This window comes from Cebus imitator, unplaced genomic scaffold (genome assembly GCF_001604975.1).
Source record: "Cebus imitator isolate Cc_AM_T3 unplaced genomic scaffold, Cebus_imitator-1.0 Scaffold64, whole genome shotgun sequence".
NCBI lineage: Eukaryota > Metazoa > Chordata > Mammalia > Primates > Cebidae > Cebus > Cebus imitator.
In genome coordinates, this window is record NW_016107379.1 from 6,326,809 (window position 1) to 6,381,175 (window position 54,367).

At 51.0% G+C, this 54,367-nt stretch overlaps 3 protein-coding genes across 10 annotated transcripts in view; 2 read left to right on the forward strand and 1 right to left on the reverse strand.

The window, feature by feature from the left end:
- Positions 1–3,487: 3,487 nt before the first annotated feature.
- Positions 3,488–11,441, forward strand: KIF12 (kinesin family member 12). Of its 3 annotated transcripts, XM_017530286.2 has the most exons (19): positions 3,910–3,961; positions 4,046–4,111; positions 4,202–4,280; positions 4,542–4,669; positions 4,780–4,855; positions 5,229–5,363; positions 5,530–5,665; positions 6,339–6,430; positions 6,613–6,769; positions 7,792–7,910; positions 7,996–8,100; positions 8,670–8,772; positions 8,854–8,944; positions 9,151–9,237; positions 9,631–9,721; positions 9,795–9,899; positions 10,457–10,557; positions 10,649–10,767; positions 11,098–11,441. In XM_017530286.2, the coding sequence occupies exons 1-19, from the start codon at positions 3,936–3,938 to the stop codon at positions 11,235–11,237; spliced, it is 1,956 nt and encodes a 651-aa protein (XP_017385775.2). In that variant the 5' UTR covers positions 3,910–3,935; the 3' UTR covers positions 11,238–11,441. The 3 variants fall into 3 exon arrangements, with proteins under 3 accessions (XP_017385773.1, XP_017385774.1, XP_017385775.2); XM_017530284.2 differs by having other exon boundaries at positions 3,488–3,961; positions 4,542–4,855; XM_017530285.2 differs by having other exon boundaries at positions 3,488–3,961; positions 4,542–4,855; positions 6,622–6,769.
- A 13,005-nt stretch (positions 11,442–24,446) lies between these two features.
- Positions 24,447–38,447, forward strand: LOC108305595 (alpha-1-microglobulin/bikunin precursor). The gene is made up of 10 exons (XM_017530288.1): positions 24,447–24,820; positions 26,140–26,282; positions 27,825–27,901; positions 28,694–28,810; positions 29,572–29,673; positions 32,821–32,867; positions 35,851–35,932; positions 37,006–37,173; positions 37,496–37,669; positions 38,305–38,447. The coding sequence occupies exons 1-10, from the start codon at positions 24,704–24,706 to the stop codon at positions 38,334–38,336; spliced, it is 1,059 nt and encodes a 352-aa protein (XP_017385777.1). The 5' UTR covers positions 24,447–24,703; the 3' UTR covers positions 38,337–38,447.
- A 9,799-nt stretch (positions 38,448–48,246) lies between these two features.
- The window catches only part of ZNF618 (zinc finger protein 618), a 173,444-nt gene continuing 167,323 nt past the window's right edge, over positions 48,247–54,367 (reverse strand). For all 6 annotated transcript variants that reach the window (XM_017530296.2, XM_017530299.2, XM_017530298.2 and 3 more), the window contains 2 exons: positions 50,446–50,547; positions 48,247–49,797 (listed from right to left, as the gene is read on the reverse strand). In XM_017530296.2, the coding sequence (XP_017385785.1) occupies positions 48,281–49,797; positions 50,446–50,547 (1,619 nt within the window). In that variant the 3' untranslated portion in view covers positions 48,247–48,280. The remainder of the gene's footprint in view (positions 49,798–50,445; positions 50,548–54,367) is intronic.

The following is a 54,367-nucleotide window of genomic DNA, read 5'->3' on the forward strand; positions in this document are numbered from 1 at the left end:
GGTCTTACTCTGTCACTCAGGCTTGACTGCAGTGTCATGATCATGGCTCACTCCAGCCTTGAGCTGAGCTCAGACGACCCTCCTCCCTCAGTCTCCCAAGTAGCTGGGACTACAGGCATGTGCCATCATGCTCAGCTAATGTTTGTATTTTTTGTAGAAATGAGGTTTTGCCATGTTGCCCAGGCTGGTTTGAACTCCTGGGCTCAAGCAATCTAGCTGCCTCAGTCTCCCAAAATGCCAGGATTACAGGCATGAGCCGCCACACCAGGCATCTTTGTGACTTTATATCTCATTTTTTTGGTCTTCTTTTGAATCAATCAAGTAGTTTTGATTCATTTTTCTCTATTAGCTTCTTGATTTTAACTCTTGTTTTCATAATAGTTACCTTAAAGATGTCACTATACATCCCTGACCCACTGCAGTCTACCTTGAGTTACTACTTTTATCACTTCCCAAACAATTGAAGAACCAGTGCTACAATTCTATGGTTTAACTCCATTAACTCCTCTTATCCTTTATACTAGTGTAATGTTTGTTTGCTTCTGTATATATTATAATGGCAGCAAAACATTAGTGTTACTTTCTTTTAAACAGTCAAAATGATTTTATATCCATCCCGTATTTATTCTTTCTAGTGCTCTTTATTTTTCCCTTTAGTTCTATCTCATTCAACATTTTAAAAGTTTCCTTGAGTATTTCTTGTAGTGATTATCAACTGGAGTTGAATTTCTCAGCTTCTATTGGTTCAAAAATGTCTCTTTTACCTGCATTTGTGAAGGATACTTTTGCTGGGCATATAATTCCAAGTTGGTTTTTGTTTTTTAATCCCAGCACTTTAAAGATGTGCCGCCCATTGTCTGTTGACATCCATAGTTTCTCTTCAAAAGTAATTGTCAGTCTTATTGCTACTTTGAAGGTTATGTATTTTTCCCTAGGGCTGCTTTTATGGTTTCTTCTTTGTCTTTGGTTTTCAGCAGTTTAAGATGTGCTAGATATTTCTTTATATTTATCCCTAAAGCGACCCACAAGGTTACGCATAACCAAGCTCCTATTATTCTTACGATTTTTTCTCCCATTCTTCCTTTGCTAACTGTGTTCCAAGCACCCTGGCCTTCTTCCATTCCTTGAACACACACTGGTCATGCTCCACCTCAGGGCCTTTGCACTGCACATTTCTTCTGCCTGGGATAATCTTTCCCCAAATAGTTGCGTGACTAACTCACGTTCCTCCTTGAAGTCATTCCTCAAAAGTCACCTTCTCAGTGAGGTATTCCAGGACTATACTTTATAAACAACAGCCTGTTCCCTATCGCCAACACCGACTGATGATTTCCATAGCACTTTTCAGCATTTAACATGCCATGTAAGTTATTTATATGCTTATTTTTATTATCTGTCTTTTCTACTTTACTAGAGGGTAAGCTCCACAAGGGCAGGAATTTTTATGTTTTGTTCACTAATGTATGCATCTCAAGTGCATGGAAACTTGCCTAACAACTAGAGAAGGCTAAATACAAATTTGCTCATGACTGTTCAATTTAAGAGTAGCAGACATTTGCACTCATTGTTAGAGAACAGAACAAGGACTTTGCTCCTGCATTTGTGATTCACAGGACGTCAAATCATGCACACATTCTGATTCAAGTTGGGAAGCCTGGTGCACAAGTCCCCACTGACCAGCTTGCAACATATACTCTTCTGCACTTTAATCAAAATCCCTTCAAGGCTGGGCATGGTGGCTTACACCTGTAAACCCAGCACTTTGGGAGGCTGAGGTGGGTGGATGACCTGAGGTCACAAGTTCGAGACCAGCCTGGCCAACATGGTGAAACCCTATCTATACTAAAAATACAAAAATTAGCTGGGCATGGTGGTGAGCACCTGTAATCCTAGCTACTTAGGAGGCTGAGGCAGGAGAATCACTTGAACCCCGAAGGTGGATGTTACAGTGAGCCAGGATCATGCCACTGCATTCCATCCTGGGTGATGAGAGAGAAACTCTGTCTCAAAAAAAAAAAAAAAAAAATCCCTTCAGTGTGGCTCATGTCAGTCTAGTCTGAGGAGGGACAGCAATCTGATTAAACCAATGCACACGAAGATGCAAGTGACTGATAGTCTTTAACAATTTCAAGGGCTTTTAAAGGAGTACCTTGTTCATTTACTGTGTTTACACCTGACAAAAGCAACTTGCCACAGCAAACAGCATCAGGATGTACAGCTCATAGTTCAGGGTTTAAACTCTCAGTTCTGCCATTTGTTGCCTTTCTCCTTAGACAACCTCTCCTGCCTACCACTGTTTTGTTCTGTTTTTTCCTCCGAAAAACAGGGATAGAAATTTTTGTCTTATGCACCTCAAGGACTCAAAAATTATAATAGGTTAAAGAACTTCAGAGTTAAAAGGGACCTTAGAGGTCATCTGGGAATTTTTATTTTTGTTTTTAGGCAATTCTTTACAACTTTCACTTTCAATGACACTCTCTCATGGAAATCTCAGAACAACCATGCAAATAGGAGAGAGGTCATTCATCCCTTTTTACAGGAAGGAAGCAAATTCAGAGAGGCCAAGCTCTGTGGCAAGTTAGTGGCAGAGCTGGGGGCAGTGGTTCTTGGTTCTACAGAACTTTTCCTGTGACCGCCAGAGGGTCCTATAAGTGGCTCTTTCTTACACATCTCTATCACCTGGGGAGCTCAAGCTCACTGCCATCCAAGACAGCCCATTCTCCAGCAGGGTGGCTTTGATAGCTTGTTGTCATTTGTGGTGGCACAGAATGTGTTACATTGAGAAGAAGTAATTTTTAGGGCTTTCACCCTAAAGTGTGTTTGGGGGGCAGAGCGTTTGCAGAAATATTCAGAGAACATACAGAGACAGCCGGGATGACAATAATAGTAACAATGCCAATCTGATGGTGTCACATCCCTGTCTGCAGCCCTTCAGTGGCTTCCTGCTTCCCTAAGAGTGAGTCCAGACTCCTTCATGTGCCCACCATAAGCTGGATCCAGCCTCAAACTACCTCTCCATGCACACTCATCTCGCCACCCCACCCTGGCCATCCTGACTCCTGTTTGCTTTGCCTGGAATACTCTCACCTCCTCCCCACCCCCACTGGCTCCTACAGGCCCCTGTATTCCCCGTAAAGGCCCTACACACTGCTGGATTGTACTTACCCATCTCCCCAGCCAGACTGTGAGCTGGGAATGGGCAGGGGCTGCATGGGGTTCCTCTGCCCTGGTGCTCAGCATGGAGACCAGCACAGAATAAGTGATTGCCACATTCTTGCACATTTGCAGATGTCTCTGCAGCTCTCATAAGCCAGACCAGGAGAGGGTTAAATAATCATGCTGGCCTAGGATTAACTTTGGCATTAGAGAGGGAGGTGCCCAGGATTTTACCAGAGGCTTGGAAACCTGTTCTCAGCTCAGCCAAGAGACTCCATCCAACCAGGTCGTCCTTAGAGCTGACTTGTGCTGCTCCATGGCCCCTGAGCTGAGCTGCTGGGGGTGGGAGTGGGGGGTATGTGGAGAGAGTAGGAAACGCCGGGTCCTGTGCGGGCTAGCTCTGTGGCCTTGGTTGTACCCTTCCTATCTGCTTAGTTATCCCCATCTGGGCGCAAAGGAGGCCGGTCTGGGTGGTCCCACGCATCCCTCTTGTGAGGACTGGACAAGAGCAAGGGATCCTCAGACTCCAGAACCCCCTAGCTAGGGGTCCCCTAGCTTGGGAGAGACTTTCTCCACCGCAGGGGTGGGGAAGGGTAAATCTTTAACAAGCTAGCCCTAGGCAGGCCGGAGCCTTTCCGGATGGATGACTGCCTGGGATGGGGGAGGGGGTGGGAATGCACGATGTGTGTGGACAGTCCCAATGTTGTGGAGAAGGGAGGGTATTGGGGAGGGAAAGAAAAGATACGTGGGCGGAGCTAACTCCGTGTGCAGAGCAAGACATGGAGGAACGCGGGTCACCCGACGGGTAAGCAGATCTTCAGAGAGGTTTGTTGGGGAGCCCTGAACAGCTGCCAGGTGCAGGTATGGTAACTCGCATTGCTGCCCACAGGGACCCCGCGCGGAGCCTGGAGCAGGGACCAGAGGGGCCGGAAACGCCCATCCAGGTGGTGCTCAGGTGGGTACAGGTTGGCTAGGAGGCACCTGGGCAAGGCAGGGATCCATGAAGACATCAGGATGTACCATGTGCCCTTCTGTCGGACCCCAGGGTACGTCCCATGAGCGCGGCCGAGCTGCGTCGAGGGCAGCAGAGCGTGCTGCACTGCTCAGGGACCCGGACTCTGCAGGTGAGGAGCCCCTCTCTCTATCTCCACAACTAAAAATCCCGGGGACGCCAGGTCCCTTCCCCCCCAGCAACTTTGCCCAAGGTCCCGTCCTCCCCCGGAGTGTTTCGCCCCCAGGTGCCCCACCCTCCCAAGAGTGCCCCTTCCTTCTAGGATGCCCAGCCCTCCTCCAGGGTGCGCCGCGTCAGCCCCTCCTAGTGCCCCGCCCCCCCCACGGTGCTCCACCCTCCTCCAGAGTGCCCCGCTCCTCCTCCCACCCTCCAGGTGAGCCCCCCAGGCGGGGGTCCGGAAGTGGCGTTCCGCTTCGGTGCGGTGCTGGACGGGGCTCGCACGCAGGAGGACGTGTTCCGGGCGTGCGGGGTGCGGCGCCTGGGCGAGCTGGCGTTGCGTGGGTGAGTGAAGTTTCTCCTCCACTCCGCGCCCGGCCTGGCGGGGCCCCAACAAACCCCCAGTCCGCCCCCCGGCCCGCTGCCAGGGTCCAGCCACGCCCTTGCGCCCGCAGCTTCTCCTGCACTGTCTTCACCTTTGGCCAGACGGGCTCCGGGAAGACCTACACCCTGACTGGACCCCCTCCCCAGGTGGGCGAGCGCCGGCTGAGACCCCGCGGGGCCGGGCTGGGTGGGCTGGAAGCCCCGGGGAGCCGCAGGAGACGCAGACCCCCAGAGGGAGGGGGCTGGGACGATGCAACCTGACCCATTTATTTGCAGACAAGGACGCTGAGGACCAGAGAGAAGGGACTTGCCCAGTTTGGAGCATTTGGGCTTCAACTTTGGCGCCTTCCTAGCCCTCAGTTTCCTCATCTGTAAAATGGAAGTGACAGTACCGACTATGAATTAAATGAGCCATTGAGTGGGAACTTGGCCCGTTTCCCGGCGCACAGTGTCATACGTGCCCTACGGAGGCTGGTCATTACTCTGGCGATGATGATGGCTCAGCTGGTTTTGCCCCCAGGGGGAGGGGGTGCCGGTACCCCCCAGCCTGGCTGGCATCATGCAGAGGACCTTCGCCTGGCTGTTAGACCGTGTGCAGCACCTGGGCGCCCCTGTCACTCTTCGCGCCTCTTATCTGGAGATCTACAATGAGCAGGTAAGGGAATTCGAGGAATAGAAAGCCCACGAGGAAGTGGACTGCTTCTTTCCTGGGAGCCTGGGTCAAAGGGCAGAAGGGGCGGTAGGGCCTGTTGTCCGTAAGATCTGGGGGTTGGTGGACTCAGAGAGATCCCCTTCCCTCTCCCTTCTCCCTCCCCTCCCAGGTTCGGGACTTGCTGAGCCTGGGGTCTCCCCGGCCCCTCCCTGTTCGCTGGAACAAAACCCGGGGCTTCTATGTGGAGCAGCTTCGGGTGGTGGAATTTGGGAGTCTGGAGGCCCTGATGGAACTTTTGCAAATGGGTGTGTGCTGACAGCGGGGAGTTTTGCGGGTGGGGGTGCCCATTCCTCAGCTGTTCACTGAGGGTGGATTTGGGGCCCAGGTTGCGGCTGCGATTTCAGAAATGACTCCTGGGGGAGGTGGGGAAGGATCATAAACTACAATTCAAAGACACGCACCTCAAGGCTCTCCCCTGCCAATCCATTCTCCTCTGTGCTGCAAACCCCGTCTCTCTTTGCCTCCAGACCTCCACCCTTCCAGGGAGCCCAGGATCAAGGTCACACCTCTTAGCCTAGCCTAAAGGCCCTTCCCTTTCAGCCTCACTCTTTTTTAAAAAAATCAAGTATTTATTGGGCATCCCTCCTTTGGCAAGCGCTGGAGCTGCGGACTGTGGATTCTGGCCCCAGCACTGTGCCACACCTCAGCAGAGCTCACTGCCTCAGTTTCTCCCCCTGCTTTCACGAAGCAGTGGGAGAGACGTTTATAAAATGCAAATCTGAGTGTCACTCTGCTCAGTTTTCTCTATCCTCCATCCACCCATCTCTGCTAGAGCTGGACCCAACATCATTCCCAGAACAAAACCCACTTTGTTTGCTGCGACTGACCCCTCCACCAGGATTCCTTTGCTCCTTTTTCTTCATTGGTGATGACCTGTTCTTCCTACCAGGTCCAGCTCCTAATGTTTTTCCCTTCCAGGTCTCAGCCGTCGAAGGAGCTCAGCACACACCCTGAACCAGGCCTCCAGCCGAAGCCATGCCCTGCTCACCCTGTACATCAGCCGCCAAGCTGTGAGTGTCCCAGCCTGGGAAAGTGCTCGCCCAGGGCCACCCAGCAAGGGTCTGTGTCTGGACATACAAGCCAACTTGGGCATGCATGGGTGTCATAGTGGAAACCCTTGGCCCTGTAACCAACCTTGTGGCTTTGATGGGGACGTTCCCTCCCTCGTCTGCATGAAGCCTTGATCCCTCAGGCCCAGCAGATGCCTCCTGTGGAGCCTGGGGAGCCCCCTCTTGGTGGGAAGCTGTGCTTTGTGGACCTGGCAGGCAGCGAGAAGGTAGCAGCCACGGGATCCCGTGGGGAGCTGATGCTGGAGGCCAACAGCATCAACCGAAGCCTGCTGGCCCTGGGTGAGACCTGGGGGCAGCCAGCGTGATTTCCTGTCTCTCCTCTGTGCCTAGCTCACAGCTGTCCACATCGGGGGATACCAGAGGAGTTGTAGTACATAAAAGAGGGTTAAAGAACTGCAATCCAGGCCGGGACGGTGGCTCACGCCTGTAATCCTAGCACTTTGGGAGGCTGAGGCAGGCAGATCACCTGCGGTCAGGAGTTTGAGACCAGCCTGGCCAACATGGTGAAACCTTTCTCTACTAAAAATACTAAAGAAAAAAAAAATTAGCTGGGTGTGGTGGCAGGCGCCTGTAATCCCAGCCTATTTGGGAGGCTGAGGCAGGAGAATTGCTTGAACTTGGGAGGCAGAGGAAGGTTGCAGTGAGCCGAGATAGCGCCATTGCACTCCAGCCTAGGCAACAAAAGTGAGACTCTGTCCCATAAAAAAAGAGAGCTGTGATCCAGGAACCAGAGGCCTCATTCTGGCCCCAGCTCTGCTGTTGACTTCTCCCTTCGTAAAACACTGATTATGAATCTATAAACTCTGAGGGTGTATAAAGTTATATGCTAATTTGGGAAACGGAGAGGATGAACACATACAGACATTTGGCCTGTCCCTTGTCCAGTTGGGAAGACCGAGGCCCAGGAAGGGGAAGGGACTAGACCTTTCTCCCCTTCCTCACCCCAGAGTACCGGCCCTGGAGGTCCTCAGGGGCTAGGCCCTCAGCAGTCCTCTGTGGCACGTGTGGGAGACGCCCACGAAACTCCTTTGTGTTCAGTCCATTTGTTACAAGTTTCCTGCTGAGTGCCTGAGTACCAGACCCTTTGCTGGGCGTTGAGGGTCAGCGTGTACAGGGCCTTCTCTGCCCTGGAAGAGCCCCGTTCTGGTGGTGGAGACCAATCTTACAGAGTCATGAAATCATGTGGAAAAATGGGTTTTTAGGGCAACACAGGCCTGGGTGGAGAGCCCAGCTGTGCGGCGTCCCAGCCTGATGGCCCTGGGCAAGCAATGTAACCTTCCTGACTCCTGCTCCTTCCCCAGGTCACTGCATCTCCCTGCTGCTGGACCCACAGAGGAAGCAGAGCCACATCCCTTTCCGGGACAGCAAGCTCACCAAGTTGCTGGCAGACTCACTGGGAGGGCGTGGGGTAACCCTCATGGTACTTAAGCGGAGCCTGGCAGGGAAGTTTGGGTCTTGAGGAAGGGGCCCCCGGAGAGGAGCACTCAGGGGAGTACATCCCCCAGGTGGCCTGCGTGTCCCCCTCAGCCCAGTGCCTTCCTGAGACTCTCAGCACCCTGCGATATGCAAGCCGAGCTCAGCGGGTCACCACCCGCCCACAGGCCCCCAAGGTGAGTACAGGCAGGCCCAGGTCGAGGGACAGGCATGGAGATGCTAGGGAATCCGGCAGTAGCTGGAGCCTGAGTTTCTTGCTTGAAGTCTTGGACTGGGTCAAAGTTGGGATTAGGGTTGGAATCCTGGAAATGGTGTCATGGTTGTGTAGGGTGAGGTCAGGGGCCCAGCCAAGGTCATGCCAGGGTTAGAGCAGGTCTAGGGTTGGAGTCTAAGTTGGGATATGCTTCAGGGTCTAGCCAGGGTCCCAGTTGGGATCATGGTTAAGTGGGAGTTGATTTGGGGCCTAACGTAGGGTCTTGCTTGGAGTCATTATCTGGCCCAGGGTTTGGACAGAACTGAGTTTGGGATTGAACTTAGTGTCCAGCTCAGAGTGAGGCCCTCCAGGACAGTGCAGTTAGGACAAGGTGCCCCCTCCAGGTGGTTGCAGCCTTTTGCCAAGAGGCAAGGCTGATGAGTGAAGTATGGGCTGGATGTTAGGCCCCAGTTACTTCCCACACCCGGAAGTCCTTGTGCAGTGCACAACTTGTACAACCATAAAGGTGGCTCTGGGCCTCTTTCCCTACAGTCTTCTGTGGCAAGGCATCCGCAGCATTTGGAGACGGAGATGCTGCAGCTCCAGGAGGAGAACCGTCGCCTGCAGTTCCAGCTGGACCAATTGGACTGCAAGGGTACGAGCTCCCTGGAGGCAGGGCAGGATGGGGATAGAGTCTGGGGTTCCTGTGCATCCACCACCGCCTGCTTCCCTGCAGCCTCAGGGCTCAGCGGCACCCGGGTAGCCTGGGCCCAGCGGAACCTGTACAGGATGCTACAGGAGTTCATGCTGGAGAATGAGAGGCTGAGGTAGGGCCCAGCTCACAGCCAGAGGGACGCTGCCCACAGCCCTCACTACTAGGCTGCTTCTGCCAAGCTGCCTCCTCTCCCTGTCTCTGGCTCCCCTATATCCCCACCTGCTTCCTGGGCTGGTGCCATGCTGTAATGAGGAGGAGCTGACTAATGCCCCCACCAACCCCACTGCCTACCCCTTCCTGGCTCGTGCTCTCTCCCAGGAAGGAAAAGAGCCAGCTGCAGAGTAGCCGTGACCTGGCCCGGAATGAGCAGCGCGTCCTGGCCCAGCAGGTCCATGAACTAGAGAGGTGAGCAGAGCCACCAGCCTGGAGCCAGGCCTCCGGATGGGGGGCAGCTAGGAGAAGGCATGGCTGAATGAAATGGTTGAGGCTGGCCTCTAGATTCAGACCAGCTAGGTTCAGTTTCCAGCTCTGCCGCCTACTAGCTGTATCACCTGGGGCAAGTCTTAACTTCTCACTGCCTGGGATTCCTCTTCTGTCAAACGGGGGTCATCGTCATGCCTACTTTACAGACTCGTTTTAAAGATCAGAGAGAATGAATTCACATGTTCTCAAGGTCCCCTTGAGAATGGGACCTGGTACCTGGTAAAGGGTCCCAGAATATTTGCTGGGAAGGGGATCTGAAGGCCAGCCTGGCAGCAGGGTTGGGGGCTTCAGCACAGACCCTGCTGTTCTTTCTAGGCACCTCTTCTCTGCCTGCTACCGTCGCCAGCCAGGCCCTGGCCTGGCCCCATCGTGTCCCTGTTTGATGGCCCCAGCTCCCCCTTGCCACGTGAGTCTCACTGCCCAGCCTGGAGGGGTGACAAGTAGGGACATCGTGAAGCCTCTGACACACACTTTTGCAGGCACTGCCACCCCTCTGCTCCTGCCCCTGCTGCCACGTCTGCCCGCTGTGTCAAGTGCCCCTGGCCCACTGGACCTGCCTGCCACGGGAGCGCCACCTGTCCCAGGTAGGAAAGGCCAAGGTGGGAGGGAGGGAAGGCTGGGAGAAGCGGAGACCTTGACCTAGGAGCCCCCGGGATTCCAGGGCTCCAGGCTGGATCATGGAGTGAATGGCTGGCTTAGCGCTTCCTCTGCCTGGGTTTGACATAGCTGTTAGCCTCACCTCCCTCCTCCCCACCCCGCCCTCTTTTAGGGATTCATTCTATCATTCACATATTCATTCACTCACCTACCATTTACGTATTTACTGAATCGTGTGTGCACTGACACCTTCAGTAACTCCCCAAGCTTCTTGCTTTGTGCCAGCCTCTCTTCTGGGCTCTGAGGATTTAGAAATAGACCAGCACTGTTCCTGCTCTCAGTAGGCTTCTAGTCCCAGGAGAGGACATTAGAAGAACACCTGCTACATGCAGAAGGCGGCAACGAAGACCTTACCCCTTTATGCCATGCTGACATTCTTGGTACCCTGTGGGGTAGGCATAGCTGGGAATCATGGATAGCACCAGGTAAATGGGACACAGGCAGAACTAAGGTCACCCAGCATGGGCTCTGGTCTTTCCTACAGGTATTGGGCCCTGAGGCCTCAGCTGGCAGGCCCCCATCTGCCCGGCCCCCACCCTGGGCACCCCCATGCAGCCCTGGCTCTGCCAAGTGCCCAAGAGAGAGGTGGGTCCTGCCCTGGGGTGCTGGGGCTGGAGGGGGGGTGGTCTGGGGAACTCAAAGGCCCACCTCCCATCTCTCACTCACCCTGGTCCAGGAGTCACAGTGACTGGACTCAGAGCCGAGTCCTGGCGGAGATGGTGACGGAGGAGGAGGTGGTACCTTCTGCACCGCCCCTGCCTGTGAGGCCCCCGAGCACATCACCAGGGCTGAGAGGTGAAGAAGGGAGAGAGAGAGGGGCCCTAATGTTCCCTGTGATCTTGATGCAGAACCCACCCTCCCCAGGCCTCAGTCCTATCTCTGAAATGGGATGGGTGTTGAGAGGTGGTTTCTAAGATCTTTCTACTTCCCAAACTTGGAATTCTCTTTTTAGGACCACCTGCATGCCCAGATGTATGTTGGAGCCCATGGTGTATGGGGGTGCGGTGGGGGAAGGGTGGAGGGTATCTACCCCCTGAGGCTTCTGCAGAGGATATTGGCACCCAGAGGGACCTGGGAGAGGAAGGGCCCTGGGGAGGGCAGGCCTTCAGTCTCACTGCTCCTTAGGTGGGGCCGGGGTTCCAAACCTGGCCCAGAGACTGGAGGCCCTCAGAGACCAGATTGGCAGCTCCCTGAGATGTGGCCGCAGCCAGCCACCCTGCAGCGAAGGGGTACGGAGCCCAAGCCAAGTCCTCCCTCCCCGTTGAAGGCCAAGTGGGAACCCAGGACACTGCTGTGTGACCTCAGACCAGGCTCCACGCTCTTGGGCTTCAGTCTCCCCATCTGCTGAATGGAGACAGCAGCTGCTGTTCTACCTGCAGCTAGGCTAGAGGCAGCAACGGGGGGTGTTATTTAGGGGAGCAGGGGGATTCAGGATGAAATATGTGAATAAAGAGAGGCGTCAGCTCCAAGTCTGGTTGATTCTATCCTCTGGGGTCGTCAAGTCACTTCCTCGTGGGGAATTAGTGACAGGGAGGGCTAGGACTCTTGGCACAGGTGTGTGTCCCATTCTGGTCTGGAATATCCCAAGCTCCCATCTCCTTTCATGTATTATACAAGTTTTGATTAAGCAACTACCACATGCCATTGGGTAGGGCAGGGGAAATTGAATGACAAGCGTCTCCGTGAAGGAGGCATGAGGGAAAGTGATTTGGCCTGGAGCACTGGGAGATGGCGGGTAAGGGGCTCATTCACTCTGTGTCACCATGGGTCCTGGTGCTGGTGGGGATGAGGAGGCCTGGCTTCTTGTGCCACAGATCTGTGATGGGACACTGGGCAAGCCTTGTCCCCTCTCTGGACCACCCTCTGGTTTTCAGTCAATTAAGTTGGGGACACGGCTTCCTGTCCCATTGAGTTCTAGTGAGGGTCAGGGCTGTGAGCAATATCTGATTCATGTCATAAGTGCCCAGTAAAATCCTGTATTAATCTATTCTCAGCACTGCTATAAAGAACCACGTGAGACTGGGTAATTTATGAGGAAAAGAGGTTTGACTCACAGCTCTGCAGGCTGTACAGGAAGCATGGCTGGGAGGCCTCAGGAAACTTACAATCATGGCAGAAGGCGAAGGGGAGTCAGGCACGTCTTACAATGGAGGAGCAGGAGAGAGTGAGAGTGAAGGGGGAGGTGCTACACACTTTCAAACCACCAGATCTCATGAGAACTCACTATCATAAGAACACCCAGGGGGAAATCTGCCCCCAAGATCCAATCACCTCCCACCAGGTCCCTCCCCCAATATTAGAGATTACAATTCAATATGAGATTTGGGTGGGGACACAGAGCCAAACCATATCAGATGTGGCAGGTCTATGATTATGGAGAAGTCCAAGTATGACATGAGGAATTGGGGTGAGGAGGGAAAGGGCCCATTCCAGAAAGAGCTATGAGGCTAACATAACTCTCCCACTTATAGTAAGGGAAACTGAGGCCCACATGGTTCATTCATTTATTCATTCATTCATTCATTCAACAAACTGGTGGCTGGATGCCTGTAATCCCAACACTTTGGAAGGACGAGGTGAGAGGATTTCTTGAGCCCAGGAGTTCGGGACCAGGCTGGGAAACATAGTAAGACCCTATCTCTACTAAAAAATAAAAAAGTAACTGGACATGGTGGCACACACCTACAGTCCCAGCTACTCAGAGGGCTGAAGCAGAAGATCACTTGAAAACAAGTGGCTGAGACTGCAGTGAGCCATGATCACACCACTGCACTCCCAAACAACACCACTGGCTGGAAAACACTGCCATGATCACACCACTGCACTCCCAAACACCACTGGCTGGAAACTGCCATGATCACACCACTGCACTCCCAAACAACACCACAGGCTGGAAAACACTGCCATGATCACATCACTGCACTCCCAAACACCACTGGCTGGAAAACACTGCCACGATCATACCACTGCACTCCCAAACACCACTGGCTGGAAACTGCCATCATCACACCACTGCACTCCCAAACAACACCACTGGCTGGAAAACACTGCCACGATCACACCACTGCACTCCCAAACACCACTGGCTGGAAACACTGCCGTGATCACACCACTGCACTCCCAAACACCTCTGGCTAGAAAACACTGCCAGAAGGTGGCAACCCGCGCCCTGGACTTGGGCAAGGTCTGGGCAGGCCAGCCTTAGCCACAGGCTTGGGGAGCCAGGGGGACGGAGCAGGCTGAGGCCAGAGGGCCAGCCAGGGAGCAGCTGGGGCTGCTGGAGGAAGGCCACAGCCATCATCTGGAACAGAACTCAGACTGGCCACTGTGTTCCTCAGACCTGGCCTGAGGAAATCAGAACCCCTTTACCCCACCACACTTCCCAGAGCAGGACCGAGCAAGCAAAGACTCGGTGCTCCCCCAGCCATCATTCTGGAAAGTAGCTCTGGGAATGTGCCTCCTCTTCCCTAGCAGAGTGAGGACCCAAAGATAACAGCAAGGCATCTCAAGGAGACTTGAGAGTGCTGTGTGACTTGGGGTAGCCTGCTGGGCCTCTCTGGGCCTCTCGTACTGCAGGGCCCTGGCTCCTGAGTCTGTGCAGGGCTGGTGCCTGAAGGTGGGACTGGTGGGGTCCATTTGGGTTAGAGCACCCGTTGCCAGGAACTGATAGACAACACTTGTGACTGGGCATTAGAGGTTTTCCACAGTGGTGCCTTCCTGGAAGGCCAGAATCTGTGGCAACAGAGCCCAGGGACAGAAGGTGACAGCCAGATGCCACAGACAGCCGGACCAGGCAGAGCAGGCTGTAGTTAAGCCCACAGACTGAGCCACCCAAGCTCAAACCCATGGCTGATCCTGGGCTAGTGACTCAACTGCTCTCAGCCCGTCACTTATACCCAGAATGAACACAAAACACTACCCGCTTACAAAACTGCCTTGCAGATGAAATTCCCTGACACGTAGAAAGAGTGGAGCATACAGCTTTGCCAGTTGCAGACAGTTTCACCAAAAGTAACCTTTAGTCAACATGATAATTTGATGGAATTGACAATCAGGTTAAAAAAATGCATTTAATATATGTTGATTAAACTGTTTAGAACAGAGCCTGGCGCTAAATAAATGCTGGTTGTCATTGCTGTTATTATTACGCATGGATGCTTTTGCCACAAGCATTCTATGAGAACCTGCTTTCTTTGGGATAGCACTGAATAAAGCATAGGGCTTTTACCCTCATGGAACACAGACAATAAACAAGAAAGAGGGCAAACTACATGGCATGTCAGATGGTAATAAATGCTATGGAGCAAAACAGAGCAGGAGAGTGGTGCTCTTGTCAAGGCAGGGCTGCAGTCCTAAGCCGGGAGTTCTGGTGGAGGCGATGGGTAATGTTGGTACAGAGACCTGAACAGGGACAGTGAGCCTGATGAATGCCCTAACGTCTTTATTTTCTGACATTGGTCATTTCCATGCCACGTCAGCATGGGTGGTTCTCCAGGTTGGTGCCTGGGCTCCTCCCCACTCCCCAGAACACTTATCTTACTGCATTGTGGGAGGTGCTTGCTGGGAGGTGCTCGGCCCCAGGCAGGGGAGGTCCCTGGCACCAAGTGTGAGAGTGTGAGAGCTTTCCTTAGTTGCCTTGAGAAGACGGAGGGCAACCACCCCGGGGGACCCTGGCCTCACTGGTTCATTCGTGTTTGGACGATGCCCACTGGAGCCAGCCACGATTTTCCAGATTCCTGGTTCCAGTTCACACTCTAGCTCAGCAAAACCCCACTTCCTTTTCCAGAGAGAGACAGAGGACTCAAGGAGCCTGGTCTTCACTACCCTTGACTCATAAGCCATGCATCCACCTGTCAGTCGGTGACATGGTTTCACTGTGTCCCCACCCAAATCTCATCTTGAATTGTAGCTCCCATAATTCCCATGTATCGTGGGAGGGACCAAGTGGTAGGTAATTGAATCATGGGGCTGGGTTTTTCCCATGTTGTTCTCATGATAGTGAATGAATCTCATGAGATCTGATGGTTTTATAAAGGGCAGTTCCCCTGCACAAGCTCTCTTGCCTCTCACCATGTATGACGTGCCTTTGCTCCTCATTCACCTTCTGCCATGATTGTGAGACCTCCCTAGCCGTGTGGAACTGTGAGTCCATTAGACCTCTTTTTCCTTATAAATTACTCAGTCTTGGATATGTCTTTATTACCAGCATGAGACAGACTAATACAGTCAGCCTCCTCCCTCTAGAACTGCCCCTCTTCTAGGATCCCTAAACCCCGGGGGAATTCCACAGGATCCTGGGGATGTATCAAGACCCTTCAAATTCATTTGGTACTTATGAAGAACATGTGGACTCAGAAGGACACTTTAGGAGCCCTGCTAGCTACAGGACTTCTGTAGATTGCCAGCACTTGGGGGCAGTTCTCTGAACCCTGAAACATGGTAGTGGTGCTCAAGAACTGTCAAAAGAAGGTCTCTGCTACCTTGGAACATTAGAATTGGGGAAAGCTCTTGGAAATCCTGAGGCACTGCAGGAATTTCCAAGGATTACAAACTCCTAGAAGATCTTTCTGAAATTTTAAAACACTGTAGCCAAATCGGGAGGGATTTTCTGGAATCTTTGGCTGGATGGGGCTGCAGCGGGGAAGGGACATTCACCAGAGTCCTGAAGGCCATCCGTGGGTTTTTAGAGTGCTGGCTGCCCAGATCCTTAGTTGAGTTTGCCAGATCCTTGGGGATCCCAACTCTCAGCCCCTCTCTCTGCACGATGGGGAGCATGGCGAAAGCATTGAATTTGGACGGCAGGATGGGGAGCATGGCAGAAAGGGTTGAATTTGGATGGCACAATGGGGAGCATGGCGAATGCGTTTAATTTGGACGGCACGATGGGGACCATGGCGAAAGTGTTAAATTTGGATGGCACGATGGGGAGCATGGCGAACACGTTGAATTTGGATGGCACGATGGGGAGCATGGCGGAAAGGGTTGCAGTTGGACAGCACAAGCTTCTGGAAGAGCACTCCTGTGGACACTTGTACTTAAAAGGCTGTGAGGTCTTATCTGCAGGGCTGCCTCCCAGATAGACCCCAAGACTTGGAGTCATCATGAGAGTTTGTCAAGACCCTCTTGTGAAGAACACCTTGCTGCTTCAGCCACACCAGCCTTCTCTCAGCATCCCAAATTGGCCTGCTTTCCCTCCCTCAAGGTCTTCCTTCTCTTGGCCTAAGGATACATTTGCCCCAAATTCATATTCATTTTCAGTCCCTTTATGATAGGATTCAGCCCCTTTATGGTATATTCTGTGTCCTCTTAAACGTCCCTTTTCCATTTTTATCTTCTCCTTTGGCTTCCAATGACTCATCTTCCTTTATTTTAGGCAAACAAACATGGCGGGGCAGGTTGGGCACTTGGCATGGCCTTGTTCTGAGCCACAGACTGAAAGCTACTGGAACTTGTAGATGGGTTAGCGCTGTGGCTGGAGACCAGGACTGGAATCTGGAGACCTGGGTTCAAAGCCTGCCTTGCCACAGACCCCTGTGTATGGCAGACAAGGCCCTGGCTAACACTGACATCTACACAGGCTGGCTGGCCAAGAAGACCTTTGGGAGGACTTTTTTGAAAGTTGGGCAGAGGTGTCTTTCTCAAGAACCCTCATCCAGTGTGTGGCTCTTCTGCTTAGCATGTTTGCTAAGCCCCTACTTGAAGGCCAGGCCTCCTCTGCTGGATACAAGCGACACCTGCCTGACCCTGGGCCACTGCCCTCTTCTCAAGGAGCTTCCAGCCAAGTGAGGGAAAGGACAAGCAAAGCGACGGTCAGGAGGCAAGGGGATAAATAACAGCAATGTGCATTCATCTGGTGCCAGGCACTGCTGCCAGCACTTGCCATGTTAACTCACTCGTTTCTCACAACTCTGAGAAGTAGGTACTGTTAGTATTCTCACTTTGCAGTGAAGGAACCAAGGCAGGAAGGGGCTCAGAACTTGCCCAAGGTCACGTAGCCAGTAGGTGATAGAAGTGGGATTTGAACCTGGCTGGCCTCAACCACCATGCCAGGTGCCACTCAGTGGGACCACAGGGGAAGGCCAGGTAGAGGATCAGCTTCTCTCCGACTTAGGAACCCCTGAAGACAGTTGGGGTGCCTTCCTGAGACATTGTTCTCCACCAAAGCCCGGCACAATTCAGCAAGGCCAGACCAGGCAGAGGCACTTTGATAAAGCAGAGGAGGGGACTTACTTTCTCTCCCTCTCTCTCTTTCTTTCTTTCTTTTCTTTTTTTTTTTGTTGTTGTTGTTGAGACAGAGCGTCGATCTGTTACCAGGCTGGAGTGCAGTGGCGCAGCTCACTGCAACCTCCTCCTCCCGAGTTCAAATGATTCTCCTGCCTCAGCCTCCTGAGTAGCTGGGACTACAGGCGCCCGCCACCATGCCTGGCTAATTTTTGTATTTTTGATAGATACAGGGTTTCACCATGCTGGCCAGGAGGGTCTTGATCTCCTGGCTGCATGATCCGTCTGCCTCAGCCTCCCAAAGTGCTGATGACAGGCACGAGCCACCGGGCCCGGCCGAGGCCAGGAGTTTCTCAACCTCCCCACCGATGGTGGATCCTTCACCACCCCAAACCAAAGGGAATCTTTAAAAACTACCCAATGCCCAAGCGGGAATCTAGACAATGAGAAGCGCAGCCCTGCAGTTCAGCCTTTGTCCATAGGACAGGGCTGTGGGTGGAGGCAGGACATCCCCAGGGTTTCCAGGCTGCAGAACTTTGGGCAAACCCTCTCCGCTTCCCAGCCTCTGTCTGCCCTACATACCAGCTGTGGGAGGCTGGGCAAAATAGTTCATCTCTTTGAACCCCAGTTTCCTCCTTTGTAAAGTGGGGATAAAATTAGTTTACCCTATGAGGAATTAACGCATGCTCACAGGGGATGACGTGAGAACTAGAACTGAATTCATCTAAACTGTTTAGAACAGAGCCTGACACATAGTTAGTGCGAAATAAATGCTAGTTGTTATTGCTGTTATGATTACTAATGGATGCTTTCAGCGCAAACATTCTATCATTTCTGTACTTGCAAGGGAGGAATTGTGTCAATTTCTGGACTCTCCTTATTACAGACTCATGAACTTGTTGACATCCAGCTTTCCTAGCTCCTTCCTCCAGGGAGACCCTCCTAACACAGATTCTTCCAGGGAAAGAAGTGGAGAGAAGGACTCTGTCGCCCAAGGGCAAGAGCCAGCGAGGGAGGAGTTCCCACTGCCTTGCCAAGGCAACTGATTCAGAGAAATTCATTTGTCTTCACTGAAGAAAGGCCAGTAGGAATTTCTGGAGAGCTCTGCTAGCCTCATGGTTTCAGGAAAGAGCAATTTTAGTCCTTCCAGAGATGTTGGGTTGCATGAACGCAATCAGCCAGGAGTTGGGGCAGGTCCCTGGAGGTCCTGCTTCAATGGACAATAAGATTGGTCTGCAACAGCAAGAATATACCTGCATCCCCTTCCTGGACACAGACAAGGCCTTTGGAAGTTTATTCCTTGGTAACCCTTTCCTCAGGGGTGCAAAAGAAGCTACGTCCTGGGCCACAAGCTCTGTCCCCAGGGCGCTCTGATCTCAAAGACACTCTGAGCTCCAAAGATCGTAGGGGTAGGGTGCTTCTCCAGGCTGAGCCACCCAATCCTACAATCAGGAACCTGGATTGACAACATCTAAGGGCACCCTGACCCAGGGCCAACATTTATTATTTACTAAGCTCTCCGAGAAGCAAGGACATGACACGCTTCTCATCATTTAATTCTCATCCACCCCTATGAGCTCCTACTTAACCCTCTTTAACAGAAGAAAAAGAATGGTGAAGTCACTTAGCTAAGATCAAACAGGCAGGAAAGGGTCGCAGTCATGGCTGGAGCCCAGGCCTGTCTGGATATAAAGTTCAGCTGCCTCATCACCGCAGCTTGCCGGACAACGCCTTGGGAGTACTCCAGGCCATCATGCAGGGATGAACTCAAATTTGATGACTCAAGGAGAAGCCACCGCAGAGCAAGGGGTCTTTGGTTTATAAATTGTGCCATTGAGTAGCCCAATCATTCATTCCTTCCTTTGCTCATGCGTTGATTATAGGTTAAGGGATTTTGGCTGTGGTGAGTCTCATTTCCCAGTCTCCCTCAGCTGTCTCCTGCTTGGGTGGTCCTTCTTGGGGTCTGACCTGAATCTCCCCCATGGTTCTGAGTAAGTCAATCAACACTGTTGGCTGAGCACCTATTATGCACCAGTGCAGTGCTAGGCCTCAAAGAGGAGGAGAGGGTCCAGACTAGGTACGGCAGACACTGAGATGGCCTTGGGCTGGGGAAGGGAGAAAACAGGCTATGAAGAGTCCAATGAAGGGGGACCCATCAGCTCCAGTGTCTAAAGAATGTGGCCTAAGTTCTGGATAAGAGACAAGACAGGGTCAGCAGAGTGCCTGAAGTGTCACAGACACAGATCTTGGTTTGAACTCCATGTCCGGGTGACTTTCAACACATGATCGCCTGATCTCTTAGCTTCAGTTTCCCTACCTGCAAAATAGGGCTACCAGCAAAATAAGATTCTTTTTTTTCTTCAACTTTTATCTTAAGTTCTGAGGTACATGTGCAGGACGTGCAGGTCTGCCACATAGGTAAACATGTGCCATGGCCATTTGCTGCACAGATCATCCCATCACCTAGGTATTAAGCCCCGCATCCATTAGCTATTCTTCCTGCTGCTCTCCCTCCCCACCACCCCACAAAAAGATTCTTTTTTTTTTTGAGATGGAGTTTCACTCTTGTTGCCCAGGCTGGAGTGCAATGGCGCGATCTCAGCTCACTGCAACCTCCGCCTCCTGGGTTCAAGCGATTCTCCTGCCTCAGCCTCCCAAGTAGCTGGCATTACAGGTGCGGGCCACCACACCCAGCTAATTTTGTATTTTTGGTAGAGACAGGGTTTCACCACGTTGGCCAGGCTGGTCTCCAACTCCTGACCTCAGGTGATCCACCAACCTTGGCCTCCCAAAGTGCTGGGATTACAGGCATGAGCCACTGCACCTGGCCTCCAAAAAGATTTTTAACAGGATTGAGAACGACATGCTCACGTAGTGATCCGCGTGGACTTGGCAGACAGTAAGAGCTTAGGAAAGTTATAGTGGCCTTCGTGGCCTGCAGCAACTGCACCCAATTCTGGTTCCCCAAGAAAAGTTTTTTTTTGTTTGTTTGTTTTTTTAAAGGGCCCCAACCAAGCATCAAGCTCTCTAGCAGGGTAGGGATGGGCAAGGCAGAAGCTAAATGTTTTACACTCACCAGGGGATTTTACATGGGCTTGGGGCAAGGAGGCCTGGGCGCGAGCCCTCACTGTACCTCTTTGAGCCTTTTTGCTCCTGGCCTCTGTCTCCATCTGTACAGAATAATCTGTGAGCAAACCCCGGTGTCTTTCTGGAAGTTCTCTGCTGCCCCCTGGTGGACAAGAGAAGCTCACACCTCAGCGCAGTTCCAGCTATGAATGGAGTCCTTAGCTAGACCACACGCAGTACCAAGTGCCTACGATGATGGGGTCCCTCAAATGTACACATTTGGGGTGCATTTTCACAAGTGACCCTCATTCGGTTATTTCAGCTCTTAAGCCAGGGAGGGAAAGGACTTCCCTCATGGTCCCCCAGCAAGCCACGAGGAGTAGGACTCAAGTCTCTGGATGGCCTTGATCTTAGAGGCGGATGTGTAGGGATGAGTAATGATACCTAGAAATCACAGGGCAGTGAGAGCACCCCTCCATGTCGCCAGCCATGGAGTTATGGGTGCTGTGCTGCTCCAGCTACGCCACGGGGCCTCTTAGTGGACAGGCTGTGGCCCAAGGCCGTAGAAGCTGAGCAAGGTCAGACATTGGAGGAAAGGAGAGGTCATTGCCATTCCATCATTAGCAGGGAAGGACTCAAACCTTGACCACACCCTCTGGTCTGAGTCCCAATGTCCCCGATGTCCCTGTAGGTCCAGTCACTATGTCCTAGCGCTCTGGCCCGGCCCCTTCCTTCTTCCTGGAAAATCCCCTAGGGAGTTGCTTTCCTGGGTCTCCAGCTTACGCTGCCTCCTGATTGATCTCTCACAGTTACCAATCTGATTGGGCTTCACTTCCAAAAACCTGCCGACGCCCCCTGTGCATTCCCGAGCAACACCCCTCAGCCCCGCAGCACCGTCCCACCTACGGGTCATCAGCCACCTCCCCAGCCTTGCTGTCACCACTCCCTGTGTCCCCAAGCTCCAGACCTGTGCATTTATTTTTATTTTTTGGATTACAAATGCATTTCTTTCTCTCTATGTTCTTCCTCTAAACCTTTGCAATTGCTGTTTCCTGTGCCTGGAACCCCTTCCCCTCCACCACGCGCCCACCCCCCTGCACTTTTGTCTGGCTCACTCCTACTCTTGGGGTCTGACTCCCCCGCCCTGGCCTCTGCTTCCCCAACCACTGCTGCCCCCATCCTGTCTTATCATCATCTCACCTCGTGTGTTCCCCAACCCCAGATCTTGAGGGAGCTCCGGGAGGCCTGTCATATGCCCATCCTGTCCCCAGCACCAAGCGTGGAGTATGTATTTGGCAAAAGAATAAGTGGACACGAGAATAAATGATGAGGGGAGAGCCTGGGTGCTGCAGTCAGGCCTATCTGGCCCCAAGGTCACACTGGGTGACCTTAACTAAGTCCCATTCCCTCCCTGAGCCCCAGTATGTGCATCTGAAAATTGAGGCCTCAATTCCATATTGCACCGGACACCCTGAGGCTCTGAGGCCTCTTGCAAGGGGCAAGACCCTCCCCCACAACCAAATGGTTTTAGAACTTAGCAATTCCCATGGTCTCTGCCCTAGGAAGGCAGGGACCCCAGAGCCTCCAGCCTCCCACCCCAGCAGCCAGAAGGGGAAGAAGGGGCGGCAGCTCTCTGACCACTGTTGGCCTTGCAACCTCATGCCCCAAGGTTAATTTTTAAAAAGCAGTCAAAAGTCCAAGTGGCTCTTGGCAGCATTTACACTCCCTGTTTGCTCTGGTTAATAATCTCAGGAGCGTAAACATTCCCGGAGGCAGGAGAAGAGATCAACAGCCTGGACTTCTCCTCTGGGCCTCTCCCCACCCCCAGGAGAGGCTGTGCAACTGAACCCACAGCCCTGTCGAGAGAGGCTAGGGCCTGTGAGTCTCAGGCTTCCCATCTGGACAGTGGGGTTGGTAACCCTAGTCACGCAGGCCTAACACGAGGGGCAGCGAGCCATCTTGGTGCACTGTAAGCAGACTTAGCAGGGTGACTTTATTCCTATTAACAGTTCATTGTTATTTATTTATCCTTATACCAGGCCTACCTTCTCCAAAGACAGACGCCCTGAGTCACCACACAGGTAAAGCAGTGGACAGTTTATAGAACACGTCCTCACATGTTGTCTCTCTTGACCTTTTGACAGACAGAACAAGAACTGTTATCTGCAATTCACAGATTAGGAAACTGGGCTTTAGAGAGGGAAAGCCACCCTCAATGTCACACGGAACAAGGAGAAGTTGGGGTTACCACTTCCTCGCTACCATCACGAACCAAATCATCAAAGATTAAGGAACTCTGTGAACACAAGGAACACAAAGATAACTGTTCCAGAAAGCTAAACCAAGACAGTAACTGTGTTAAACTTACATCATGGCTTTGAGCTTCCTAGCAGCCAAAGCAAGAAGGGAATGCCATCACTGGCCCAGGTTAGGGTGATGGAGCAAGAGAAACACATTATGAATAGAAGCACACTTGTTCCAGATACCAGTGAAAGAGGGATGGACTACTGAATCTTACAGAAGGGACATGATACACCATTTTTTTCTGCATTGACTACGTAGGGACCCCTCTATTCTCACATAAGCAGGGATCTTATCCTTGGGACTGCCTGCATGAAGAATTCATTCCCAGCTGTAGCAGACAAGTGGCTGAGAGTATGGAATGTTCCATGCCAAGAGCAGGAAGGATGTAAAGACAGTAGCTTTGACCACTGGGAAAGGAAATTCATAGGGGGGCCTGTGGTATTGCGGGCAAGAGTGTGAGCTCACAGACAAATCGACCTGGGTTAAAAAAAAAATTCTCATTTAAAATCTTAAATTTAGGCTGGGCATGGTGGCTCATACCTGTAATCTCAGCACTTTGGGAGGCTGAGGTGGTAGGATCACCGGAGGTCAGGAGTTCGAGACCAGCCTGGCCAACATGGTGAAACCCTGTCTCTACTAAAAATACAAAAATTAGCCAGGCGTGGTGGCTAATTAACTAATGACAATTAATTAATTAATTAAACCTTAGGTTTAATAACTACCACATTAGTTTCCTAGGGCTGCTAGGAAATATGTCTTCTCTCAGCGCCGGAGGTCAGACATCTGAGACCAAGATGTCAGCAGAGCCACGTTTCCTCTGAAGGCTCTGGGGGAAAGTCCCTCCTTGCCTTTTGCTAGCTTTTGGTGGCTGCCATCAGTCCCTGGCAATCTTTGACTTACAGCTGCATCCCTCCCATCTCTGCCCCGGCTTCACACCACGCCTTCCCCGTGCGTCTCTCTGTCTCTGTGTCTGAGTCTCCCTCACCATTCTCTTATAAAGATACTGGTCATTGGATTTAGGACCCCTGACATCAGTTTGATGCCTCATCTAACTAATCACATCTGCAATCAGGTTCATTCTGCAGTTCTGGGTGGGCATGGATTTTGGAGGGGGCACTGTTCAAGCCTCCCCAAACACATAGCTCTTAATTCTATGCTGGGACTATCCTGGGGCATTGCAAGTGCTCGCTCAGCAAGGCCGGGAGCTAGGACTATGATTACCCCCATTTACAGATGAGGGAAACAAGGCACTGAGAGGTAAAGTGACTTGCCCAAGGTCACACAGCAGTGAGTGCCACCGTAGGCTGTCTGGCCCCCATGTCCATGGTCTCAACCATGCCTTTCCCAGCTACTCCACTCCCGGAGTAGGAGATGCTGGGCAAGTCACTTCACTTCTTGGTGACTCAACTCATCTGCCTGTAAAGGGGACAAATAGCGCCTACTTCATAAGCTTGTTGTGGGGATTCAGCGGACGCCTGTGGCGCGTGTAAAGTGCCTGGTACGCAGCAGCACAGAGCAGGTGCTCAGTGAACGGAAGCTCAGAACGGTCATCATCGTTAACATGTCTATTAGTTGCAAGCCTGGGGGTGGGGGAAGGAGCTCTGGGGACAGGATACCTGGGTTCAGGTCTTGGTTCTGCCCATACACCTCCCTGAGGTCTCTGGCAAGTCACTTCCTCTCCCTGGGCCTCAGTTTTTTCCTCTGAGAAATGGGCCCAATCAGGCTTCACCTGCTGGCTCACAGGGTTCTGAGGTCCTGATGGCATGACTCAGCAGAAAGGCCAGGTCGCCCCATCCTCGCTTGCCCCCAGTGACAGGTGGGGAACCTGTGCGAAAGACTTTTGGGGGACAGAGCCCAACTCTGGTGCCCCAGGGCCCTATGGTGCTTGGCCAATGCCTCTTCTGAAGCAGCCACACTGGCCTCTTGGTACCGCTGACCCCAGCCAGGCTACAGGGATTGATTGCAGCTGGCCTTGAAGCCATAACTGACCCCAGCTGAGCAGGGCAAACATTGAGGTCACCTACAAGCTACAGGCCCCTTTCCCAGCCTCAGTTCACAGCTGCCCCAGGCAGGGAGGCGGTGGCCCTTCTGTCACTAGACCAAGCCTGTGGGAGACACCAAGGCCCAGGAGCCCAGAGCCATGAGGAGCCTCGGGGCCCTGCTCTTGCTGCTGAGCGCCTGCATGGCAGTGAGCGCTGGCCCTGTGCCGACGCCACCCGAAGGCATCCAAGTGCAGGAAAACTTCAATATCTCTCGGGTGAGGCTGCCGCTCTCTGTGCTGGGGTGGAGGTGGTGATGGGGTGTGCAGGCAGGTGGGTAATGCTGGGTAAATGCTGCCTGCCTGGGGGTCTCGGGCTCCCACTCAGCCCCTTTGGGATTATGGGATCCTTGAAGGTACAACTCAATCCCCTGCCTTTCTGTGGAACTCTGGCCGACAGTCTCTGAGTCAAACGTCCTCACTTTCTGCACTGTCCTCGTGGACGCCGAAGGGAACCCTTGTGTTCACGGGAACCCGCTCCAGGGACGGCTTTGTCCTGCCTGTCCCATGCCGGCACCTAGCTTTGCCCAGACCTTGCTGCCCACCCCACTCCCAGCCCTCTCCCTGTGGTGTCTTTCCCTTAGCTCTTCCTGCGTCCCCTGCCCACGTCCCAGCCTGACTGCGGACAGAGACCTGGGGTGGCACAGGGTGGGCGGTGGCCGGCAGCTTTCGGTTGGGCGTGCAGGGCTTATGGGAAAGGGTGAAGCAGGACAGAGATGGCAGTTGGGGGACATTCAGAGGCTTAGGTACAGGAGAGACCTGGACAGGGGCAGGACATTATCCTGCGAGGGTGGAGTTCCAGAGCTGCCTACCAGCCCCTGCTCTGCCCTGAATCCCAGGGTGGCTTTGAGTAAACGCTTATCCGCCTGGGGCTCAGTCTCCATGTCCGTATGAAGGGTCTCAGACACTTCCAGCTGTAGTGTCATGGGTTTTGTTTACTTCTAGGGACAAGGAAAGGTTGTGGCAGAGGGGCAGTGAGGAGCAGGTTCCCTGTGGCAGTCTGGGATGCAAAGGGCCTGGGGCACGTTGGCCTGCACCACAGGAGCGTGAGGGTTCACTCAGCCGTCCGTGCACTTTCAGGAGGAAGAGGCAGGAGGCCTGTTCTGAATGACCTCATCATGTTCATTATACTTTTGAAATACTTCCCAATATGGGGCTGTGGGCTGCCTTGTAAGGTGGGGAGCACCTCATCACTGGAGGAGGAAAAGACAGGACTCCAGCTCTTGGGGAGCAGCGGTTGATGGAGCTCTGGACAGATCCCACATCTCAATAGAGTAAGCCCTTCTGCAGGGCAGGCTGGGACCCCAGCCACATACCTGCTTCCTGGGCTTGCTGTGGTGCCTGAGTCTCCACTCTTGGGGGATCTGTCCTCCCTTGAAGGCGTGTGGTCGCCAATTAGTTGTAAGACATTATTCCTTAGAAAGATAAGTCATTGTGAGGAGGAGGAGGAAGAGGCGGAGGGTGGGGACCAGATGTCAGCCAGGTCTGCTTTGAGGCCTGAGACTGACGCAGACCACCAGAGCTCACCTGCCTCCTAGATCTACGGGAAGTGGTACAACCTGGCCATCGGTTCCACGTGCCCCTGGCTAAAGAAGATCATGCATAAGTTGAAAGTGAGCACGCTGGTGCTGGAAGAGGGCGCCACGGAGTCGGAGATCAGCATGACCAGCACTCGCTGGCGGTGAGCGTAGGGGTGGGGTGGGAAAGGTCCCCCCCAGAGGAACCGAGAGACCCCCGTGCCTTCCCAGCCCCGCCCACCCTGGGAAGTGCAGATCTCTGCTTCCAACCCGGACCTTCCCGCTGAACCCAGATCCCTCTCCCCTCCTCCATCAGGACGGCCCTTTTCAGGTGTCCTATCTCTTCCTCAAGGGTGATGTCCCCGCACTGTGCCTGCTCTGCAAACTGCTGCTCCCCCTTGATCGTTCCTTAGCCCAGTGTGGGCACTCCTACCCCCCAGGGACCCAACTGGGAACTGGGCTCCTCTCTCCACCGTCACCCATCATAAAGTCCTGCCCGTTCTCCTAAATCCCTGCAACCTGCTTACTTCTCCCCTCCCCATTGCCACCGCCCCGGTCCAAGCCACCTCCCTTTCTTTCCTGGCTGTCTGCCACAACCTCTCCACAACCCATCCACTCTTCACCCAGTAGCCAGAAATATCTTTTGAAAACTCAAATCTGCTCAAGACCCTTCCATGATTCCCCACTGCCCTGGGAGTAAGACTCAAACCCTTGATGTGGCTTTCCGGGACCCTCCCACAGAACTCCCCGCCACACGCTCTGCCATGTACTCTGAGTCCTATCCATGTGGACCTTCTCTCGGTTCTGGAACTCTCACTCCTCCAGGTCTTTGCACCTGATGTTCCTTTTACTGAGAGCACCTCTCCCCACTTCCCTGGGCTAATTAATTCCAGTGGATCCATCAGAACTTAAGTTTCTTGTCACCTCCTCCAGGAAGCCCTCCCAGACACCCAGGTTCAGGTTATACTCCCCTCTGCGTGCCCAAAGAGCACCTCATGGTCCACCTCCCACCCATGTGGCACTTCTCACACTGATTACATCTGCCTCCAGCCTGCCTGCCTGCTCCACACGATTGCAAGCTCCAGGAACTCCAGGGGTTGGGGTTTGTCTTTTGCTTGCTTATGTACCCCTGGCATGTAGCACAGCGCTTGTTACATAGATGTTGCCCAATAAATGTTCATTGGGTAAGCAGTGCTCATTGGAATAGTAATAGCTAATACATATATACTGCTTCCTCCAAGCTCTTTACATAGGCGGGGTCAGCGGATCCTCACACCAACCATGTGAGGTAGAAACTGTCATCATCCCCGTTTGATAAATGAGAAAACTGGGGCGAGAGAGACACAGAACAATACACGAATGAGTGCAGGAATTCCTCATCCCATTCCTCCTGCCTCCGTATCATGCGTAGATTTGATTAAAGAAGGCAGTTCTAGTGCTGGCTTTGCTAGGAGCCTGGCTTGGATTAGTCTCTTCTCTGTCCCTCTGTCATATGTAAAATGGGGGTCTCTTGGGGCCAGTGTGAGGATTAAAAAGACATTTGGAAATGCTCATTTCCAAATTAAAAAGCAAACAAAAACATGCAAACAACGACAACAAAAACTCCCCCAAACCAAGGCATTCGGAAAGAGCCCTGCGGGAGGGTGGGGTGTCAGGAGCATGCTCTCGACCAGGAGTGACCTTCCTTTTGGTTTGTTCATTTCTAGGAAAGGTTTCTGTGAGCAGACTTCTTGGGCTTATGAGAAAACAGATACTGATGGGAAGTTTCTCTATCACGAATCCAGTAAGCGGAGTGGAAACAGACATGCACATTCTCGCCTTTGCTGGAAAATACCTTGGTCTCCTCAGCCCCCTCTGCCTCTGTGACCTTTTTTCCCATTAAGTTGTCATTGAGCCTTCCAGACAACTCCTCCTCTTCCTCCTCCTTCTCCTCCTCTCCTCCCCTCCTTCCCTCTCTCGTTCCCTGCCCTCCAGTACCCTCGCCCAGAGTAAGTGATGGTGCTGATTTCACCACTCTTCATGTCTTCTTCATATCAGCTGATAAACATTTACTAAGCATCTACCATGTACAGTGAGCATGATGCTAAGTGTGAGAGGGATTTGGACATAAATTTATCTGTTAGTTCAGAAAATGTTTATTGAATATGCTCTATGTGCCAAATAATTGTGTTAGGGCTGAATATATGAATGTGTGGCTAGATAGATGGGTGAATGAACAAATGATTGGTAACTGAATATATAACTGGATAAATGAGCCAATCAGTCAGTTACCTAATAGGTAAATTGATGGGGTAATAGGGGAAAGAAGGAAGGAAGAAACGAAGGGAGATGGATTGATGCATGGAGAGGATAAATGGATTGAGTGATGGTGGATGAATTAATGTGAGCACATGAAGGAGACAGATGGGTGGATAGGGAGAGACTGAATATGGATGAATTGATAAATGGATATGTGGGAGGCATGGCTGGATAGATGGGTGGATGAGATGGTGTGTGGGTGAATAGGTGATGGACCTCCTGATAGAAGAGTCTTCTGCCCACTGATCCCTTTGGTCTGTCTGCATCTCCCATGCAGAATGGAACGTAACCATGGAGTCCTATGTGGCCCACACCAACTATGATGAGTATGCCATTTTCCTGACCAAGAAATTCAGCCGCCATCATGGACCCACCATTACTGCCAAGCTCTACGGTAAAGGCTTATTACTAGATATACCCACTGGAGTTGAGGGTGGGAGAACGTTGATTTAAGGACAGTGGAGTGGGTAAGGACAGGGAGTTTTGCTTCTTCCTTCTGACAAAACTCCAATTTGGAGAAAGGTGCAACCATTGAGTCTCCCTGGAGAAGGCAAAATTCTCTTCTTTTGATCTCTAAAATTCCAGGCCCAGAGGATTAGAGCCTCCAGGCCCTTAAAAAGAATCAGCTGGGACTGAGTGCCGTGGCTCACGTCTGCAATCCCAACACCTTGAGAGGCCAAGGCAAGAGGATTGCTTTAGGCCAGGAGTTTGAGACCAGCTTGGGCAACATACTGAGACTGCATCTCTAAGAAAAATTAAAGAATTAGCTGGGCATGGTGGCATGTGCCTGCAGCCGTAGCTACTCAGGAGGCTTAGGTAGGAATGTTGCTTGAGCCCAGGAGTTTGAGGCTGCCGTGAGCCATGATTGTGCCACTGCATTCCAGCCTGGGCAACAGGGCAAGACCCTGTCTCAAAAAAAAAAAAAAAAAAAAGGGAAGAGTCCCCTGTGGGGACTCAGGAGACGTGGATGGGAACCTGAGAGGAACCCCTCTTCCTCTTGGGAGCCTGTCTTTCCCTAAGTGGATCAAATAGATTAAACTGCATCAGTAGTTTTCAAATTTTCTCTAAGTGAAAATCACTGGGCAAAATCATTTCAGGCCCTTCCACTCCAGGCACCTGGTGGTTCTAGGCATCTCCTCTGCTTCCTCCTTGCAGGGCGGGAGCCACAGCTGAGGGAAAGCCTCCTGCAGGACTTCAGAGTGGTTGCCCAGGGTGTGGGCATCCCTGAGGATTCCATCTTCACCATGGCTGACCGAGGTACGTAGCACCCCCCACCTCAAATTCCTGGCCCCTCTTCATCCCTTATGGGCCCCAGAGACTGTCTCAGCCCCTGGATCCTTACTGTAACCCTCTGAGATAAAGAGGGGCCACAGCCTCCCTTCTATAGTGAATCAGGAAGCCAATGGATTTGCTCCAAGTCTCACAGCTTATTCCTAGCAGAGCTTAGACTAGAACCCATGTGTCTCAGGGAGGTGGTAGCCAGAATCCATAGCTACCTCTTAGGAGGCAAAAGAGTTTTGGAATTAAGAGCATGGGCTCAGGAATCAGAGTGTTATGGGATCTTTGAGGCATTGCTTTTCTGGCTGTAAACCTCTGTGGCCGGTGGTATCTTTGCCTGAGTTTTGCTTGGGCCTGCTGGGCTTGTTCCATCCACTTGGCCTGGCAGGCTGTGCCTGGCTCTCACGCTGCTGGCCTGGGTCCCACACTTCAAAGGGAGACCAAGACTCAGGCATGAAGCAGCAAGGGGTGTGTAAGTGAGCGTGGGGTCCAGCCACTGCAGTCAGACCTGCTGGCTGCTGCCATGGAGTGGGCAGCTCCAGGTGTTGGCATGGGTGTCAGCTGTCTGTTAGGGTGTGGCTGGACCAGATGCACCACAAGCAGCTTCCCAGCTGGCACCATGGAATGCAGTGGTGCCTGGAAGCTTGGAGATGCCACAAACTGCAGGGTCCCAAAGAGGGAGTCACAGTCCTGGCTCGGGGAGCTCCCAGGTCTGGGCTCCCCAAAGGGCTGCAGCTTTTCTCTCCTTCTCTTCACCTGCAATGTGGTGGGCAACGGGCATGTTTCAGCCCTGTTTGTGTTACAGTTATTTTAACCTTGCCATTTGGTGGGTCCCAAGTTCTTGTCCTGTGACAAGAAAGAATGAGGTATGCAGACAATAGGAGGGTGAGCAAGGTGAAGGGGAGTTTTACTGAGCAATAGAACAGCTTGGAGGAGATCACAGTGGGTAGCTCCTTTCCATAGCCAGCCAGTTCCAGTGAGTGTTCAGCACCTAGCAGAGAGGAGTCCCTGGAATGGGAAGTTCTTCTCTGCAGGCAGGTCAACTGCTGAGGCTGCAGCTCTCAGCAGAGGAGGCCCTAGAGTGGGTGTCTCCTCTCTGCAGGCAGGTCATCTTATTGTCTCCCTGTCCTCTCTTCAAATCTGGCTGAGTCTGGGGTTGTCATCTCTGTCCTTTCTTCAAGCCTGGCTGAGTTTGGGGTTTTTATGGGCCTCAGAGGGGAGGAAGTTCATACTATGGACTGGCCCATGGGTGGCCATGGGGAGGCCCAGGGAAAAGCACTACAAGTTCTTCATCTGGTTCACAGGACTGGAGGCCCAGCCCCCAGACTTCAGGCCCTCCCCAGCTTGAAGGTGATGCTTCACTGGGGACCAGCCCCCTTCCAATCAGGAGCGTGTCAGCTTCCTGCTACTATTCATGGCACCCAGGCTGTTCATTCAAAGGGTTGCCTGCAGGCCAGTGCCAGGTTGCCATCAGCCCCCTTGGCCTCCTTCCCATGCTTGTTGGCACCCAAAGTCTGGAGGGCTGAGGTGGCGGGGGACTGGGATGTCAGCACTTCCCTGAGCGTTTGCACACCTGGCCAACCTGCAACAGTACCCTGGCTTGGCCTTAATCTTGATCTGAGATCAAAGCAGGAACCAACAGCAGGGAGAAGCCAGGCAGTGGGAACAGGCACCCTAGAGTCTGCAGTGGGCAGGGCACCTGAGAGTGCAGAGATGCCTGGGTCAACCGCCACAGCAGGGTGGCTACAGCTGCACTCAGGGAGCTCCTGCCCCAGCAACTCAGAAGGGGGAGGGCTCCCACTGTGCCCAGCTCCCACCAATTCCGTGGAGTGTGCAGCCCCAGCCACACTCCTTACAGCCTGGGGCAGGGGCTGCAGGTCCAAGCTGGGTCCATGCCAGTGTCTGGGTCTGAGGTGACATGGTGGCAAGCTCCCTCCATGGCCCCAATGCTCAGGGGTGGCCTGAGGCTCTCCTTGCCTAGCTTGCAGCCCTACCCAAGGGTGGGGGGAATTCCTTCAGGAGCAGATTGTAGGCCCCAGGCTCAGCCATCAGGAGTGTCAGGCTTGGCAGTCACCCCAATGTGGGGCAGACCCTGAGGACATGGTGGCCCCCAGTGGCCCCACACAGAGCCTCCTCATGAGGCACAGGAATCCAGTGCCCTCAGTGGGATGGACATGGTGGTCGCACCACTGGCTGGGTCCCTGAAGTGGGCGCCACTCCTATTACCTGTCCTGGGTCCCTGAAGCACGGCCCCAGCTCCAAGCCCCGGGCCCACCTCCATGCTCTGTGTGCAAGTATGGCACTGCCCAGCTATGCCTTGGGAACCCTCTCTGCCCAATTGCATTGTTCCCCTGCTGACAGATGACTTGGCCCAACCCCACTGTGACGGCCCCCAGGGGTGGGCTCCAGGACTCTCTACCTCCTCCCACACCCTCTCTGCCATGATGGTGGGCCAGAATGGCAATGTGGGCTAGGGTCTAGAGCAGCAGAGGCTCTGGGCCTGGGAGTGGGTTCTACCTGGCTACACAAAGATGGGGGCAGCACAGTTGCCCGCCTCAGGGACGTAAGGCACAGGGGTCCCAGCTCCACCACTGCCACTCCCAAAGTCACTCCTACCACCACTGCACGTGCCTCCCCCGTTCGATGGCAGAGGCCACTCCGGATGGCCCACTGCTGCCATCACAAGCACCTGGATTCAGACTTAGCTATGTGGCCTCCGGCTAGTCACCCTCTCAGAGCCTCATTTCCCACTTCTGTAAATCGGGCATAATACTGCCTTCCTTAGAAATTGCTGTAAAAGGCAATGCAATAAAACCATTAAGCCCAACAGCACTGTGCTCATAAATGCTTAGCCAGTGTTCGCTATTGCTGTTCTGCCATGATGCCGACAAAATGATGCAGGTGGGGTGGGGTGGAGTGGACAGATGGGAATGATGGTGCAGCCACCAGTCTGTTGCTTTTGCAGTGAATGGCCTTGAGCAAGCCACGCGGGCAGGACCATTGATGAAGTGGACTAAGGCACAAGAAGTTCCCAGCACGATGCTCACCAAAGTTACAGATCTGGGTCTAGGATGGCCCCTGAGCCTGGTCCTCTTACTCACGCCTCTCTCCTGCTCTGTGACCTAGGTGAATGCGTCCCTGGGGAGCAGGAACCACAGCCAATCCTACACCGGGTGAGTGCCTCAGCCCCCCACCGCATGCCACTCAACTCTGCCCCAGGCACACTGCACACTTGATCCTGCTGCGGTACGAGGCAGAGTCATGGGGAGGGGTTGAGAGAAGGTAGTGATGGGCATGAGTGTTGAAGTCAGACTCACTGGGGCTCCATCCTGATTCTGCCACCTGGGATAGCTGATGATCCATCTGGACCTCATTTTCTCATCTTCGAAATAGGATGATTACACTTTCCTTCCAGGCTTGTGGAAGAATTTAATGCCATATAGAAAAGTTCTTAACACAGTGCCTACAAGTGTCTAAAAGAAGTTAACACTCAATAATGAAATAACAATACTCAATAATGAAATAATGATATTCAGTCCATGAAAATCAATCAACTGGTCTCCCTAAAAATCAGCAAACCTGAGAACAGACAGCTTCTCAAACCATCTCTTTTCCTGTGTTGCCTCCTGATTTTTGGGGCTTCCTTATGCTTCCCTTTTATTTTCCTGCCTTTTGCCACGTTGATTACGCTTTCTTCATTCTCTTTTCTCTGATTATTTGGAAAATCACATATCCTATTCTACTGTTGTTGTAAGTCTGTACGTGGGTGTATATCTGTGTGTGTACGTATATAAGTGTATGTAATATTTATTTAGAAAAATATTATTGAAAATTGAAAAACTATGAACCCTCCACAAAAAGACAAAATGTCCTTGTTCCTACATAGAGTCAACAGTTAACACATTATATATTTGCGCCCATATTTTAAAAGAAAATGACCATTGCTTTTATAAAACTAATAAATGTTCATTATAAAGAATTAAAGTAATGCAGAAAAGTATAAAGATAAGTAAAAGATTTTTTTTTTAAATCACACCACCTCGAAGCTATCAGCAGTCACACGATTTCTGGAATCTTGCCTCACATGTGGGTAAAAGGACTTATAGAAAAAAGGACAAATTGATGATCATATTTAGATATACTATTATTAAATGGGATTATACTACAGGTGATATTTTTAATTTTTAAAAGCATTATTTGTAGTTTTACTTGAATTTTTTTTTTTTTTTTGAGATGGAGTCCCACTCTGTCACCCAGGCTGGAGTGCAGTGACACGATCTCAGCCCACTGCCACCTCTGCCTCCTGGGTTCAAGTGATTCTCCTGCCTCAGCCTCCTGAGTAGCTGTGATTACACACACCCACCACCACACCCAGCTAATTTTTATTTTTATTTTTTTTAGTAAGGACAGGGTTTTGCCATGTTGGCCAGGTGGGTCTTGAACACCTGACCTCAGAAGATCTGCCTTCTTTGGCCTCCCAATGTGCTGGGATTACAGGCAAGAGCCACTGTGCCTCGTCTTTTGATTTTTTTTTTCTTTTTTTTTTTTAAAGAAACTAAAGTGGGCTTCTTGAATTTCAAATAAATATTTATTCACAAGAAGATTGATGTCCTAAAGATTCTTCTAAAGTTAAGGTTGTGAAAAGACATTTAAGAGGTTGCCATCACTGTATATTTTTAAAGAGTGGATTCTGACTAGCGTGAGATGGTATTTCAATGTGGTTTTGATTCGCATTTGTCTAATGACCAGTGATGATGAGCATTTTTTCATGTTTGTTGGCCTCGTATACGTCTTCTTTTGAAAAGTGTCTGTTCATATACTTTGCCCACTTTTGAATGGGTTTGTTTGTTTTTTTCTTGTAAATCTGTTTTAGTTCTTTGTAGATTCTGGATATTAGCCCTTTGTCAGATGGGTAGATTGCAAAAAATTTTTCCCATTCTGTTGGTTGCTGGTTCACTCTAATGCTTGTTTCTTTTGCTGTGCAGAAGCTCTGGAGTTTAATTAGATCCCGTTTGTCTATTTTGGCTTTTGTTGCCATTGCTTTTGGTGTTTTAGGCATGAAGTCCTTGCCTACGCCTATGTCCTGGATGGTATTAATAGCCTAGGTTTTCTTCTAGCATTTTTATGGTGTTAGGTCTTATGTTTAAATCTTTAATCCATCTGGAGTTAATTTTTTAATGTTCAACAATTTTCTACTTTCACATACTCATTTCCACCACTGTTGGCTCCTGTTATATGGATGTATGTCATCTTTTTTTTTTTCTTTTGGTTACATGTCATCTTGAATTTCAGGGACGGTTTAAGTATTCCTGTTTCTTATTGCCATCAACCTGAATTCCAGAACATCCAGAATGTCTCCCATTTAATGAGGATATTTCTTCAGCCCAACCCAATTCTGGCAGTTGCAGGATTTAACTTGTCCCATGGTTTTTCTCCGTTTCTCTATCCTTATCAAGGAAAGCCTATATGCCACCAGCTTGAGACTGGTCTGGAAGACAGTGGAAATTCTTGACAGTTTTCACAGTGTGTTGCCCCTGAAAAGGAGATGGGAAATTCTGAGGTTACTACAGATACCTTCTCGAGTTCCAGGTCTCACCTGTGGGCAGGGCTGCTGTCTACTGGCCAGCAGTTTCCTGGTCATCTCTTGACAGCTTTGACAGCCTTCCCTGCTCTGCAGTCCCCACCACCACAACAAGGAGTTAGGATCAGTCTCAGGGTCCCTTCTTTCTCTCTGGATTTTTTCTGCAAGCAGCTAATGATGATCTGGTCAGCCCTTCCTGCAAACCAGGTGCACCTGTGCTCTGTCATGCAAAAATGCCTTCACATCTTTAGTGTGAGGATGCTGCTCTCCTCTGGGAGATAGCCTTTTTTCATTACTATATTCTTGTAGGCACTTCAACTGGAAGTTGGATATGGGGCTATTGTCCTAACTCATGGTTCTGAATTTCATTTCAGACCAGAAATCTGTCCTGTGATGCCTATTTGGGAATTCCGGTTGATGCTTTTGGGAAAATGGTTCATTAACCAGTCTAGGAGCTGTGTTACTACTTATACCCTGATTCCCAAAGCAAGCTGTTCATTTGTATATTCCAGGGGTACAGGAAAGTAATAGTGGCAAGGGGTCTGCAACTTCTTCTTCTTTTTCTGTCCCCCTAGAGAGCCCAGAGGGCTGTGCTCCCCCAAGAAGAGGAAGGATCAGGGGGTGGACAGCTGGTAACTGATGCCGCCAAGAAGGAAGGTAATGAGCACCTGCCTTTTCAGCCCCTCTGCCATACTTCAGAGAGGAAGGGCCCATAGTTGGCTCACCCTGGCTGCTCTCATCACTGCAAAGGCTCTTTATCTGTTAGAGACTCGAGGGCTGGACTGAGAAAAGGCAAATCAAGTACTCTGCACTCTGCCAGGGGATGTGGGGGCAGAATGAGGAGCATGAGGCGTGGTCCTGAGTTTGAGAACTGTCAGCTTCGTGATGAGAAGCTGGTCCTTGCCCTGTCTGTATGACTGTGTGGCCTCCTAGCCTTGGTTTCCTCATCTGTATTATGGGATAATAACCTGTGGGGCTGAACATCAGGGCTCTTGTAGGAGCAGGTGGGGGAGGGACATGGGAATGCTTTGTGTAGTAGTTGACAGTGTTCAGGAACAACCTCCTCTCCAACTCGCTCAGCAAACCCTGAACCTGCGCTGCCCCAGGCCCTGTGCTGGGCACTGGGGTCATATAGACCACTTGTCGTTTTGGAACTCCTGGTCTAGTGGGAGGCATCCAAGGGAGAAGGTTATGGACCCCAAAGGAAGGGTCTGTTAAAGGGCGGGGGGAGCTGAGAGGTTGGAGGGTGGGGGCATCAGGAGACGTCATGGATAAAAGGGAATTCTTGTGTGTCCAGGCATCCAGGTAAAATTTTATGAAGGGTGGCATTTCAGGGGGCAAGGAACAATGGGAGCAAAGGCAGGATGGGTGGGACTTGGTGAAAAGGTCAGGCTGGCCAGTGTGGTGCTGGTGAATATGTCATCAGCTACTATTACAGAGTTTTGGGGCAGACAAGACCAATACAGGGGGACAGTGGGTCTGTGGTTCACTTGTAACTCCCCATAACATGGAGTGGAATGAGCACTGGTTTTGGAGACAGGATTTTAAATCTTATCTCTATGTGATCCTGGGCAAGTTACTTCATCTCTCTGAGGGTCAGTCTGCTTATCAAAAAAGAGTTGATAATCCTTTTAGTGAACATTAAATGAAATGACACGTATTAGGCGCCCAGCCTGATCCCAGGTACACAGTCAACACTTGATCAGTGCTGCTGGTCTGCCCCTCCCTAGATTCCTGCCAGCTGGGCCCCTCGGCAGGCCCCTGCATGGGAATGAGCTACAGGTATTTCTATAACGGCACATCCATGGCCTGTGAGACTTTCCAGTATGGCGGCTGTATGGGCAATGCTAACAACTTCATCACAGAGAAGGAGTGTCTGCAGACCTGCCGGACTGTGGGTGAGTGCGGGCCCCCACCCTGGTGCACTCAGCACCCTCAAGACCCTGTCCCTCCAGTAAACCACCTGCTAATTGAAAAGGTAGCTAAGAGAGGGCACTCCAGTAGAACTCCAGGTGGTTTCCTGAAATCATAGGAATTCCACATTTGGATGTGGAAGACTTCAGGCAAATCATTTTCTTTCTGTGGGCATCAGTTTCCCCATCTGTCAAAGAGGGATGAGGTGTTCTAGACGAGCAGGGCCCTCTGGCTCAGCAGTCCCATGTATGTCTGATCAGCAGTCGCAAGGGTTTCTCATGTTCCATGCCTCTCCCCACTCCACAGCGGCCTGCAATCTCCCCATAGTCCGGGGCCCCTGCCGAGCCTTCAACGAGCTCTGGGCATTTGATGCTGTCCAGGGAAAGTGTGTCCAATTCATCTACGGGGGCTGCCAAGGCAACGGGAACAAGTTCTACTCAGAGAAGGAGTGCAGAGAGTACTGCGGTGTTCCCGGTGATGGTAGGCAGCCCTGCGGGGTACCAGGCTGGGGCGAGGGGCTGTGGGAGTCCAGGGGGGAAGGCCCTGGGAGGAGCAGGGGTCTGGAGAGCTGAGTTCAGGACTCTCTACCCGGTAAGCAGCCCATCTACTCTCTGAAATGGGATTGAGCCAGAGGCCTTACCCCAGCTAGAATTGGGCCCTGGGGAGGTACTAGTCAGGCATCTGCAGAGGGTATGTAGGGCTGGCTGAGGAGCGGGGCAGAGCTGGGCTTTCCTTCTGCGCCTGCAACGTTGAGCAAGTGCCAACGAGTATCAGTTTCCTCTGTAACATGGGACAAAGCATCTGCCTTCAGCCTTCCAGTACCTGACGTGGAATTAGTACTCAGCTAATGGCAACTGCTACTACTAATAACAACGATGGCAGTGATAGCATTCCAGGAAACAGCACCATTCAGGGTGTCTGTGCCTTGATTTTCCCGCTGGAAAATGGCACCTGCGGTAAATCAGAAGAGGAAAAAGCTCCGATCATTTTGTGGAATGCCCTTTGGAGATCAATCATTCAGCAAGGAGAGGATACTGGCCCCGGGTGACAGCTGTCTTCCCTCCCCTGAATGTCCCTGCCCACGGACCCTTCCCTGAGTCTCTCTCTGTCCACAGGGGACGAGGAGCTGCTGCGCTTCTCCAACTGACAACTGGCCGGTCTAAAGTCAGAGCATGGCCAGTGTCTCTCCCGGGGTCCTGCGGCAGGCCACACCAAGCAACCTGGGTCCAAATAAAACCTAAATTGTGAACCCCTGAAATTCTGTGTCCTCATTGTTCATTGTCATCACAAGTGTAACCGGGAGGCAGAGGGGAGAAAAGGCCAGGGTGGGGCGATCTGCAACCCCAGCTTTCCCTAGATATGAAAACTCCATTGGAAACGCAATAGAACTATCTTCAGTACATGACATTGGCTATGCATATTCTGAAACAAATCACAGCTCTATTTACAATAGTGTAAAATGGAATGATTTTGTTTTGTTTTAATAAGGTTAGGAAAGAAAGGAGGAAGCAGCTCTGGGAACTTGTTTCTGGGAGAGGTTTGATGGGTCATCAGTGACCCAGGCTCAGAGGGAATAATTGTGCTCTGCAGTGCCCAGGCAGCTCAGAGCAGACAGCCCACAAGTGCATGAAATGAGTCCCCTGTGCTTTGCCACACCAAACACCTCCCCAAGGTTTTACATCAGCTGCAGCCACATCCCCAGAACCAGCTGCCTGGAACTGGAAAGCCTCAGGTGTTTCTTTTCATGGTTTTGGGGACCCCATCCCCTGGGACCTTCCCCTGGGCCTTTGTCTTGGAAGGAGAGTGCTCACTGGCCTTCGCATTGTGACCAGGGCAACTGCATTGTGTCCAGGCATTTGACTATGACACTTGCTACAACTTTTCACTAAAAATAAATTCACAATGCTCATCTCAAAAGGTGCTAGGAATCTTTCTCAGCCCTTGGTCTGGCCTGGCTTCTCCTCATTCTTAGGAAAGGGACTAGATGGGCTGTCCAGAGCAGCTCAGGACACACCTGGCCCAAGAGCAGGACTCCAAGAGCCTCCAGTGTAGACACACAGGCTTTATAAACATCTGATTTATAAATACCTCTTGCTACCTGCATTCACCCAGAGCCCCGGCGGCAGCTGCGGCCGTAGAGGAATTGGAAGCCCCAGCTTCGTGGGCTCTGATGTGAAGAGCTGACCCCAGCAGAGAAACCCAGGCAGGGACCTACCTCCTCCCCTCTGTGGGTGACCAGCATCCTAAGGGCTGATGGCTAGTCCAGTCCCGGGTTCATCTTTTGTGCTCATTTGCTTAAGAGACCAGCCAGGAAAGGAGGGATTCCACAGTTCTGCTTGAGGGAATGAAGCTGGAGACAAGGACTGGGGGTAGAAAGCTTTGCAGTCCCCTGGGCCAGATACACCAAGACCCTCCCTTTGTCTCCCCCAACATCAAAGCATGGGGTTTCCAGGTTCCAACAGAGAAGACTGCCCTGAGGGTCAGCATCTGCGGTCACAGCCAGGACTTTCTGGGTGGAAGCAGGTGGGGTCAGGTGTAGGGAGACAGGCAATTGTCTAGGAGAAGTGAGAGGCCCTCCGGCCTGGGACTGACTAAGGTGCTCCCATCCTGTGTCCACATCCTGTTCCTTCCACGTGTGCCTCCCATGCCAGGCCGGCCAGCCATGGCAGTTCAAAGGAGCCATGCTGAAGAGCGATAGTTGGAAGTGACTTGAACTGAAAGACAAATGCTTAAATTGGAGGGTGCAAGCTGCAGGGGTACAGGCCAGCTTCGGCTGCTGGATGGACATGGTGCTCACAAGGTTTTTTTTTATGTTTTAGAGACAGGGTTGCGCTGTCTCCCAGGCTGGAGTGCAGTGCCATGATCTTGGCTCACTGAATCCTTGACTTCCTGGGCTCAAGCGATCCTCCCACCTCAGCCTCCTGAGTAGCTGGGACTACAGGTGCATGCCACCATACCCGGCTAATTTTGGTATTGTTGTTGTTGTTGGGACAGGTTTTGCCACGTGGCCCAGGCTGGTGTTGAACGCCTGAACTTAAGTAATCCTCTCACCTTGGTTTCACAGTCTTGGGATTACAGACATGAGCTCCCAAGTCTGGCTGATGTATTTTTTCACAGCTCTGAATCTGTCACTTGAAAACTGAGTTTCCACCTAAAAATCTGGGTTTCTCAGTTCTCTTGAAAATAATTGGCATCCTGATGCCAGCGATGAGCTGGAGCTTCGCAGAGCTGCCCCCTGAAGGGCCTCGCCTTGTGTAACGAGCTCTGCTCGCCCGCCTGCCTGGTCCGGAGGCTTTTGACTCTGTGACACTTGCTACAACTTTTCACTAAAAATAAATTTAAAAATCAATGTACCCTAGCTTTTAACCGAGGGGTGGGATGGGGGTGCAGTACCTTGTGACCCCGAGTCGGAGGAATTCATAACACTCATCTCAGAAGGCGCCAGGAACCTTTCTCAGCACAGTGGACACCCCTACCTTGAAGATTCACTCCATTCTTAAATAGTCTCACCTCAAATTTCTCTTTCAAAGGTGCTGGGCACACTCATTTATTTCCATTACAAAATAAATGTAGCTGTAGCTGCTTAATAAAGAGACCTCTTTATTTTTTCGCTTTTTAAAGCTTTTATTTTTTAAATCCAGAGGCTGCTCCTTTAGCTGTGAGGACTCCCGGGCCATGCCCTGGCCTTATTTGACTGCGATGTTCAAAGCATGGAGGAGGCCTCTTTCAGCCACAGCAGGACTCCTGACTTTTCATTGCAGGGTACATAGAAACTCCTCTGTTAAACTTCAACCATCAGCTCAGAACGACCACGTAGTCCACGTAGCATGAAACTCCCAAGGCACGATGGTTTGAGGGCGGGGCTGGTGCTCCAATAGCCTCTTCGTGCGGTTTGATGGATTTTTTCAGGTGATCAAGCAACACATCCTCCACTTTGAAGCAGAGTTGCCCACACCTGGTAAGGATGGTGTCAAGCCGTGGCCTGGGGTGTCTGTCACTCACTCATCTGGATGGCAGGATGGCAGTTTCACCTCACAAGGGGCTGTTCCAGCGGTAGGCCCCCTAGGAGGAGTGGTCACTCCCTCCTGCTCAGGCCCCAGCTGGCCTGCTGGTGGTCTCTCTTCTCCCCTGACTTGCCTCTGGTTTGCTTCTATTCCAGGAGAGCACTGGGGTCTACACATCTGAACTACATCAGGCTTGGCAAGCCCACCAGGGCTGGCCTCTAGCAGCTCATGATGGAGGCCAATAATTCCTAATTTGCTCAGAGTCCCTCATGCCATCAGGAATTTGGCAAAAGCCATGGACACTCTTTCGCAGCACATGATGATACACACAACAGTTGTTAACATCACACACCCCACTTAGGGGGCCAAAGCCACCAAGTAAAGGGGCTGGGGAGCCTCGAAGATGACTGCAGCGCTGGGCCAACCTGCACATGTGCCTTAGGCATTAGGCCTGGAAGACAGAGACTAAATCCACCCCGTCTTCCATGGGACAACGCTCCACAAGCCCAGAAGGGCCACATCTTCCTTGACTATGTCCCACCCTCATTTATCAAATAACTGATCCAGGTCCAGTGCAAGAGATGAGCTGTGAGCTCACAGGTAAGTCACTAATACCAGTATCGCCATGCGTTTAAGTCAACGATACCAGTATCACACAGTGTCCTGGTGACACAGATGTGCGTTGTCGCCCCAGGTGCCCTGCCTCTGGCCCATCACCACTCACCTGTGCCCTCCCTCAGGTGCTCTGCTCCTAACTGGACAGTATGACCCAACCCTGAACGCAAGAAAGAAACGCCACACGCTGCATCTTCCTAAAGGTTGTTTTATTGTAAAACCATAAATACAACACTGACATGAAATCATTTAAGCAACTGATCCTCTCTAACCGTTAAAAGGTATCTTTTTGCCTTGGCATCAACCAACTGGGAAATAGTGCTGCAAGAATTCAGGGGGCAAGGGAGGTACTGAATCCTGGGCTGGGGCTTTTGGCGACTTAAGGAACCGAGTGGAAGCTTCCTCTTCTCCTTGGGAATGTTCCACTTTTGGACAAGAACAGACAGGTAAAAACAGCAACATTAAACAGCTGAGTTTTAAATTTTATTACTTTGTAAAAATCTTTTTTTTTTTTCTGTTCCTTTCCTCCATTTGACATCAGCAAAAGTTTTGAACATCATGAAACTGATTTGGCTGTAAATGGAGAAACGGCACCAAAACAAACTGAAACAAAAACCCAAAAGACAAACAGAAAACCCTAAATAAACCCTCCAGTTTGGTCTCGGGGGTTTACATATCACAACAAGAACCGTCAACTCAACCCCCATGCAATGTGACTCCTTGGAGAGCTGCTGGATCCACACCGATACAGGAGACCGCACACAACGTCTTTTGTTAATTAACACAGCAAGTGTGACACTAGGTAACTTTTTTTTTTTTTTAAATACAGTACATGGTACACAGGGTCCCCAAGATGGCCCTGCATAAACCCCTCGTGAAGACTTGAGCCAAGCACCGGCTGTTTATAAAAATATCGTGTTGCTACAAAAGTATAAATTAATGCTACCGGTATTAAGAAATATTAAACACATAAAACTTATAAGGATTAAGAAAAATATTCATTAATACCTGTAGAAAACTCTGGCCTAAAAAAGATATTTTTTTTGTGTTTGTTTTTTTGTAAATTTTTTTTTTTTTTTTTAAGATGACTTGAGTTTCTTGCACTCGAAGAGAGAGACACAGTCAGATGTGTCTATGGTATTGCCTAGAACGTCTTAACTACTGAGAAAGGACGGGGGTGATGTACACACGTGGTTAGAGTGGGGGTGGGGAGGAGGGCACCAAGGCTTTCTCAAGATTTACCTGATGTGAACAAATCACTGATGTGAAAAGTGGTGGGGAAAAGAAAAAGGCAGGATCAGAAAACAACTGAAAATAATTTACGCGTTTTAAAAAATATCTCTGCTTCGGGTGGTTGTACAAAATGATTTCCTGATGCTTGGGATCTGAATGGCCCTGGACGAGCTGCCTGGGCCAGCCCCCCGTGCGGCCCTCACTCTCTCCTGGCTGGCGAGGCTCAGCCTGGGTCAGTCCACGAGCTCGTTTCACCACGTGGGATGCCGCCCACCCCGGCTGGGTGGGAGGGAAGGTCCTAGGCGGAGACCGGCTGGCACCTGGGTTGTGGGAAGAGCCCCTCCTTCTGGCTGGTCTCAGACCTCATCATCTGTGCCAACCTGGAATTCAGGAAGCGTCACAGGAATCCCAGGCCCCTGAGGTTGCGGACAAGGCTGGGCTGTGCCCCTTTAAGGAATTTTGGTTTGAAGAGTCAAGGTGCCCCACAGGATGCATGGTTGGGCACGGCCCTCTCGAGTGGTGATGCCAATGCCCAGCTGCAAACCTAGCAAATCCTTCTCTGTACAAGAGCTGACTCTTTAAAGCGACACCCGTGGTGGTGGGGGTGAGGGGGCATGAATACGTCAAACAGTGACCTGACAATCTTCACCCTCGTTAAAGTGGGATTGGGCGCCTCTTCCACAGAAACCACCGGGCTCCTTTGGGGAAAGCCAGGGCTCCCCCAACCACAATCCTCAAACCCAAAAGAGAGAGGAAGAAAAACAACTACCACGACAAAATCCCCCAGAAAACCCTGAAAAGGCGGAACTAGGAGGGAAACATAAGAGGGAAAACACTGTATCATTGGTTCACCATAACTGGCCTAGCAAACATTAGCCACAGTGAAGAGGGGGCAGCCTCCTACCCAGTTCTCCCACTGGCCCAGCTGGACACAGGAGCTCCCACCTACTGGCCCCAGGGGATGGCTGGACCTTACTTAGTCTCTTGGTTCTACCTAAATCATAGGCCTTGTTAGGAGCCCTCCTTAAGATGCATCCCAGAGATGGAGGCATTGCCACTGTTCCAAGGCGAGGGCAAAGCTATGGACTAGGTCGGCTCACTGGGATGCCTCCTCTTCCAGCACATCCATTGTGATGACAAGATGAGGGGAGTGACCCCAATGGAGCCATCCCACAGCCTGCTCCAACCACTTCTCATCTTCATTTCAAAGCTTCCCAACGACCCTGAGGCCCCCCAAAGAGCATGAGCAGTATCCCTGACATCTCTCCAGGTGCCCACTCTTCAAGGAGTCCAGCTCAAGTTCAAGGGGAAGCAAGGGGCCTTACTCAAAACTAGGGGACTCCTAAAGGCAGAGGTTCAGCTTCACAGTGGAAACACGCCTTATAGGATTTTTCTCTGGTGTTCTTTGAAAGTGCAGGAGATAAAGGGTCAGACAGAAAGAGAGGACTCTTGTCAGCCTACACACCTGGTGGCTTCCTCAAATCCTAGAGACTTACGGCTTCTCATCTGTGTCGCTGCACTGCCCTCCTGTCCTTGCCAGGAAACCCTGGTACCCTTTTCCAGCCAAAAACCAATCCCCAGATGTCAAGTGTGACACCACCAAGCAGGATGGTGGCAAAGCTTGCTCACGGGTGATGTGGCAGGTGGCCTCTGTGCAGCGAGCCCCCGGAGATGAAGTGCAGGCAGTTTCACCCAGGTGGCATCCGTTTTGCTTCCTGGTTACTAAATGCCATTAGAGGGAGGCTTGGCTGGCTGAGCCGGGCATTGGGAAGTGGAGAATTGGGCCAGAACAAGGGCATCCACCCGGGGCCCAATGGCACCACTGCTCCTGGTGGACCTGAGGTTCCTTGGGCTAGTCCACTCCGAGGAACCACCCACAATGTTGTGGTTCTTGGCTTGGGCTTTGTTGGTGATGCAAACTGATCTCCGATGAGGACAAAAAACTTGCCAGGTGGAGGTGTTTTATGTATTTCCTCCACCTCTCCTCTTGGGTCCACGTTATGTCAAAACAAAGGCCATTTCTGTTCTGGGGACCACAGGGCTTGAGGCGAGTTGTGTCCAAATCAGCAGGCTACCACCTTGGGCTGCTGAGAATATGGTAGAAATGGTTCAACTTCCTGGTCCCAGTTCCCCCAAGGGCCTGTGATGGAAAGGCCTACAGAACGGGGAGGCAGATGACAAAATCCTTCCAGAAGTGAAGGTCAGGCCGGACACCGGGAGATGAACTGGAAGAGCCTGTCTCGATCCTTTGGCTGAACTAGAATTAGGTGAGGTGGATATTGCTGGAGACAAGTGGGCCAGTGGCGGGGCCTGTGAGATCTTTGGGTTTTATGAAGCTGCTAGTTGCAGCAAGATTTGCACTCTGAGAACAGCCTGAGAAGGCAGACTGAGAGGGCACCTTGGTACAGCCTTTCCTGTTGGTGACACCAGTTTCCGGAGGGAACCAGAGGTTGCAAGAGAGCAATGATCACCTGCTACCTTGTTATCTAACTAGACAAGGCAGCCCCAGAGGACAGCTTTCTGAGTACCTAGTGGCATTCACAGCAAACCTGCAGAGGCAAGCCAACCCCTAAGTACTGAATTGAGGTGGAAAAGAAAGGAAAGGGAGGTACAATCTGTGATCAATTCTCTTCCTGGAGGGCAGACGTCCCATGCTTCAAAGAGGAGAATGCTGAGTGCCCTAAATGCACACTGGGCTTAGTCTGATGGCTTTGCAGGAAAGTGAAATGCCTATTTTCTAATCAACTGGCCCAATAATGGGGCACCACCAGCACAACTTTGCTCCAAGTAGAGGGAGGATGGGTTTCAAGGCTCTGCTCTCAAATTGCCAGGCCACTGTCCCTTCCCCAGCAGTCAAGCAAGGCTAGAGGGACCTTTTGCTGTAGGCATGTCAATCATCAGTGACACTGAAGCCACGTTTCAGAATGCCTCCAAAGGCCCAACTGAGTAGTCTACTGATGTTTCTTTCCATACTCCCTAGGGAGTGACACGAGGTTCCTGTCTGGATTTCTCTCCCTTCCTGCTCCAGGGTGGACGAAGCCTCTTCCCTGATGGTGGGCCCGGCCCCCCAGGTAGAAACATTGGGGAGGAAACACCTAGAACTTCTCCAGGAGTGGAAATGGCACGGTAGTTCCTGAGACCATGGCTTGCTGGAGCAAAAGTGGAAATGGTCCACTTTGATCCACTTTGATTTCAGTGTGTCCAAGACTTGAGGGGAGAGCAGGTGAGTTCTCATGAGGCAAAGTGTGCAGGCTTGGCTTCCAAACACCACTGTTCCAGGTCCATGGTCCTAAGCATTCTTGAGGTTTGCAATCAACTTTCCTCCCTGCTCCCGTCACGTCACGGACCCAGGGGGAGAGGGCTGCGGTACAGTGCTTTCTGTAGTCGAGGTATCTCACAGTTGAGTAATGCTTTATTACTGGGAAGGGGTGGAGTGGACCTCGCCAACCCCAGGGTGATAGAAGGTGCCTTTGCGAACAGCCTCCCAACATGATGGCCATTCTCAGCCTGAAGCCCTAGTGTAACCTCCCCATCCCATGCTAAGGGTCACTGGGGGAGTGTGACCACCAACACTTTATTCACTGAGAGGTGCAGTGGGGGTGATCTGTGACAGAACCACCTCTTGTGAAGGGAATGGGGTGTCACCCTTGGCATCTGAACTGTGTGTGTAGAACCGAATTTGCTCATGGCTGGAAGAATAGGAGAGAAAAGCCTGAAGACATCTTTCACAGCATTGAGTCGAACATGGCTGAACGCCATCCCACCCTCGGAACATCAACTGTTTGGGCCACCAGGCACCATGCTCACCGCCGTCCTGGAAGGAAGTCAGAGGTGTGAGTGGTGACCCCGAGGGCTGTGGGCAGCAGAACTCCCGGAAGCCCCGGGGTCCTGGGAAGGGAGGCGAGGCTGTGGCAGGTCTGGGGGTGGGGAGGGTGCATGTGACTATGGGTCGACTTTGGAGTCCCGGTGGACCACCAGGGTTGGGGAAGTGATGAGTAGTGACGCACACTGGGTGCCACACACGGCGGACCAAGAGGGCAGCTCTGGCGCTTACATTCAGAACTCCTGAACCACTGCTTCCCCTACGGCCACCAAACCCCACAGCTGTGGAACCCGCAACTCCTCCCCAACCCCTGGTCTCCAAATAGCACAACCAAGAACCTGGTCCTGGCTGTTCAAATATGTGAAAACCAAACTGTACAGGGAAGGCCAAGAAAGACCGTAGGACACTGAGTATACCACTGAGATGAGCTAGTTTACAGTGTGACTTGAGGAAGGAAAGGGGCAAGCAGAAAACCCAAACTCCAAAACATAAGTTATAGACATTCAGTGCCTCCTAGCAGAGTCTAAATCAAATTTGAAGAAACAAAATCAACCCCCAAACAAGGTAAAAACTGCTAAAATGTTAGGGAGAGAAATTATTAGGGAGTGGAGACAGTATCTATACTTCTCTGAAAAATGTCTTTTTCTCCTCTCTTATATTAAAAAGCAAAATGTCAGCTTTATACTCTTAAAGTCTCCTTTCCTGATTTGGGGAGATAGATAGGTGTGTTTCTAAGGCGGCTGCCCGGGACACCCAAGGGGTATCACGAAGGCAGCAGCTCAATGCCCTGAAGGTGAACGAGAAACAAAGTCCAGTGCAGACACCGTCCATCTGATGCAGCGGGGGAGTCCACAGCAGAGCAGCTGAGGGGGAGGGGGGTGCATGATGGGGTCAGGAGGGTGGGAGGGCTGGGGGAGGGTTAAGGAGGGAAAAGAGGGACTGGGGTGAAGGACAGAGAGCGTCAAGTCACTTCAGATCTCAGCTGCCTGAACATTTCACAACATCAGCTTTCTACCAATCTGCACACCTGAAAACGGAGTCTTCTAAAGCCCCCATACTGAGAAAAGGAGGTGAAGCATCTCCCTCTTTCCCAATTGCTCAGCTTTCCTGACACGCCCAGTTCAATGCACACCTGTCCAAGAACAGGCGTGTACATGCACCAGGGTGGTGTGTGTGTGTGTGCATGTGTGTGCGAAGTTTCTCTGGCCCTGCAGAGGAGCACAGAGACCCCCCCACACCCTCACAATCACAGCACATGTATTCACACGCACACACACACACACATGGAAAAAAGCACTTAAGTTTCCAGGGGGCATTTATAATGAGGTCCACAGTGTTTAGAACTTAAATTCCTTTTGTTTGTGACAGTGTTGTGTGGTTTCTTTCTAACGTTATCTTCTTTTTTTCCCCGAAGTCTTAAAGCATGTTGGATTTCAGAAACATGAGTTTATTCATATCTTCTGGACTGAGCAGCCGCCTCCGTTTGATTAGAAGCGCTTGTTCACACATATTTACACACCCGCTTCTGGCGCCCACGGCTGGAACCGCCAGGAGCCAGAAGGCGAGCTTGGCGAGTTTTGTGTGCTTTTGGGTAACGCATGACCAGTACTGGAAGAGATCAGGGGTAGCCTGGAAGAGGGGCTCCTGCAGGTAATCGTACACTTCATTTTTGCCCAGCCGATCGTCTTCCTGAGCTGCGGGGTTCTCGCCCGCGGCAGAACGGGGCTTCTTGGCAGCGGGTTCAAAGTCGGCCTCCTCAGCCCAGGACTCCTTCACCTCGTTGATGAGCTCGCAGACCTTGCCGATGATCTCCTCGTGCTGGTAGGGCGGCACGGGCCGAAGCTTCTGCTGCGGGTCCAGGATCATGGCCACCTTGTGGGCTGGGTGCACCTTGAAGTTCTCCTTGAGCGCCTCCAGGAAGAGGTGGCAGAGCTTGCTGACGGTGCCCGCGTCATTGGCCTTGGCTGTGAACAGCTTCTCCAGCCTGACGTAGGTGGGCAGCACCAGCTGCAGGGTGGGTTGGCTCTCGTTGCTCAGCTCGATGACCGCCTGCTTCACCGGCGTCAGGATGGCCGCCAGGTTGCTGAGCAGGTGCTTGTTGAGGCTCTGGATGAGGTTCATCTTCTTGGCCCGGCTGTAGAACTCGCAGATCTGCTCGTAGCGCTCATGCACCAGCAACAGTGAGTCCGTCACCGAGTTCCAGCAGGGCGGTGGCGACGTCTCCTCCAGTGACCCGAAGGTCTCCTTGGCCAGGCCTGTGGAGCCCGCCAGGTCCTCGCACACGTTGAGCAGCTCGATGACCTCGTGCATGCTGCGGGCCTGTAGCGTCCGCTTGCTCAGCACACTCTGCACCACCGAGTTCAAGGCACAGGCCGAGCAGCGAAGGCACATGCCGGCCTTGGAGAAGGCGGACGTGCTCACCCGGCAATCCGTCACATACACTGTCCTGATCTCTGACATCACGAACTCTGACAGCACGTTCTGCACCCAGTGGTGCACAAGGTCACCACTGTCACGAATGTCCGCACCCTTCACACCCAGCACATAGCTCTTGATATGGTTGCCCTCAGCCTGGTAGGCCGTGAGGATGTAGCAGGAGTCAGGGCCAACACTCTGGGAGTGGCAGGTGACACCGATGCCTAGGCAGGCATTGCTACCCAGGGCACAGGTCACTTTCACCTTCACCTGGTTGTACATCCGTGGCAGGTGCTTCAGTGCCAGTGTGTTGAAGTTGCCCAGGATTTCAGTGACTGAGAAGGCCCCGTAGCGGGCACCACTGTCTACTAAGGTCTGGGCCAACTTCAGGAACTCCTTCCCGCTGACCACGCTGAGTGCGCCCAGGTCGGCACACATGACCCTCAACAGCCGCTCTGCGATGTTCTGCCGCTCCTTCTCTGGGATCATGCTGTTGGGTGTTAAACCACTGGTGGTGGCTGGCAGAGGATACAAAGAGAGACGGGATTAACTGTGGCATTCAAGGCTGCTTGGGGTGGCAGTAGCCTAATACTCTAAGCATCTAGTGTTGGGATTGAGAAATCAATTTCCTCTTGCAGACACATTGGTGGTGCTGGCTGCCTTTAATATGTGATGGTTTCACAGGGATAAAGTTCTATGATTGATTAGTAATGCCTGCCATGGGCATGGGAATAGAATGTAGTGGGTATGTATGCAACATAATTGCAGTATATGTCATTTACCTAGACCTTTGAAGCTAACTAGTCTAATTTCTTCCTCAATATAGCAATTTCCTCTAATACAGGAACCTTCAGGAAAAACAAAATGTGGAATCATGATGTCAGGAAAGAGCAGCCAGCAGAAATTGTGGAGAGATGGGTTCTAGTTCTCATGCTGGCACAAATTGGTGCTTTCTGACCGCAAAAAAAATCACCTCCTCTCCCTGGGCCTCCTTCTGCCCATCCCCTGAGTTAAGAACTTCTGCAAACAAGGTCTTAGGTGGAAAAGTGCTTTGGAAATTATCATGCATCGTCTTGTGACATCACATGAAGCACACCTGGTGGGAATGGGGCTCAGAGAGGAACATAAGGGACCCCTCAGGTCCAGCCCTGCGTGGGGAGACCTACTGTTATTGGCGCTGTTCCTCTGGGCCTGAGGTTTCCACTTCTCTTCTACAACGGCAGGTGGTGACCGGGACTGGTTGGAGGCGATGTTGTTTTCATTGTCAGCTGTGGGCACAAAGGGGACAGTGTGTTACCTGGAAGGGTAAGAGGCCTGTTGATAAACAAGACGAGAACTAGAGTGTGATGGGTCACAGCAGAATGTGGCCATGGGGACTCAGGCCTGGGTTAAAATCCTGGCTCCTCCTTAGACAACCATCTATGCTTGCAAAGTCTCATTATTATTTGAAAAAATGAAGGTAATCATATGGACACTGCACAATTGCTGGTGGGACTAACAAGAGATAATGCAAGGAGCACTGAGCACAGTACATGCTACTGAGTAAACTCTGGAAACGGGAAGCATTGAGCTGGACACAGTGCGTGGTAAAGAGCAAACTCTGGAAATGGGAATCACTGTATCCCAAGCCTGGCTGGGAACCCCACATTCCCTGCATACAACCACGAGTTCTAGCTGATACGGAGGGAAGGGAGTACCGGTCATACTCCCTAAGGGGCCAAAAACTCCTCACACTCTCTCACTGCCTCAAAGTTTGCATTTTAAAACTATATTTACTAGAAATTATATTAAATGAACAGAACAAAACCAAAGCCATGCGTGATACAAAGCAGCGAAGTATCAAACCCCTCACTGTACGACATGGAAACTCAAGTTGGGATATAAGAAAAAATTTGCCCAAGATCTCAGAGAAAACAGCAGCAGGGCTGGGACACAACCCCAGGTTCCCAGTTCATGGATGTGTCCTCCACCTGTTCCTCTCATTTTTGTTAACTTGCACATACACAGCTGTATCCAGTGATAGGTAATCGGTATATGCCTGTTCTCTTGGATGCACGGTTACTCCCTGACATGTCTGTGGGATCATTTCTGAATAGGAAATGGTCTGAGTCACATTCTCATCACTACACATGCCACACGGACTTCTATCATATGTGATATACCACAGCCCGCTTCACCACACTCCCATGTCCTAGGTTTCCGGCTCTGCTGTTTTCAGTATTACTGTTCTGCCGTGAACCCAGCTGTCTCATTGTGATCCTGTGATGTAATAATCAGGCAACACAGATGAAGGATTCCATACTATGACCAAGTGGGATTTACTCCAGGAATATAGTTGATTAAACATACAAAAATAAATGTCATACACCATGCTAATAAAGGACAAAAATCACATGATCATCTCAATAGATGCAGAGAAGCATTTGACAAAATGTAACGCCTTTTTCATGATAAAAACGCTCAATGAACTAGGAATGGAACAAAGTTTTCCCGCCTAAGACAGAGCATCTACCAAAACCCTACAGCTAACAACACGCTTACTGGTGAAACAATGAAAGCTTTCTCCCTCAGATCAGGAACAAGGTAAGAACGTTCACTCTCACTCTCGTTTCTTCTATTCGACATGTACGGTCATGTTAGACATACGTTCTGAGAAACGTATTGTTAGAAGAGTTGGTCATTGTGCAAACATCATAAAGTGTACTTATGCAAACCTAGATGGTATCTCCTATTATACGCCCAGGCTATACGGCATAGCCTACTGCTTCTAGGCTACACACCTGTACAGTGTGTTACTGCACTCAATACTTCAGGCAACTGTAACACAATGGTAAATAATTATGTATCTGAACATAGAAAAAGGTATAGTAAAAATAGGATACTACAGTTTTATGGGACCGCCGTCATATATGCAGTCCATCATGTGCATCATGTGGTGGACGGCTGTATTAGAAGTTCTAGCTAGAACAATTAGGTGCAAAAAGACAGACAACCAGATTGGAATGGAAGAAGTAAATGATCTCTAACCGCAGATGACATGATTGTGCATATAGAAAATCTTATGGAATCCACATACACATAAAACAATTACAATAAACGAATTCAGCAAGGCTGCAGGATGCGAGATCAATATATAAAACAAAATGGTATTTTTCTATACTAGTGATAAATATTCCAAAAGTTGAGTTAAGAAAACAATTCCATTTATAATCGCTTGGAAAATAATTACTTAGGATTAAATTTTTAAAAGTATAAGAATTGAACACAGAAAACTGAAAACACTGTTGAAAGAACTCAAATAAGACCTAAGCTATGGTGAACAGGACTGGTCTGAGTCCTGAAAAGATATTCGGAGAGAGATCCATGATGGCTGATCACTAGCAGCTCGGGATTGTAGCTCCCACTGAAAGCGCAGAGAACGAGAGGACGCCACACTTTCAGATCAATTTTTGTTACTCACGCACCAGAAGATTTCCAGCGGAGGGGCCCCACAGGTCGCCAGCGTGACTCTTGTGGCCGGCGAGGCGGTTTTGCCACTGCCTTGGTGGGAGTCAGAAAAGCACCATCAATCTTAACGCCGCTGTTTTGGCCGGTGCAGTGGGTTGCTCAGATTTTAGCGCCGGGAATCAACAAATTGGACGTCCATTCAGAAACCCAACTATAAAGACGGTAATTATAAAGACCACAGATGGATAAATTTATAACGAAGGGAAGAAACCAGCCTAAAAAGGCTGAGAATACCCAAAATCAGAACGCCTCTCCCTCTACAGGGGATCACAGTTCCTCATCAGCAACGGAACAAGGCCTGATGGAGAAAGACTATGTTCCATTAGCAGAAGCTGACTTTAAAAAGTGGATGATAAGAAACTTCTGGGAATTAAAAGAACTTGTTCTAACCCAATGCAAAGAAACTAAGAACTCTGAAAAAAGGTTTGATGAAATGTTAACAATAACACACAACTTAGAGAGGAATATAAATGAATTAATGGAGCTGAAAAACACAACACGAGAACTTCGCGAACTATGCACAAGTTTTAACAGCCGAATTGATCAAGCAGAAGAAAAGACATCAGAGGTCGAAGACCAACTTAATGAAATAAAACAAAAAGACAAGATTAGAGAAAAAAGGATAAAAAAGAACGAGCAAAGTCTCCAAGAAATATGGGACTATGTGAAAAGACCTAATCTACTTTTGATAGGTTGTACCTGAATGTGACGAAGAGAATCAATCCAAGCTGGAAAATATGCTTCGGGATATTATTCAGGAAAACTTTCCCAACCTAGCAAGGCAGGACAATATTCAACTCCAGGTAATACAGAGAACACCACATAGATATTCCTCAAGAAGACCAACCTCAAGGCACATAATCACCAGATTCACCAGGGTTGAAATGAAAGAGAAAATACTGAGGGCAGTCAGAGAAAAAGGCCAGGTTACCCATAAAGGGAAGCCTATCAGACTCACAGCAGATCTCTCAGCACAAACCCTACAAGCCAGAAGAGAGTGGGGGCCAATATTCAACATCCTTAAAGGAAAGAACTTTCAACCCAGACTTTTACATCCAGCCAAACTAAGCTTCATAAGCGAAGGAAAAATAAAATCTTTTGTGAATAAGCAAGCACTCAGAGATTTCATCACCACCAGGCCTGCTTTACAAGAGCTTCTGAAAGAACCACTACAAATAGAAAGGAACAACCAGTATCAGCTTTTCTAAAAAATACCAAAAAATAAAGAACATCAATATAATTAAGAAATTGCATCAACTAATGGGCAAAACAGACAGCCAACATTAAATGACCGTATCAAACTCACATATACTGTTATTAATTCTAAATTTAAATCGACTAAATCCCCCAATCCAAAGACACAGACAGGCAAAAAAAGCCAAGACCCATTGGTATGCTACATCCAGATCCATCTCACATGCAAGGATACACAAAGACTCAAAACAAAGGGATGGAGAAAAATTTACCAACCAAATAGAGAGCAAAAATAAATAAATAGAAAGCAGGAGTTGCAATTTTTGCTGATAAAATAGACTTCAAAGCAACAAAGATCAAAAGAAGCAAAGAAGGACATTACATAAT

Bases quoted from the DNA above. Each gene is read 5' to 3' on its own strand.
- KIF12 (XM_017530284.2), top strand. From the start codon at position 3,800: ATGACTGCCTGGGATGGGGGAGGGGGTGGGAATGCACGATGTGTGTGG. The intron at 8,101-8,669 runs GTGAGTACAGGC...CTTTCCCTACAG, and splicing joins CCCGCCCACAGGCCCCCAAG to TCTTCTGTGGCAAGGCATCC. The intron at 10,558-10,648 runs GTGGGTCCTGCC...ACCCTGGTCCAG, and splicing joins GCCAAGTGCCCAAGAGAGAG to GAGTCACAGTGACTGGACTC.
- LOC108305595 (XM_017530288.1), top strand. From the start codon at position 24,704: ATGAGGAGCCTCGGGGCCCTGCTCTTGCTGCTGAGCGCCTGCATGGCA. The intron at 32,868-35,850 runs GTGAGTGCCTCA...CTGTCCCCCTAG, and splicing joins CACAGCCAATCCTACACCGG to AGAGCCCAGAGGGCTGTGCT. The intron at 35,933-37,005 runs GTAATGAGCACC...GCCCCTCCCTAG, and splicing joins TGATGCCGCCAAGAAGGAAG to ATTCCTGCCAGCTGGGCCCC.